The sequence below is a fragment of the Musa acuminata genome, chromosome BXJ2-2, assembly GCF_036884655.1.
Source record: "Musa acuminata AAA Group cultivar baxijiao chromosome BXJ2-2, Cavendish_Baxijiao_AAA, whole genome shotgun sequence".
NCBI lineage: Eukaryota > Viridiplantae > Streptophyta > Magnoliopsida > Zingiberales > Musaceae > Musa > Musa acuminata.
Window position 1 is genome coordinate 2,428,627 of NC_088339.1, and position 72,089 is coordinate 2,500,715.

General features: G+C 37.1%; 3 protein-coding genes across 3 annotated transcripts; 2 read left to right on the forward strand and 1 right to left on the reverse strand.

The window, feature by feature from the left end:
* Nucleotides 1-10,543: 10,543 nt before the first annotated feature.
* Nucleotides 10,544-12,393, forward strand: LOC135604887 (uncharacterized). Its single transcript, XM_065094540.1, has one exon. The coding sequence runs from the start codon at nucleotides 10,615-10,617 to the stop codon at nucleotides 12,322-12,324; it is 1,710 nt and encodes a 569-aa protein (XP_064950612.1). The 5' UTR covers nucleotides 10,544-10,614; the 3' UTR covers nucleotides 12,325-12,393.
* Nucleotides 12,394-12,837: 444 nt separating this feature from the next.
* On the reverse strand, nucleotides 12,838-36,617 carry LOC135604888 (uncharacterized). Its single transcript, XM_065094541.1, has 8 exons — nucleotides 36,163-36,617; nucleotides 17,160-17,193; nucleotides 16,654-16,887; nucleotides 15,946-16,035; nucleotides 13,661-13,726; nucleotides 13,495-13,586; nucleotides 13,157-13,204; nucleotides 12,838-13,073 (listed from the first exon to the last, which is right to left on the reverse strand). Exons 1-8 carry the CDS (start codon nucleotides 36,585-36,587, stop codon nucleotides 12,956-12,958), a joined length of 1,107 nt encoding a protein of 368 aa, XP_064950613.1. The 5' UTR covers nucleotides 36,588-36,617; the 3' UTR covers nucleotides 12,838-12,955.
* A 2,613-nt stretch (nucleotides 36,618-39,230) lies between these two features.
* LOC135604735 (uncharacterized mitochondrial protein AtMg00860-like) lies at nucleotides 39,231-39,641 on the forward strand. Its single transcript, XM_065094389.1, has one exon. It carries the CDS (start codon nucleotides 39,231-39,233, stop codon nucleotides 39,639-39,641), a length of 411 nt encoding a protein of 136 aa, XP_064950461.1.
* The last annotated feature ends 32,448 nt before the right edge of the window (nucleotides 39,642-72,089 follow it).

Here is a 72,089-nt window from a genome sequence, read left to right on the forward strand (position 1 = left end):
GGAAGCTTGTTCCTAGACCAAGTGACCACTTAGTAATAGGTAATAAGTGGGTCTTTAGAAACAAGCAAGACGAAAATGGTATCGTGGTTAGAAACAAGGCTAGATTAGTGGCCAAAGGTTTCAACCAAGAAGAAGGTATCGATTACGAAGAAACCTTCGCTCCCATGGCTCGATTAGAAGCCATAAGGATGCTCCTTGCCTATGCTAGTAGTAATAATTTTAAACTATTTCAAATGGATGTCAAAAGTGCTTTCTTGAATGGTTTTATTTCCGAAGAAGTATATGTCGAACAACCTCCCGGATTTGAAAATTCTCTTCTTCCTAATCATGTATTCAAATTGACTAAAGCTCTCTATAGCTTGAAACAAGCTCCTAGAGCTTGGTATGAAAGGCTTAGTTCCTTTTTTATTTTAAATAATTTTACCAAAGGCAAGGTTGATACTACATTGTTTATTAAACATTTGGAAAATAATTTTCTTATTGTGCAAATTTATGTTGACGATATTATTTTTGGCTCTTCGGATGAATCACTATGTGAATCATTTGCCAAATGTATGAGTCATGAATTTGAAATGAGTTTAATGGGTGAATTAACTTTCTTTTTAGGATTACAAATCAAACAACTTAGTGATGGTATATTTCTTAACCAATCCAAATATACATTAGAATTGTTAAAACGATTTAACATGGATAATTCAAAAGCAATAAACACCCCTATGAGTACTGCAACTAAGTTAGATATGGATGAAAATAATGAAAATTTCGATCAAAAAACATATAGGGGAATGATAGGTAGTCTACTCTACCTCACTGCGACTAGACCGGATATTATGTTTAGTGTAGGACTTTGCGCTAGGTTTCAATCTAATCCTAAATTATCTCATCTTAAGAGTGTTAAAAGAATATTTAGGTATCTTAAAGGAACTCCAAATTTAGGATTGTAATATCCAAAATCTAAAAAATTCGATCTAATAGCTTATGTAGATGCCGATTTTGGCGGATGCAGGATAGATAGAAAAAGTACATCTGGAACATGCCAATTTTTAGGACATGCACTTGTTTCTTGGACTTCCAAGAAACAAAATTCAGTTGCACTATCTACGGCGGAAGTCGAATACATTGCTGCAAGTGCATGTTGTGCACAAGTTATTTGGATGAAAAATACATTAGAAGACTATGGAATTCACTTTAAAAACATTCTCATAAAATGTGATAATACTAGTGCCATATGTCTTACTAAAAATCCAATTCAGCACTCTAGAACCAAGCACATCGATGTTAGGCATCATTTCATACGCGATCATGTCCTTAACAATGATGTTGTTCTAGAATTCATTGACACAAAGCATCAATTAGCAAATATATTTACAAAAGCTTTGAAGGAAGACCAATTTGAATTCATTAGAAGGGAATTAGGTATGTTGAATTGTCCTAAAGAATAAATGTGTTTAAATGGATTTTCCGTAAAGTTTTTCATTCTCTCTCCGTTCCTCGGTGAATCTAATCCTTCTCTTTCGATTCTAAATGACTTGTTAAATTATCTTATCCTATCTTGAGTCAAACACTGCTCCGATTTGATCAAGATTAATGATTTTATGAATCTCGAAATTGATTTTGATGGCTTGATTATGAGTTTCAAGTTGACAATTTGAATTTAAATGAGTTTGTATTCGAATTATGATCTTGAGTTACTACTTGAATTTTTTAATCACGATCTCTTCCTTGTACACCTACAACTTTTGATTATAGAAAGAAGAGATTTGATAAAATGGATGAATGTTGAATTTTCCTTTATGATGAACTCGACATAAACATTTTAACATACTTAATTTTGGATGATAAAATTTTTGTATGATCAATGTTATAATCACAAATTATGTGCTTCAAGTCTCATTCCCTTTTTTGTTGATGACAAAGGGGGAGAAAAGTGATGACTTGTACCATTTTGATAGCATAACTTATATAAATTACAAAAGCTTGTATGAATGTCTTATATGCCTTGCAAAATGCCTTGCAAAATCCTTGAGAATATCACAAGATTGATTGATCATATTGAAAGCATGCCTTACATCCATATCATGAAATTCATGTTGAAAATCTTTATCTCCTATTGTAGTAAAAATCGTCCCATATCATTTTGATAGCATGACTTATATAAATTACAAAAGCTTGTATGAATGTCTTATATGCCTTGCAAAATCCTTGAGAATATCACAAGATTGATTGATCATATTGAAAGCATGCCTTACATCCATATCATGAAATTCATGTTGAAAATCTTTATCTCCTATCGTAGTAAAAATCGTCCCATATCATTTGACTTATGATTTTCATCGAAGTTTCGCATTTACTATTGCTTAATGAGAATAACGATAAGTTCTACGGTTAGAACTTATCGGTTTATGCTTGAATTCAATGGATGAAATTCAAGTGTTTTCATCTTCTCATAATATGGCATATAGATAGGGGGAGTTATGTTTAACTTCATCATCAATTGATTGTCATCATCAAAAAGGGGGAGATTGTTGAATCTCGGATTTTGATGATAAAATCAATTGATGGGTTAATTGATCTAATCCATATTATTGAGCTAAGTGTGCAGGATTAACTATGATAACCAGAAAACACAAAGCAAGTATACCGGAGTCAAGTTCGATGGACGTTTAAGAGTCCGAAGAATCGTCGGAGATGTTGCCGGAACCAATCGAGAAGAAATCGGGAACCTGTTGGAATTTTCGGAAGTTCACCGAAGAGATCGTCGGAGGTTCACGGAGATCACCGAGAAGGCTCGGCTACTCGTTAAAGTCATCACAAGTTCGGGAGCTTGCTGGGAGTCCGTCGGAAGAAGTTCGTCGGAAAGCTCGCCGAAACAAGACTCGACGTTCGCGGTTGAAAGCTTGCTTAGGATATTTTTTTTGTTATGTAGTTCACTTGTAATTAGGATTAGGATTAAGAGATAATCCTATATCCTGGTTAGGGGCCAACTGGGCCCAAAATCAGATATGGTTTGGGCTAAAATTAAGCCAAACCAGTGAAATCGGAGAGCCAGGCGGTGGCACCGCCCAGCACCCGAGAGCTGGGCGGTGACACCTCCTGGGCTGGGCGGTTGCACCGTCCAACACCCGAGCGCTGGGCGGTGGCACAGCCAGCATCGAGAACCCAAAGAGAATTCAAATTTTGGAGCCCAATTTTGGAGCCCAAATTTGAATCCTCTTGAGACCTATAAATACCCCTCAAATCTCAGCTGAGAAGACAACTTTTGAGAAGCATTTGATTGAGAGAAAAGTCTTAGAAAGTCTTAGCAAGTCTTGTTTTCAATTTGCTAGAGAGTTCTCCTCCTTCTTTCTTATTGAAAATTTGTAAGAGGTTGAACTGTTTGTAAAAGGTTGTAAGAGGGGTATTTACCCTTCCATTTCAAGAGATTTGCTAGTGGAAGGTGGGAGCCTCATCGAAGAGGGGCCTCGCAAGTGGATGTAGGTCATTTGACCGAACCACTCTAAAATCGGCGTAATCTCTGGTTTGCATTTCATTATTGCTGTTTACATTACTGCAAACCTTCTTACATGCTTTAGTTCCTTATTACCTTTGCTGCGCAACTTTAAGAATACGCTTTCAAGTTAAGCTTTTCAAGTTCCGTTCTTATCGTACGAAAGATTTTTCTAAAACCGAAGTTTTAATCCGCTGCACTAATTCACCCCCCCTCTTAGTGCCGCTCCGATCCTAACACCTCCCCCCCCCCCTCTTAGTGTCGACTCATTCCAAACAGTTGGTATCAAAGCCACATCTTTTCTCATTTGGTTTAACACCTAAAAGAAATGGCTCTTTTCGGCTTTCAAGAGGGTTACTCTTTCATTTGTCCTCCCATGTTCAATGAGACGAACTATACATATTAGAAAACTCGAATGAGAGTTTTCTTGCTTTCCTTGGATTTGAATTTATAGAATATTATCGAAAGTGATTTTCAAAAGTCTTTTACTCCAATAAAAGAATGGAATGATTTCGAGAAGAAAACATTTTTCTTAAATGCTAGAGCTATGAACTCTCTATTTTATGCTTTGGATAAAACTGAGTTTAATCGGGTTTCTACATGCGAAACGACTTTCGATATATGGCACTCTCGAAATCACATACGAAGGTATTAGTAGAGTAAAAGATTCTAAGATAAATCTTTTAATGCATGATTTTAAACCTTTTCGAATGAAGCCAAGCAAAACTGTTGTTGACATGTACACCCGTTTTATGGATGTCGTCAATGGTTTAAAAGCTCTTGGCAAATGCTTTTCTAATTTTGAACTCGTTAACAAGATCTTAAGATCTCTTTCTAAAAATTAAGAATCAAAAGTAACGGCAATACAAGAAACAAAGAATTTAAATAAATTTTCACTTGAAGAACTTATCGGATCCTTGATGACCTATGAAATGACTTATGATGCACTCGATGAACATGAGAACTATCTTCCCAAGAATAGGAAGGATTTAGCACTTCAAACAATAGAATACTACTTAAGTGATGACTCAAGTGATGATAATGATGACCTTAAACTTCTCACAATAAAACTTAAAATATTCTTAAAATAAGAATTAAAGAATAAAAATAAACTTAAAAAAGAACGTAATTACTTGCTATAAACACAAGAAGAAGAAAGCACTTTGGAACGAATCAAGTTCATCTAAAAATAAAGAACAAACCAATAAAGGCGAGGTGGCAAACTATGCCTTAACGACTTTCGACGATAAGGTAACCAAAACTCCTTTGCTTTATTTCGAAATTACATAATGTATTTCATATGTTATTTTAAATTAGTTTAGAAAAATTATATATAATTTTTTTAAAAAATTACATGATGTAATAAAAATAAATTTTTTTTGGGATCATGCTAGTAATTTTGAAAATGATAAATGACAATTACATGTTTTATAAAAATACAACAAAATATTAGATTTAAATCTAATAATTAATCCTATGTATGTTTTAAAAAAATAATATGTATCTAAATTAATGATTTTCGACTTTGATTGAAAATGCTCAATGAAATCATGCTTGATGTTTTAATGATATAATGATGTAAGATGTAATTAAAATATTAAAGTTTTGATACCTGTTGATTTTATACTATACATGAGATTTTGAAGTTATGCATGATGATTTATGTGATTAATGGCTTATTGATCTTTGTCGTAATGAAAGTTACTCTTTTGGTTTTAAGTGATGGTGCATGTTTTTATTTGGCATAAAAAAGATAAAGACATGCTTATATGAAACAAACAACTTTAAATGAAACATCTCTATCTTATTGATTTTTGGATAAAAGATTAATGAATCCATGTATATTATGCATTTGTGAATCTCTTGGACTATGAAAATGAATTTGAATGAGTTTTTATCAAACTCATAATTTCTCAAGACTTATAATATGAAATCTTTTATGAGTCAAGATCTCTTATTTGATCTAAGAGGAAAATAATCGAATTCATGATCTTGATTTCTTGATATTTGATACTTGAGATTTTTCTGTGAATCAAGATCTTGTATTTGATCTCCTATGCTTCTTCTTGTCATTCACTAAAAAAGAAAATTTTGTAGTTGAATCATAAATTTTTTGGAATTATAACTACTTTTTTAATTGAGACATTATGTATGAATCAAGTTCTCATGTGAATCTATTTACGTTGCCTTCATTGAACTTTCCGAAAAGTGATTTTGATGATTTTAATGATTTGAATTTGAATGAGTTTTATCCAAATCATGATCTTGGTTTCTTGGAATTACTTGAGATTTTTTGAATCAAGATCTCTTCTTTGTACTCCTACGATTTTTTCTTGGTATTTTATTTAAAGAAAAGATTTACTATATAAATCATATCTTTTGGTATTCAAATGGTCTTATCTTTCATGACATGATTTTTTTATATTTATGACTTGTATGCCTTGTAATAATTAAAATATTTTACACCATTATGTTCTTCCTTTCTTTTTTCTTGTTTACAATAACAAAAGGAGGAGAACTTATGATCATGCATGGTAGAATGTAATTTGACAAATTGATACCATCATGATGTGAAATATCTATGACTCAAAATGATGCATGCATTACTTATGATTTCACTATGATGATGTATATGATGTATTGCATATGATGTGAATCAAGATTAAAATTACGTTGACTTAAATTCAAGATTTATTTCAATTATGACATATTGCAATAAGAATGACACTTTATCTTTCTCATAATTTAAAAATTGATGAATTGCATCATTGTATTATTATTTCCCTCTTTTTGTCAATGACAAAGGGGGAGAAAGAATTGTTAGTGTGCATATCTCAAAAGAGAAAGATTTGCTAGCTTGCACAATTCAAGAAGATGCAAAAACATGTCAGCTTGCTCATCTCAAAAGAGGAACAAAGATTGCAAACTTACTTATTTCAAGAAGCAAAAGTTGCTTTCTTGAACATCTCAAATATTGCTAGCTTATATTTTCTAAAATAATATTAAAAAAAATTATGCTAACTTGCATGATGAAAAACTTGTTAGAATTGCTAGTTTGAACATTACAAAAGATGCAAAAATTACTAGCTTACACTTCTCAAAAGAGAAAAAAGAACGATGTTATCTTATGAATTTTGCTTACTTACATATTTCAAGAAAATACAAAAATGATGCTATCTTGTACATTTCAAAAACTTGCTAGTTTGAACATAGTAAGGAAAAACAAATATGCTAACTTGCACATCTTTAAATTTGCTGGCTTGTATGTTGTAAAACTTGCACATCTCTAAAAACTGATAGTTGCACTTCTCCTTTTTATTGATGACGAAGGGGGAGAAATTATGATGATAATCATGCATGCAATGATGTACTTAGATATTTTGATTATGCATGATTTTATTATACATGCAATGATGTGATAAATTAGTTATTTCATGTTATATGAAATATTGAAATACTATTATTTCAAAGTTTCTATCAATATGACATATTGATAGGGGGAGTTTATTTAAACTCCGGGAGTTAAGGTTAACTCCATCAATTAATTGGTTGTCATCATAAAAAAGAGAGAGATTGTTGAATCTTGGATTTTGATGATGAAACTAATTGATAGTGTTTATGATTTGATTTACGTTTTGAGTGACGTAGGAAGCTTCGATTAGGGAAAGACAATTAAAGTAGGAAGAATCATGTTGAGCCGAAGAAACACATGTTAGAAGATTGGACGTCGAGCCGAAGGATCAGTTGACGTATCGATAGAAGGCTTCAGGCCATGGGTTCGAGCATCAGGTCAAGAAGAGAGAAAATTACACTAAGGAAATCAGAGTTGCAGAGGTAAACTGGCCGATTGGGCAATATGCAGCAAGAAAGGACGATGCGTCGAAGAATCGAATGAAGCGTCGATGAACCAATGACATGCCGGATAACATGATTCAAGTTTTGTAATAATTATCTAAGATCGAAGTAGGTTTTAATTATACAGGATTAACTACAATAGCGATCAAGGCATAAAGCAAAATAAGGTCCCGGAGTCAAGAACGATATTTCGTTGGGAGTTCGAGAGTCTGTCGGAAGTTCGGACGTTCATCGAAAGTTCTACTGGAATTAACCAAGAAGTCCAGAAGCTTGCCAAAGAAGCTCATCAAAACTCGTCAAGAAGATCATCGTGAAGTCTAGGAGCTTGCCGAGAGTCCGTTGGAACATTACCGAGAGATCGTCGGAAGCTCACCGGAAGCAACCTACACTAACCAGACCGTATTAGCTTATTGTATACCTTAAATTTCATAGTTAGCATATAATTAGGAAGGAATTGGGCCAACTCAATTAGAGGTCAGTTGGGCCCAAGTTTGGGCTATGTTGGGCGAAATGAAAAGGCCTAAATAGTGACCCAATAGGTGGAACCAACATGGCACAATCTTCGAGACTCTATCAAGCGATGGTACCGCCCATACTCAATCTCTGAGACTGTAAAGTGGTGGTACCACCAGTTTGGGCAGTGGTACCATCCAGTGTCAGGCTACAGGCGGTGGTACCGCCTAGTGCAAGCGGTGGTACCGCCCGTACCCTGAAATTTTAGGGATTTGAATTTTGGTTCCATGTTTTGAAGTTATTTGGGGTCTATAAATACCCTAGCTATTCTTGTATGGAGCAATAAGAAAAGTGAATAAAAACTCTATCTTTCTAGAGTTGAAAACCCTTGTAAAGTATAGAGTCTCTCCTCCTAAAGTTTAGAGACCATTCTAAGGAAGAGTGTGAGGGAAGCTTTATAAAAAAGGGGTATAAAGGTTCTCTCCTGAGCTTGCAAAAGGAGAATAGAGTTGTAAGAAGGAGGTTGATCTTCATCTATTAAAGGAAGATCATTAGTGGATGCTGGTAGCCTCGATAGAAGAGGAATTGGTGGAGTGGATGTAGGTTACGATGATCGAACTACTATAACCCATTTTGCATTTACTTCTTGCAATTTACTTTTATTGCAAATTGCCATTTTTACTTGCTTTACATGTACTACACTCCTCCGTATGCTTTCAAGTTAATATCTTTTGAAACGGGTTTAATCGCAATGAGATTTTGAACCGACGTAATTTTTACTACTACACTAATTCACCCCTCCTCTTAGTGCCGACTCATTCCTAACAGATTGTTCTCATGTTTGTCATTTGTCACACAAGTCATTTCATAGGTCATTAATGACCCTATGAGTTCTTCAAGAGAAAAATAGTTCAAGTCCTTTGCTTCTTGAATAAAGTTACTTATGGTTCCCAATTTTTAGGAAGAAATCATAAAATTTTATTAAAAAGTTCAAGATTAGTAAAACTTTTACCAAGTATTTTCAAACCATTGACAACATTCGTAAAACGGGTATACATGTCTCCAATGGTTTCATTTGGCTTCATTCAAAATAATTCAAACTATACATCATTTTAGATTTTTTAACTCTACTTGTGCTTTCATATATAATTTCAAGAGTATGCCAAATGTCATGTGCAGTTTTGCATATCAAAATACGATTAAACTTACATTTATCTAAAGCACAAAATAAAGCATTCATAGCTTTAGCATTTAATGAAAATGATTTTTTCACAAAATCATTCCATTAATTCGTAGGTTTAGAGGGTGTTTAAAAATCAAGTTTAAACATCTATAAAAAGTAGGAAAACTCTAATTCATATTTTTCAATACGTCTAGTCTATTCCATTAAACATAGGAGAACGAGTGATAGAGTATCCCTCTAGATTACCGACAAAAGTCATTTAATCTCTCTTATGTGTTAAACTAACAAGAGACTAAGAGAAACTTGGCTCTGATACCAATTGTTAGGACTGTTTCAGTGCTGGGGGGTGGGTGAATTAGTGCATTCGTAAAATATGTCGATTTAGAAAACTCGTTCGATAAAGCTCGTATCGGAAAGATATTTAACTTGAAAACATTTGTAAGAGTAGTAAGCTCGTAAATCAGTTTACGATATGAATGAAAAACATAAAGTAAATGCAAACCAGATTTATAGTGATTTGGTCATCTCGACCTACGTCCACTCTCAATTCCTCTTCACTCGAGGTCATCAGCTTTCACTACTGATTTTATTTCAATAGACAAAGATCAACTACTCTCTTACTACTCTTTCTCTTTTTCACGGGTTCAAGAAAAAATATTTACACCTCTCTCTTTTATACTTAGACCTCACTTCTCTCTTTAGAAGAACTTCTAAACACTAGAAGGAAGTGACTCTAGAAATTACAATTCTTTTTTCACAAAATTTATTTTTCATTTCTACTCTATTTCTTAATTACTCATGTAGGAATTAGTGCCTTTGATTAAGATCCATTTCGAAATTTTATGTAAGCTTATACTGATTATTGAGGCTTTAAGTTCATGAAATGAGGAGCTAATTGATAAAATAATCATGTTTAGCACAATTTCAATTTTTTGTACACTGAATCTAATGAAGAATACCATTTTAAAGTTCAAAATTTTCAAAACTATCAAATCTCATTCTACAACTAATATTCAACGAGAATTGAAGGCGAAATTACATATCTTTACCTTCAGAGTGAGATTACACTATTTTTAAACTATTTATTAAAATAATGTAATCTCATTAAAAAAAATAATATGATTTAATCTCAAAATTTGTTAACCACTTTTGCTTCGTGAAACAGAATCATTTTTATTAATTCCATGTTAATCATTTTATTAATTTTGTTAACAAGGATATTTTTCAAATTAAACAAGATTAGCCATGTTGAACTTATAAATTTTAATATCTCGTCTGATAATTTTTTTTTATTGTAACAGTTAGTCTAACTAGTATAAGTTATAGTTGTCAATATCAAGGATCAAATTTCTTGTTCATCTATTTTTTCTTTACTAATTTTCAAATAATTGACAGTGGCTCATACCTAAATCTAATTTTTTTTTTTACTCTCGTGTAATTATCAAATTCAATTCCCCCATGATAAAGGATAAGAAAATAAAATAAAAATTCACTAGGTCAAATTCAAAGCTATAAACCCGCTCAACCCCTTCTTGCTCTTCAATCACCTCTAACATCCCCCACATATAGCAAATGAACTCGCGCATCCCCTTCCCTCCCGTTCCTGTCTTACCTATTCTCCCGATTCCGCCGCCCGATGTCGGCCGACCCCGTCGCCCCGGCCGAATCCTCTGCCTTCTGGCAATCCGTCCAGCGAGCGCAGGCCGCCGTCCAATCCCTCTACCTCATCCTCGGCTCCCTCCCCGATGCAGTCGCCTCCTCCGAAAACCCCGCGGCCGCCCTCCTCAACGACGAGGCCGTCGCTCGCGAGGTCTCGATCCGTCTTCGCCGTCATGGCTCCGGCGCCGGCGACGACAACCTCTGCCGCTGGCTCTACGACACTTTCCAGTCCAACGATCCCGACCTCCAGCTCGTCGTCTTGACCTTCACCCCCACCATCGCCGGCGTCTACCTCTTGCGGGCCATCTCCCGCGAACCCCTCGCCGGCTTCGAGGCTGTGCTGCTGGCGCTGTACGCGTACGAGACCGTGATCCGAGGCGGGGATCCGGAGACGGTCAACCTCCCCAATCTCGCCAACCCCAGCGTCTACCACGAGGCGAAGGCCCCGCCCAAGAAAGGCGCGGTGGAGCTCGACATAGCGGTTGTCTCCCCGGCTCTGGAGCCTTATGGCACCGTTCGGTCCACCAAGCGCGCAAGGATCGTCGGCGTGGCACTGGAGCTGTACTACAGCAAGATATCGTCCATGCCTCTCTCATCTAAGCTGGCCTTCTGCGAGTTCTGCATGGTCTGGGCAGGCCAAGATATTGGGACGAAAGCGGAAGGAGAGAGATCCGTGAGCGGGCCTGCTGGAATTGCTCCTGCTCCTGCTGCTGAGCATGTCGAAGAAGAAGCAGTAGCAGCAGCAGTAGAGGCGGCGGCGGCGGGAGAGAATGGTGGGAAAGAGGAGGTTGGGGAGAATGCGGCGGCGGCCGAGAATGGTGGGAAAGAGGAGGATGAGGAGAAGGCGGCGTCGGCGGAGGCTGATGAGAATGGTGGGAAAGAGGAGGTTGGGGAGAAGGCGGCGTCGGCGGAGGCTGATGAGAATGGTGGGAAAGAGGAGGTTGGGGAGAAGGCGGCGGCGGCGGCAGCCGAGAATGGTGGGAAAGAAGAGGGTGAGGAGAAGGCGGCGTCGGCGGAGGCTGATGAGAATGGTGGGAAAGAGGAGGTTGGGGAGAAGGCGGTGGCCGAGAATGGTGGGAAAGAGGAGGGCGAGGAGAAGGCGGCGGCGGATGAGACTGGTGGGAAAGAGGAGGTTGGGGAGAAAGCGGCGGCGGCCGAGAATAGTGGGAAAGAGGAGGGTGAGGAGAAGGCGGCGTCGGCGGCGGATGAGAATAGTGGGAAGGAGGAGGGTGAGGAGAAGGCGGCGGCAGCGGATGAGAATGATGGAAAAGAGGAGGGTGGGGAAAAGACGGCGGCGGTGGGGGCGGATGAGAACGGTGGGAAAGACGAGGGTGAGGCAAAGGCGGCGGCGACGGCGGCGGATAAGAATGGTGGGAAAGAGGCGGGTGAGGTGAAGGCGGGGCGGATTCCGCTGCCGTGGGAGCTATTCCAGCCTATCGTGAGGATCGTGGGGCACTGCCTCCTGGGTCCGGCGAACCCGGAGGAGCTGAAGACCACGGCGTACGCGGTGGTGGAACGGCTGCACTGGAGGGCGACGCACGACATGAATCCGCAGGAGATTCTGGCGACGCGGAGCCTCCTCCGGCTGGGCAAGATGGGAGACGACACGATAGCGGAGCCTCAGATCTCCACCAACTCGGACGATTACTCCGAAGAGGCGTTAAAGATGAATGCACGACTAACGTAGTGGGTTTCAACGAGAAGGAAAAAGAACCATCAAATGCTTAGCCACAGCAATAGCATGGACTTAGAAATACATTTGATAGTTCCCTCTATTTTTGTGTTTTTGTCCTTTTTGTTTTCACTTTAATACATTTGATTTTGCTTTATAAATGTTTTAGGATCTAAATGCTCATCTGGAGGAAAAAAGAAATCATTCGAGGAGAGTGATGATACATAAGTTGAGAAAAATATTAAAAGTGAAGGACACTCTTATCACAGTGCATGTTGAACTTTTCACGTGGTGGTCATCCATGTTGTCTGTCACGGGTAAAATGAGGAACTCAAAAGTATATATAACAAGTAATAAGAGTCACTTCAGAGCTCATCACTGATCTTACCCATCACAATATCAGTAAGTAAAAGAAGGGTGATGGCAAATTTATCATCAAAGACAAAATAATAATAATAATAATAATAATAATAAGATTTCCTGAACAACTCGAGTGTTTTGACGTGATTGGTGTCAAAGAAGAGAGCATCTCGAATAATGTGGTTCGCATCAGCTTCATTAGGCTCGTAAATTGTAATCTACATGTGCTACAATGAAGCTGAACTTTCGTTACAGCGAGACCTTAGCTTAGTATCTGAGAAACTCACTAATCTGTCCTTACATAAGCATTTGGAAAAAATTTAGGGAAAAATGAGTGCTTGGCTCTCACAATCAACCAATACAATCCGTAACAAGGAAAATGTATCAGTGCCATGCACAAGTACCTGCAGTGTGGATGTGTATAAGCTATCACAATTAATTAATTTGCACAAAATGGAGAATCATATTTAGTGAAATAAAAGTTTACCAAAGAGGTGCCCATGGAGAATCGAGCTCCAGAAAGGGGTAAGGCCACCTGGACAAAGCATCAGGTAAAGATGGTCGGTCACAAAAATGCCACATGCACGATTTTGTGTGTGTGATACCATGAATATTAATAGCCGAAAATTGAAATAATAATAATAATAATAACATTTGAAGATATTTTGAAGGCCTAATATTTTCTACAAGTAACACAATTCTATCAATAAGGCCTGCCATCATCCAACAATTAGGTAATAGAAAATCGAGTACTACTAAGGTACCGACAGTAGTATATTCATGTTTTATAACACATCAATCAATGTTGAAGTAGGATATCCTCACCAAGTAAAACCACAAGCATGCAGAATCCACTGGACGATCGCATAGATACAGCTCCAGAGAACAAAATATGCCATTCGAAACCATGGAAATTTCTGAAAAGGAATGTAATTTAGACTCGCATGCATGTGAAAACAGAGTAACGAGCACGTGATTGACTTACACATACCAGGTTATTGAGAAAAGTATCAACCAGAAGAAACACAGCATTCAGAGTATGCATGCAGCCCATTATCTGCAAAAGTCATGTCATAGTTTTTAGACGATAAAAAAGGGTATGAGCTTAAATAAAATTTAAAAAAAATCACAAAGTCACTTTGTAGATTTGTCATAATAAATAGAGATGTCCTTGCAATGTAATAATACTGTTGAAACTTCAAAAAGTACCAGAGGTTCTTGATTTATTGGCAAGATAGTCTTCGAAGCCAAATATTTACTATTTTCAAATACAAACACTTTTAAGTATAAATTCTAAAATTAAAAAAAAAAAAATGTAACAAGATAGTCTTTATCCTATCGAGACCAAATCATAAACACTTGTATGTTACGTGGAAGCTTGTATGATGCCACAAACGATACGATGTATTTAACAACACGCACCCAATCACTTGATGCAAAACACTAAACAAAAAGAAAATTATGACAAGTTGAAGTAAATTTCTGGTGGTACTAAAAGCTCGTGATGCTCCACAAACTTTTTGAATATTTGAAACATTGCCTACGGGGCAGGCAAATGTAGATCTAAAAATAGGAAGCATTGTTCGATATGTGAATAAAAAGGACTCACAATAAACAGATGAACAATTTCATAGAGTTTCCAATTTTGAAAGGACTTGAGTGAGCAAGGAAACTTGGACCATAAAAGCTCATATGAATAGAATATTAGTGCCATCCTAACAATAGCGTAATATCACATGAAGACTAAAATACCCTGGAACAAGGATGATAGTGGATTGGGTTCTCTTGGGTGGCTGAGCCTTCTGACTTAGCTTAATCCAGATTCAAGTAAGGGTTCATGTACAAAAGTAGGTAACTGAGTTGGGTTTTTGTTCTCAGATAGATGATAGTCGGTAGTCAGGTTCAGGTGTCCTACCTCCTATTCTTCCTCCTGTGGATCTATTTAACCCACTTACATGACATGATTTGTCATGCAATGTTGGTTAATTAACGTAAAGAAATGGTCATATATGTCACATGAAAAGAAACCAGCGAGGATAGTCCACACTGCATAACCAGGAAACCAATCGATTTCATGTAGAACCTAGAAGAATTATGGCAAATGTGAAGTCAATAAAAGCAGACAAGGATTCCCAATTCGGGAAGAATGTAACCAGCAACACGATATTATTCGATGAGTTCTACATGCGTATAGAACACAGTCTACAAGCCAACTTTTGTGAAACAAAAACCAAGATTCAAATCCAGGAATATTATGTATGTGAAAAATGGTAATACTTCCTAGCAATGTAATTGCTAGTAATCTTAAAAAGTGTTTGTAGATCAAAAATTCCATTAGTTCAATGAGAGCCAAATTGAAAAGACAAGAGCTTAAAACGGGATACAGCATAAATGGCTTGTCAGGTGCCTTGGGAGAAGAAGGCTGACATCCTAGTCTTTTAATTTCTTTGTAGTTGCACTTAGTCAATGGCATCCACAAAGATACATACATGCTACTGGACAACTATCGACAAAAATCAAAGATGGTTACCTTGTTACCTTGTTATGAACTAAATAGATGCAAAAATTTATGAAAATAATGATTACCTTGTTAGAGCGATACAATAACTATCTATCTTTAGTAGAACATTTTTATTATGTTTCTTATGCCATCATTTTTCTGCATTTTTTTTACAGCATTTCCATTATATGTATGATTAACTGTGTGGGTGCAGTAGAAGAGTGAGCTTGTGGTTTTCCTTCAACCATCACTCATGTCATAAAATAGTTCAAAGAATGAATGAGGACAAATAATCTGAAGTTCTTATATAACAAACATATAAACTGGCAATAAATTATAGCATATGTTGAATAAAAGCATGAAACATAGGATAGATGCCATACCGAAACCATAAGATGATGTAATATTCCACGCAACGACAGGTAAATCTAGTGTGCACCAAACTTGTGAAAGCACAGAGGATTTTGATTGAATCTTTCCAACTTGGGGAAGAAAATGAGAAAAATGCAAGTAACATGATCTCTCTTAAATGGTTAAGTTAACCGATAATGTAAGTAGGAAGGGAAACTTTAGTCTGTAGAATCCAAATCAAACGTAAATAATACAGAGACCAATTTACATTCCAATTTTCTTTAAAAAAAAAAAGAAAAGAAAATAGTAATAAGTAAATTGATTCTTGAACTCATAATTAGACAGAACAAGTATAAAGAGAGATTCGTGTCATCGAATTTTTTGCCCCCGTGCAATGCAAGTTCAGTTCAGTTCAGGATACTTACAGCATTTAGCTCAAAATGTGCGGTGGACAAAAATGGTACTATGAGAACCCAAAAGATGACATCCGTCAACACTACCGCACCTGCACTGGTCTGTCAATTGAGAATGGTAACCATAAGTTTTATATATTTGACTGAAAATAGTACGATTGCAGAGGCTGGGGAAAAAGAACTATTTTGGAAGGTTATTCAAATCTTAAATCGATTACAAATCTCAAAAAGCTACAAAAAATCTAAGTGGAAAAGCTATACAACTCCTGTGATACTGGTAATGAGGCTAATAAGCATACACTTTTGGTTAGAGCAAATAATTAGACACGTAAAGTAAAATGCGCTTTTATTAGTTTTACTATAATCTTGGATCCACACTTGAGAAACACACAGCTGTTTACACTGCAAGCCTTCAGCAGTCCACCGTTGGTTACTCCTACTAGCAAGAGTTGACATAAGGTTATGAGTAACTTGGAATATTTGATTGACACTACGACCCCCGCCCCCACCTGACCGTGTATTGTATGCCTCATGCTTACCGTTTCTTCGTGATAGAACAGAAAGAGTTGATACGAGGAAAAAGCAGATCATGAAAGAGTCTGATGAATGCTTACAAGTAACTTGGAATATTTGACACTAAGATTCATGAAAGAGACTGAACATCTCATGCTTCTGGTTTGAAGTGATAAAACACAAACATGTTATAAGATACCAACTAACCTGATAGACAAGTTGCATGCAATAAACCCAAAATCCAGCTCCTTCATCGTCAGCTTCCTGTTCATGATAGCTCTGCAGTCTTACTGCACTCATGTTATTGTTGGTTCTCAAAGGTAAAGTCACAGGACGGTTCTGGTGACTATCAGCGTTAAATAATCTGTCGGCCTCCTCGTCTGGTGTGATATATCTCTTTGAGTAAAGCCAGCAGCCATGAGCAGATATGACAGTTCCGATCTACAGCAGGCAGGAACAACACCAGAAATCATTCTAACCTATTTCGGTTTCCTTTGCACCATAAAACGATTCGATTGGTATGACTTTTTTCTTTTTGGGTTAGTTTTCTTTTCTGTGTTTGGGAGGGGGTGGATGCAGAAGATACAAAAATTAACTACCTAAGCTGTCTAGAGAGTAAAATGAAAACTCTCAAAGTAAAAGGAAGGAAGAAGAAGACAATGTCAGAACAAATTTGTAATTGGTTTAAAATATGCAACGGTGGAGGAACATACCGCGAAATAGATGATGACTAATGCAAATGTCCACCTGCAGATTATTCATCCAGGAAAAATCAACTGAAAATTTATTTATTTTTTTAACATAAATAAACTGCTTTTCTTAGACAAAAATAAAGAGGCATATAACTAACAGATTAGCTGAACATAAGAGGACATCAGTAATTAAGATTAGATGATGAATGGATGCAATCGAATGCAGTTCCTTCCTTTCACACATGCATAATAATTTGAAATGCAGATGCCTGGTTTCTAAAACTTTAGAAACAAAAAAAAGGACAAGGAGAAATGTGATAATGAAAGGAGGTAACACTAATGACAGTTGGAAGTTAAACTCTTTGGATACTCTCTTTTGGTATCCAACTTCTACTCTATTCTAGTTGGTGTTCTCTTCAGACTGCATCCTAGAACCACCACATCTGCCGGGTTCTCTGTTACATGGCTACTACTTGTTGGCACTTCACCTCTTTGTGTAAATAAGCATCTTCCCTGTGTCTGCAATGCCCAGTTACAGGTCACTTTTCTCTGTTCTCCTAATTCAAGCTGTTCATTTCGTTGTACTCCCAAATTTTTTTTTATATATTATTATATTAGCATAGGCCATAAATTCTTTATTATTTTGTTTGACTATTCACTTTTCTAAAGGTGTCATTGTACTGCAAATCAACTTCTAAATACTCATTTGCTACTACCTACCTAACACTTATTATCAACAAAACTAGACCTAAATCTAAATTGCTAGTTTCCATCTGCTTGCTCCTGTTTCGAAACATCAAAACATGATCGGAGTTCTTCACCTACTGTCAAAATTCTGGTGTAGCAGTAAACTACTTTTACCATCTCAAGAGCTTAATAATAATCCACATCATAATTTCAATTTTCGTAGCTGACATCTGTTCATTTCCAGCAAAAGAACAAATCATTTGTCACTCATCTCACAATGAACTGTCCAACCGAATCCAACAAAATGGAGAAAGAACAGATCGGTTCAAACAATATAAAGAAATGAAGCATGCATTCATGGTAACAAGGCTTTGGTTTTAGGAAGCCTCACTGAGTGTAAAAGCAGAACGGGCCGAACCCACGAAAGAGAACCGGTTGGAACAGCAGCCACTTCGAAGGAATCAACCTCCAAATTGGATGTTGATTCCTTCGAGAAATTATACATATATAGTTATTTAATCCTTAGCCAACTAGGACTAGTATTTCTAACAAAAAAAATATAAATAATAATCCTTAATTTGTTACATCAAACGACTCCTATTATAATTAGAAAAAACTAAATAAAAAATAAATATTAATATCAAATCCCTAAATTAAGGAACCCAAACATTTTTCACTCCTCCAAAACAGTCTTGTCATTAATGTTGAGCAAAAATAAATTTTAAAAATTTCTCCCCTAATGTTTTGTAAGACTCCCAAGTGACATCTTCAATTAATAAATTGGCTCATTAAACATGTACCTTAGTGATAAAATATCTATGACGCATCACAATACATCGATCAAGTATGACTTAAAGCAAAATTTGAATCTCACCAATAGAAGAAATATATGACAAATAATATTGCACAACATCATCCTCACCTAACTTCTTTTTAAGACAAGAAACATGAAAAACTAGATGTACTTAGAGCTTGCTGATAAGTCTAAGCGATAAGCAACTGATCCAATACGTTCCAACACCTTATAAGGCCCAAAGAATCAAGAAGATAATTTCATAAAAGATTGAATCTTTATATAAGTTTACTTGTAAGACTAAAGTTGAAGGAAAACTTAATTTCCCGTTGCAAACTCTCACTTACTACGATGCTTATCAGCTTGCTACTTCATTCTAGCTTATGAGACTATGAGATTATCTCTTAGATATTAAATAATCTTATCCCTATTTAGTAATTCCTTATTCACTTGATCAATCTTAGAAGAACCTAGCATGTATTTTGTAATCATCCAAGGGGGTCGATCATAAATCGCTTCAAAAGGAGTCATTTTAGTAGAGGAGTGATAAGTGATATTGTACCATCATTCTGGCCAAGGCAGTCATTTCATCCACTCTTTTGTATCACTAGCAAAGCATATAAGATAGTTTTCTAGACATCTATTCACCACTTCAATCTATCCATCTATTTATGATTTCTAGACATCTATTCACTACTTTAATCTGCTCATCTATCTGTGAGTGATAAGCAGTTTAGAAATCATCTTTATGTATACGAATTTGGTGATAGCTAGACTATAAATCCAATTTAGTGAAAACTTATGCACCTCTCAATTTATTAAGTAACTTATCCACTACTGGAATAAGATACTTGTCTTTCATTATAATATTATTGAGTACTCAATAATTTACATACATTCACCAAGAACCATCATTCTTCCTTGCTAATAAGATTAGAGATAAGTATGGACTAACACTAGCACTTATGGCTCCTACCTCAAGCATCTTATTAATATTTTTTTCTATCTCTGTCTTTTGGAAGTGTCAATATCGATAGAGTCGAACATTAGTTAGTCCTAAGGATAAAGGAATCCAGTGATCATGTGATTGAAGAGGTGGAACTCCTTCTAGTTCTGTAAAGGCATCTATAAATTCTCTAAGCAATGATTGAACATTTTCATCTTGTTCAAGTAATATAGCTTCCTCTTCAATGCTTTATAATTATACCAAAAATCTATAGTGTGCCTTTCAAAGAACCTTCTCTATTCTATGGCCAGTAATAATTGTAACTTTACTATCATGCTTTCCCTTTAGGATCATTTGCTTTTCATTGATAAAAACATTCATAATTAATATAATTTTTTTTAAAGAAATATTACTTAGAGTCAATAGCCACTCAATTCTAAGTATAATCTCATAGTCCTCCAATGCTAATAAGAAAAAAATCCATGAGCAACTCTTGGTCTTGCATAACAAGCTTCATTTTGGAACACTTACTATCATAAGTTAAAATTCGTCCATCAGCAACCTTCACCTCAAACTTATCATAATGTTCAATATGATAGGCTAATCATGTAGCTGATAGAAGATCTTGATTTAATTAATCATGATAGAGGTAATATCAGATTTGAATAACTTATTTGATTATGATTTGAGTGATTGATTGAGAAAAATCTCTTCCTTAAAACCTATATAAACACTCATTTTTTTATGAATAAAAATAATCTCTTTCATAGTATATTTCTCAATTCAATATGGTATCAATGCATATCTTGCCTTGAGCAAGCCTTCCCCTTCTTGTTATCTGACGATAATAATCTCCCCTTTCTCCGCTATTACTTTTCTCTCTTCCTCGGTGATCCCTTTGATCACCAACAATTTCTCTATCGATCGTCCTACCATCACTACAATAATAATGGCTCATCTCTACATCGAATGCTTGCCTTGTTACTACCATCGATCTACATCAATAGCGCCCACCCGTCGATCGATTTCCCCATCTATCGTCGGTGATAGCAAGACAACAAAACTTCTAGTTGACAGTCTTTCTCAAATTATAGCATCTTGCTCAATAGAAGCTGTCTACTCTAATGGTGTTGATTTCCTATAGGTAGCCTCCTCTACTTGGTGATAGACTCTACTCATAACATTGCTGATCTGATCAACGAACTTCAAATCGATGGACCTTAAGCCTAGCAATGAACACTAGCAGGATCAGTAACTGGGTCGGGATCATGAATCGCCAACACTCCTGCCCGAAATACACCATCCACCCCGAGCCGTCCTCTTTGTCATGGCACCAGAGGTGGATGAAGGCGTTTTCACAAAGGACCTAATAATCCTTCTTCATTCGCTACCTTGAGCATTGTCACCAACAAGCTCACCTCTAACTACCATCCCCACGTCTTCCTCACCAGTGGATTGTAGGAGGTGAACACCATTGAGAAGAAATAGGAGGTGAGCGCCCCCTTCCTCTTCACTATAGTTGCCCATCACAAACTTTCATATTTCATATTGCTACCTCTTCTTCCTTAGGTAGCTGCTCTCTACCATCGTCGATCTTCCTCACTACAGAAAGCTGAGTGTCCACCTCTTCTCCCTTGATATGTCTTAGTGCAGCCAATAGCCTCCTTATACTCCCTATGTTGACGGTTTTCTCTGCTATCGCCTGCTCTGATAGCCTCCTTCCACTCCCTGTGCCCACCACCAGCCCCCGTCCTATTGATACTCCTTTCGCAACCTCCTCTCTTGGGCCAACTTGGTGCTACTGCTGGCATTCTCTTCTTGGCCCTCTTAGCCTCGGATGTGCACATCGTTGTCAACTCCGATAACCCTTTAGAAATCAAGCTGACGGACTTCAACTAAATCACTACATCCACTTGTAAGTTTCATCCACCAGATTGGTGCATATTTTTAATATGTCCTCATCTATATTTGATGCTCCAATTATTGTTCCTATAGGAAATAATAGTTCTTCTCAACATACAAGACTTATATCCATTTGGGTAAGCATAATTCTTCAATCTCCTTTTTGGACATGATCTATTAGGTTATATTGACAGCTCTTTCAATTGTCCACTAGAAAAGATCCAAATAATAGGAGAACCTAACCCAATAATAAATCTTGATCATAAATTATGGATATGATAGGATCGTCTTATTTTATAAGTAATTCATGCCTTAGTTGTTGGCTCCATAGGACTACTAATATCTTTATGCTATTAGGAATATAGTTGGTACTAAGAAGAGGGGGGTGAATTAGTGCAGTAATAAAAATTACGTCGGTTTGAAAAATCTTCGTATGATAAAATCTGATTTCGACGAAAACCATTTCAGAAAGATCTTTAAATTGAAAGTATATGGAAGTGTAATTGATGTAAAGTAAGAAAAGCAGTTTGCAGTTAAGATAAATAGCAAAATAGAAATGCAAACGGATTTATAGTGGTTCGGTCGTCCTGACCTACATCCACTCCTCCGATTTCTCTTCCGTCGAGGCCACCGACATCCACTATCGATCTTCCTTTAATAGGCGAAGATCAACCTCCTTCTTACACCCCTCTTCTTCTTTTATCGGGTTTAGGAGACAACCCTTACAAGCACTCACTCCTCTCTCAAACTATTCTTACACTTAGACTAGAAGAGGAGGATTCTCACAAGAGATTACAACATCGTTTTTCCCTCTTTAAACTAGAAGATGAGGATTCTGTTATGCCTGTGTTTGTTAACCAGGGATGAGAGAAGTCTTTATAGGCCTTAAGTTGATTCAAACTTGGATCTTAAAAATATCTCATCCCGTGTTTCCTGCGTTCAGGCGGTACCACTGCTTGTGTTGGGCGGTACCACTGCCAGTGTCAGTCTGACACTGACATTGCACTAGGTGGTACCACCACCCAGTCTGGCAGTACCACCACTTGACACTGAGCAGTACCACCGCCCAGATTGGCGGTACCACGGCCTGTAGTCTCTCAGAGGCTGTGTTTTGGCGGTACCACCACCCGACACAGTCTCGAAGAGTGTGCCACGATGGTGCCACTTCTTGGGTCACTGTTTGGGCCTCTCATTGGACCCAACACAATCCTTACATAGGTCCAACTAGCCCATAATTGGGTTGGTCCAATTTCAAACCTAATTACATGCTAACTACGAAATCTAAGACATACTTAAGCTAAACAAGTCCGTAAGTCTTGGTTTCTTCCGATGAGCTTCTGACGATCTTCCAATGAACTTCTAACGATCTCTCGGCAATGTTACAACGGACTTCCGGCAAGCTCCTGGACTTCACGATGATCTTCTTGGCAAGTTCCAACGAGCTTCACTAGCAAGCTCCAAGACTTCTAGGCTGGTTCCGATAGAACTTCCGACGAAAGTCCGGACTTCCGACGAACGTCCGGACTTCTGACGAACGTTCGGACTTCCGACAAACTCTCGAACTCCCAACAAAATCATGTCATTGACTCCAGGTCTTCATTTTACTTTATGCCTTACTATCGTAGTTAATCCTACACATGTAAAAACATACTTCAATCTAGACAATTAATATTAAGCATGAATCATGTTGTTTGGCATGTCATTGGTCCCTCAACGCTTCGTCCGATTCTTCGGCACATCGTCCTTTCTTGCAGCCTATTACCCAATCGACCAGTTGACTCCACAACTTCGATATCCTTAGCGTAATATCCGCTCTTCTTGGCCTGATGCCCGAATCTATGGCCCGAAGCCTTCTGTCGATACGTTGACCGATCCTCCAGCTCGACGTCCAATCTTCTGATATGTTCCTCCGATCCAACATGATTCTTCCTGCTTTAATTGTCTCATCCTGATCGAAGCATGCTGCGTCACTAAAAATGCATACCAAATCATAAAGACTTATCAATTGGTTTCATCATCAAAATTTGAGATTCAACAATCTCTCCCTTTTTGATAATGACAACCAATTGATGACGGAGTTAATCTTAACTCCCGGAGTTTAAACAAACTCCCCCTATCAATATGCCATATCGATAGAAAACTCTTGGATTCAAAAATCCAAGCAAACATGTCATGATTAAAATCATGCATAACATCAACATACTTCTCCCCTTTTGTCATCAACAAAAAGGAGAAGTATAACTTTTATTTGTTTGAGATATAAGTTCAATACATTGCATCATAAATCTCCAGTTTTATCATCATGCAAGCTAGCAAATTTTTTTTAAAATTTTAGAACATGCAAGCTAGCTATTTTTGCCTCTTTTGCAATGTGCAAGTTACAAGTTTTGCTTCTTGAGATAGGCAAGCTAGTGATGTTCAAGATAGCAAGCTCTTTCTTCTCTTTTGAGAAGTGCCATTTTTGCTTCCTTTGCATAGTGCAAGCTAGTAAAATTTTATATTATTTTACAATATGTAAGCTAGCAATTTGGCAAGTGTTACTTCTTTTTGAAGTATGAAGACTAGCAAATTTTTTAAAAAATAATGCAAGATAACAAGCTAGCAAGATACAATGTTTTACATGAAGCAAACTACATGAAGTACGTTTGCATCTTCTCTTTAGATGTGCAAGCAAGCAAGTAAGTTTTTGCATCTTCTTGACATGTGCAAGCTAGCTAGCAAGCTAGCTATCTACCTCTTTATCATTGTCAAAAAGAAGGGAAGAATACAATTTTGTATCTCTTTTTCCCTTTACAACAATTTTCAATGCATGACAAAGGTAAAACAATAAAGATGAAAAATCAAGTCATGAATGTCAAAATCATAGTATTGCATGCATTCGTATCATCACATGAAGAATATCAAGAAGAATTTAGTGATGAGATATACTTTATGAATACAAGGAATTTTACATAATAAAATTCAAGTCATAAACCTTAAAAGATGTCAAGTAGCATATCATGGTTTATTAGAATAAGTCTTCTTTTTGATAAATAGCAAAAAGAATAGTAGGAGAACAAGATCTCAATTCATGCATATCAATAGATATGATTCACTTTGACAAATCTCATTTTTAGTAAATAACAAAAAGAAACATGGGAGTTCAAAAATAAGATCTTGATTCATAGAAAAATTTCAAGTATCAGTATCGAGAATTCAAGATCATGATATAGATGAAGACATTCTTATAGCAAAAAGATGTCATAAGAGAACACATAAACGATCTCGATTCATGTATAATATCTCTCAATTCATTATGAATCATAAAAATTATAATTTCGAAAACTCATGATTTATTTAAAAAATCTCCTCTTAAGAAAATACCAAGTAGAATCATAGGAGAATGATTAAAAAAAATCTTGATTCATAATAAATCTTAATTTGTAAATGTCAAGGAATCGAGATCATGATTTGGATAAAAAAAATTATTTAAATTTAAATCATCAAATCATCAAAATCACTTTCATGGTTCAAGAGATTCAAAATAATATAAATATATATTTCAATCTCTTATTCAAAACTCGATAAAATAGAGATGTTTCATTTTAAGTTGTTAGTTTTATATACGTATGCCTTTGTCCTTTTATGCCAAATGAAAATATATATCATCGTTTAAAATGAAAGTGCAAGATTTATTATGACAAAGATCAATAAGCCACTTTTATTATGGTAAAAATCGATAATCCATAAATCACAAGATTCATCATACATAATTTCGAATTATAAAACCATTAAACATGATTTCAAATCAATATGCTCAAGTGTTTGTATGAAAACCATCCATTTTGTTTAAAACCAAAAAAGCAACATTTCATCATGAATAACTTCAAAGTCTCATGCATGATTTAAATATAAAATCATCAAGCATAATACTTACATTATTTCATATAAGCATGTCTTTTTCATTTATGCCAAATCAAAACATGCATCATTTTTAAAACCAAAAAAGCAATTTTCATTACGGTAAAAATCACAAAGATCATCATGCATCATTTCTATATAAACTCATTAAGCATGATATCAAATCATCATTACATTATTTCATCAAGCATGATTTCATAAGGTATTTTTAATCAAAATCATTTTGTTTGTTTATCATAAAACATGATTATTTTTAAAATCACTAGAAAGGTAAGTATGATCCCATAATTTTTTATATTTTCATTATATTATTAAATATGTAATTTTTAAGAAATAATTAAACTAAATTAAAAAAAAAAATAACTCATGAAAAAATATTATATAATTTTGAAATAAATTAAGGGAATTTTGATTACCTTATCGTCGAAAACCGTTAAGGCGTAGTTTGCCACCTCGCCTTTGTTGATTTTCTCCTCATCTTCAGATAAGCTTGATTCGTCCAAGATTGCTTTTTTCTTCTTGCGTTCATAATAAGTAGTTGCGTTCTTTTTGTTCTTTAATTTTTGTTTCATTAACTTTTTAAATTTAATGAGTAGTTCAAGTTCATCATTGAGCTTATGCTCGAGTGGTCTTCAATTGTTCTAAGCCCGAAATCCTTCCTATTCTTTAGAAGGTGGTTCTCATATTCGTCAAGTGCCACATTAGTCATTTCATAGGTCATCAAAGACCCGATTAGTTCTTCAAGTGATAGATTGTTTAGGTTTTTAGCCTCTTGTATTGTGGTTACTTTCGAATCCCAACTCTTATTAAGAAAACGTAAAATTTTATTTATAAGTTTAAAATTCGAAAAACTTCTACCAATTGCTTTTAAACCATTGATAACATCTATAAAATGAGTGTACATATCAACAATGGTTTCACTTAGTTTCATTCGAAAAAGTTCAAAATTATGCATTAAAAAGTTGATTTTCAAATCTTTAACTTTGCTAGTGCTTTCATGTATGATTTCAAGAGTGTGCCAAATATCAAAAGTCATTTCCCATATAGAAATTCGATTAAACTCAGTTTTATCTAAGGCGCAAAATAGAGTATTCATAGCTCTAGCATTTAAAGAAAAAGCATTCTTCTCCAAATCATTCCAATGGTTCATTGGAAGAGAAGACCTTTGAAATCCAATTTCAATAATATTCCATAAATCAAGATTCAAGAAAAGCAAGAAAACTCATTCGAGTTTTCCAATAAGTGTAGTCCGTCCTATTGAACAAGGGAGGACGAATAAGAAAGTAACCCTCTTAAAAGCTGAAAAGAGCCATTTCTCGTTTGGTGTTAAACCAAATGAGAAAACGAGGCTCTAATACTAATTGTTAATAATAGAGTTGGCACTAAGAGGGGGGGTGAATTAGTGCAGTGGTAAAAATTACGTCGGTTTGAAAAACCTTCGTACGATAAAATCCAATTTCGATGAAAACCGTTTCAGAAATATCTTTAAATTGAAAGCATACGGAAGTGTAGTTGATGTAAAGCAAGGAAGGCAGTTTATAGTTAAGATAAATAGCTAAACAGAAATGCAAATTGATTTATAGTGGTTCGGTCGTCATGACCTACATTCACGCCTCTAATTCCTATTCCATCGAGGCCACAGGCATCCACTATCAATCTTCCTTTAATAGGCGAAGATCAACCTCCTTCTTACAACCTTCTTCTCCTTTTATCGGGTTTAGGAGATAACCCTTACAAGCACTCACTCCTCTCTCAAACTATTCTTACACTTAGACTAGAACAGGAGGATTCTCACAAGAGATTACAACAGTGTTTTCCCCTCTTTAAATTCTCTATATTTGAGTTTATTAACTAGGGATAAGAGAGGTATTTATAGGCCTCAAGTTGATTCAAACTTGGAGCCTAAAAATATCTCATCCCGGGTTTCCTAGATCCGGGCGATACCACCGCCACTATCAGTATAACATTGACAGGGCGGTACCACCGCCCAGTCTGGCGCCAAACTAGTGGTACCATGGCCTACAGCCTCTTGGAGGTTGTGTCTGGGTGATACCACCACCCAGACCGGTGGTACCATCGTCTGACATAGTCTCGAAGATTGTGCCATGATGGGTCACTTCTTGGGTCACTATTTGGGCCTCTTATTTGGCCCAACATAATCCTTACATAGGCCCAATTGGCCCATAATTAGGTTAGCCCAATTCCAAACTCAATTACATGCTAACTACAAAATCTAAGACATACTTAAGCTAAACAAGTTCGTAAGTCTTGGTTTCTTCCGGCGAGCTTCCGGCGAACTTCCGACGATCTCTCGGCAATGTTTCAGCGGACTCCCGGCAAGGTCCTGGACTTCACAATGATCTTCTTGGCAAGTTCTGATGAGCTTCTCTAGCAAGCTTCGAGACTTCTTGGCTGGTTTCGATAGAACTTCTAACGAACGTCCGGACTTCCGACGAACTCTCGAACTCCCAACGAAATCGCGTCCTTGACTCCGAGACTTCATTTTGCTTTATGCTTTACTATTGTAGTTAATCCTACATATGTAAAAACACACTTCGATCTAGACAATTAATACTAAGTATGAATCATATTGTCCGGCATGTCATTGGTCCCTCGACGCTTCGTCCGATATTCTTGGTATAATATCCGCTCTTCTTGGCCCGATGCCCGAATGCATAGCCCAAAGCCTTTTATTGATATGTTGACCGTTCCTCTAGCTCGACTTCCAATCTTCTGACATGTTCCTCCGGCCCAACATGATTCTTCCTGCTTTAATTGTCTCATCCTAATCGAAGTATCCTGTGTCACTAAAAACGTAAACTAAATCATAAACACTTGTCAATTGGTTTCATCATCAAAATCTGAGATTCAACACGTGCAACATTATAGTAGAAGTATGGTCAAAGTTATAAACCACCTTCGCCAATTGCTTTCACACTCGCATGCTAACTCTCTTATCTATCTTGATGAAAACAACACCAAAGGGAAGTATTATTGCTATATGCAAAATATAAAAGTTATTATAGATGACTTGGCTTTAATAAGTCATCGCTTGAGTGATAAAAAAATCATTGTTCATACTTTTAATAGCCTAGGAAACGAATATAAGGAACTAGCAATAGCAATTCAGGCTTGAGATTCACTTATGTTATTTAAAAAACTATATGACAAGTTAACTAATCATGAAATATATCTGAAAAAAGAATAGAAAATGACAAGAACAACTATTATGGCTCAATTCAATTAAAAATCTAAAAGAGAGTGCAGTCAAAGTAACCAGAATTTCAATAAAGAACCAAATAAGATGCTTTTTGAATACGAGTAATACATAGAGTTGTCATCCTCCATTACACTATTAACCCTTCAATCATAGTGGCAACTTCAATCCAAATAACTCAGGAAATAACTTACATTATAATTATCAGTAGCTCTAGCGTCCCAATAATAATAATCAATAAAAAGTCATTTGCCAGCTCTATGGAAAAATTGGACACATAGTAAAAGTCTATCAATCTCAACCCAAGCCTACTACTACATCCAATTAGTCTTAAGCAAACATTATGACTATTTGGATTGCTTATCTAAATAATTAGATTGTTGACTCTGGTACTTCTCATCATATTATTATCTTATTTACAGAATTTATCTATTCACAACAACTATAGAGGTAATGAAGATATCATCATTGGTAATAGTAATGAAATTCCTATTACTCACACTGGTTCCATAACACTTAGTTCAAACACCAACACCTTTACACTCTGTCTTATGTGCACCTTACATTAAAAGGAACCTTATTTCTATTTCTCAATTCTGCAAACAAAATAACACCTCTATTGAGTCTTTTTTTAACTCATTTCTTATAAAGGATTTGAGCACGGGGGCATTCTTGGTTCGGAGTCAGAATAAAGATAACATCTATGAGTGACCATCAACTTCACAAATCACCTAGCCAACAGCTTTTACCTTAATTGCTGCTCTAATTGATGTATGACATCATCGCCTTAGTCATCTATTATCCTTCATTTAACAATAGTGACTTTCTCGTTACTTTCTTCCAATTTTCAAATCAAGGAGAAATGTAACTCATTATAATGCTTACCTTAGAAATAAAAGTTATAGACTACCTTTTAGAATGTCTTCCATATCCTATCCTAAATTATTTGAAATTATCTATACTAATGTTTGGGACCTTACTCCAACCACTTCTTTTGACAATTCCATATTTTATGTTATTTTCATAGACTACTTTACTAAGTATATATGATAATACTAACTCAAACATAAATATAAATTCTCTATAATTTTTATCTACCTTAAAAAGTTGATTGAGAATTTCTTCCAATCTACTATTAAAATAGTCTACTCTGATAGAGGAGGTGAATACTAAGCTCTAAAAACCTACCTCTTATTTTATGGTATATAATATCTCAAGTCACCACCATATACTCCTTCTTGTTATCAAATGAAAACATTGACATATAGTTAAATTGGTCTCAATTTTTTATACCAAACCTCTATGCCACCAACCTTTTAGTCGGTATCTTTCAAACTATAGTACACCTCAATAATCGCATGCTCACTCAATCTTACAACACTAGTCACTATTTAAAAAACTATTTCATAAAATATCAAATCTTGAAAAAAATTCAAAGTATTTGGTTGTTTATGTTATCTTTAGCTACGCTCCTATGCTTCACCTAAGTTAATACTAAGATCCATCTTTATAGGGTATTATCTCAAACATAATGCTTTCTGATGGTATGATCCTCAAACTCAAAAATTTTTTATATCATATCATGTTCTATTTATCGAGTATACTTTTTTCTTCCAAAACTATGGGCATTCAGCAATACGAGTCACTCCAATAACTATACATCACTAGATTTATATGAATACACCTTAGACCCTCTCAAATAAACCTCTCACCATACTAATCAGTACTTCTTAACAAATTCACCCTATAATGCCTGATGAAGCAACACCCTCAGTACCACAAATGATATCTTTATGCTCTCCTCGACCAAGTGACATTGAAGTGTATTAGCCTGATCAGATACGTATCAATGACCCTCCACCAATTCCTATACTTATAACATAACCTAATAATACTATCGCACTTGGATATCATATGACAATATACTCCAAAAATGATATTTTTAAACCATGTTAAATCCTTGACCTCCATGCTACTAGAACCTATTGAACCCATAATCATCACCCAAGCTCAAAAATCTTCACATTAGCATAAAGCCATGTGTGAAGAATATGATGTCCTATTTTATAATGTCACATGGACCCTTGTATCATTTTATCACACATAAAAAATCATCGGGTATAAGTGGATCTTTCAAATTAAGCGAAACTCAAATGAATCTATTACCAAATACAAAGCATATATAATGGCTAGATGATTTCACCAATGACCAAGTGTTGACTTCATAGAGACATCTAGTCCAATTGTTAAACCGATAACAATCTGACTTGTCTTGAATTTGACTATACAAAAGGTTGGCATATACGATAATAGGATGTTAATAGTGCATTCTTACAGGAGACCCTAACTGAAGATATCTTTATGCAGCAACCTCTTGACTTCATCAACCCTCAATATCCAAGCTATGTTTTTAAACTACAAAAAGCTATTTATAGACTTTGGCAAACTCCAAGAGCTTGGTATATTGAACTTAACTCATTTTTGGTGTCAATTGTCTTCATCAATTTCAAGTCTGATACCTTGTTATTTCTATGATAATAAAAAGGAAGTACTATATATCTTTTGGTGAATGTAGATGATATTATCATTACAAACAATAATCTTATGGAGATCAAGGAATTCCTCAAGCAATTAGTTGCTTGATTCTCCATCAAGGATCTATGAACTTTAAGCTACTTTATAGGAGTATAAGCAACATTCACATCTTTTGAATTCTTCTTATCTCAAATGAAGTATATTCAAGATCTACTATCAAAGACAAACATACAAAATGCCAATGAAGTTGCTACTCTACTCTTTACTACTGAATCACTCAAATTATATAATAGCAACCCTACTACGGATCTCATATAGTACCGATATATACTTAGCTCCTTATAATACTTATCTCTCACATGTTTAAATATCTCATTTGTAGTCAATAAATTATCTTAATTTATGCATCATCCATTCACTATGCATTGGTCTACAGTAAAACGAGTCTTGCAGTATCTAAAAGAGACTCTAAATCATAGACTTTTCCTTCTTAAATATTCATCACTTCATCTTCATAACTTCATCGATATTGATTGGGCAAGTAACATTGTTGATAGAATATCTACGTCAGCCTATATTATCTTCTTTGGAACAAATCCAATAAGTTAGAGTTCCAAGAAATAGAAAATAATTACAAGGTCTATTATTGAAGTTAAATACTAAGCCATTGTCACCACTGCTATAGAACTCAATTGGGTCACCAACTTATTGAATTTTAAATTTTGATGATGAAATCAATTAGTAAATTAATGATCTAATCCATGTGTTAAGACAAGTGATGCAGGACTAACTATGATCATGAAAAAGTCAAAACAATTAAAGGAGAATCGAATGTTGGGCTAGAGTCAATGATCGGACATCGGGTCGAATGAATCAGGGGATACACCAAAGGATTGGACGATGCAATGAAAGCTCACCGAAAGCTCATCGGAAGATCACTGGGAGCTCGTTAGAAGTTCACTGAGAGTTTCGTTAAATAATTGATATGCCAGACAACTTAGATTGCATGTGTCGTAATTATTCTACCATTAACTATCGTAGTTAGGACTTTAATTTGAGTTAGTTTTGGGAGAAATTCTATTAACTCAATTAGGGGGCCAACTAGGCCAAAACAGGACTGAATTGGACCAGTTGGATGGCCCATTCAACCACTTGGAGCTATGTGGTGGCATTACCCAGACTAGGTGGTGGAACCGCTTGAGGCTTGGCCTCCCAGGTGATCTAGGCGATAGTATCGCCGGCCATTAATGCTTGCTGGCAATGTTACTTGCTAAGCAAGCAATGTTACTGCTAGAGCCCAATCTCTGAGGTTTTATCAAGCAGTAGTACTTCCAGACTGAGCGATGGTACCACCTAGTGTCACCGTTAGTACCTAGGAAACTCGAGATGAGATATTTTTTTGCTCCATTTTTTAATCCATTGGAGCCTATAAATACCCCACTCTTTTTTCCATGAAAAAGTACGAAAGTGTAAACAAAAGTCTTGAGATTTTGGGTTCTAAAAGTGTTAAGTGTCCTCCTCCTCCTTCTTTAGCTTTGTGATCATTCTAAGAGAGGTGTTAAACTTATAAAGATTGTCTCCTAAACCTGTAAAAAGAAGAAAGAGTTGTAAGAGGGTAGTTAGTCTTCGCCCGTTGAAGGAAGACCGTTAGTGGATGTCAGTGGCCTTAACGAAGGAGGAATCGGGAGTGGATGTAGGTCACGATGACGAATCACTATAAAATTAGTGTGCCTTCTCTTCTTTGCTAATTTACCTACTTTGCGACTACTTTACATCTTCATCTCTCTCTTGCGAACATCTTTAAGCTTAAACATCTTTTTTATACTATTTTATCGTATGAATTTTCATGATCAACATAGTTCTCCAAAAGCACTAATTCGCCCCCTCCTCCTCCACCACTCACCCTCTTAGTGCTGACTTGATCCTAACATAACCTGCTATAGGAACTTGATATCAACTCCAAATTCACTTATATAATATAATGTTATAATATCACTGCCACCTACCTATGTACCAATTCAGTATTCCAATAATGCGTGAAACATATTGTCACCGACTTCCACTTCGTTTAAGATTAAGTTATCAAACATCAACTATACGTTTCTTATGTATATACTACTGATCAACTAATAGACTCCCTCACAAAGCCTCTCCCTTATAAAACAGTTCAATTACATCGAATCAAAATTGGCATCCTTGATAGAAGCTTAATTTTGCATGGCCATGATAGAAAATCCTAATTTGATTAATCATGATAGATGTAATATTAGATTTGAATAATTGATTTAATTATGATTTGAGTGATTGAATAAGGAAAATCTATTCCTCAAAACATGTATAAATACTCTATCTCTTTAGTAAATAAAAATCATCTCTTTTATAGTATATTCCTTAATTCAATAATAGCAACCTTATTATCCATAAAATTATTGGTGCTATCGGTATCAATCAAAATAATAATAGATTGATGCTTCAAAAAGTCTTCTACTTTCATAGTTTGAGGAGTAGAATAATTAACTAATGCATGAATAGTATATGTGACAAGTTTAAAAATCTCATTATTATCAGTACCTTTATAATCAGATTCTATAGCCTCAATCTCTGATTTCTTCTCAATCGATTCAATCATCAAAAAAATTTTCTTACTGACAGCAATGTTCTCTAATCCACTTTTCATCACAATACCAAGAGAAACCCTTTACTAATGGTTCTTTGAGTTTCTCTAGTTTAATCTTCTAGTATTATGATTCTGATTATGAATGGTTGAAGTAGTTGACTTGTTGATCACCTATTTATTAATACTCCTGGATTGATGATTTTTCATGTTAATTTTTTCTTTATGCAATCTTGCAAAAGAAATTATAACTGTCATAGTGCAAGATTAGTGAGCCTTAACTTCACAACGAATGTCTGAATTAAGACATTCAATGAATGTTCTCACCAATTACCTTTTAGATCAATCTTTAGTCTGATTTGACAATCATTCAAATCGACTTTGATACTCCAACACAGTAGAAGTTTAGCAAATCTTGATAAGCTACCCATCGACATTCTCATATTTGGATGGTCTAAACCGAACAAGAAGCCCTTTCTTAAATTGTTCCCATAAGAGAATCCCATTACAGGTTTCGTACTAATTATACCATTGAATAGTATCCCCATCTAGTTAGATTGAAGCTATTTTTACTTTAGAATCTTATGAAGTTTTATGAAAGTAAAAAAAATTCTCTGCTCTAGAAATCCAATTAGTTGGATCTCCATCTTCCCATATAGGAAATTCTACTTTCATGCAAGGGTAGTCATTATTATGCTATTGATAGTCTCTTCCTATGACTTCAAATCGATCTAATTGTTTATCGACAAAACCCAAACTTTCATCTTGCTGATTTCGCTAAAACTCCCATGCAAACTCTTTTTGAAATTATTAAGAGTTTATTGTAGTCTGCTCTTAATTTTTACTTCTAAGGTGAAGTTGTTGTTGGCGACATAGGTGTCAAGACCTATGATGTCATTAGAGAGGAGATTGAGGAAAGGTTGAGAAAACCCATAATTAGAAGAGTCGACGGTGGGAGTTGTCCAACAGACTTAAGACGATAGCGAGGACCTTGCTTTGAAGCAAATGGGCTCTTTCAAGACTATGTAATAATACCTTAAGGCTTTATTCATAAAAAGAGACAGATTTAAAAGGATTAATCTCTTTTCAATTGCTTTAAAGGATCAATTGAAAAGAGATTAATCCTTTTCAATCTTGATACTAGGTAATAATACCTTAAGGCTTTATTCATAAAAAGAGACAGATTTAAAAGGATTAATCTCTTTTCAATTGCTTTAAAGGATCAACCTCCAAATTGGCCAAAGACTCTAAGTTATATTTATTGCTCGAGAAAAATAGTTAAAGATATTATATATATATATATATATATATATATATATATATATATAAAGTTGTTTAATCCTTAATCAACTAGGACTAGAATTTCTAACAAAATAAATAAATAAAATAGGCAATCCCTAATTTACTATATCAAAGGTCTTCTAGCATAATTAAAAAAATAAATAAATAATAAAAATTAATATCAATTTCTTAGAATTTAGGAGTTTTAAAATTAAGAAATCCTAACGGAACACAAGGTCGTGATAACCCAGAAGCTACGGTGGGTGCATCCCGGCCTAGCACGGTGCCCAGATATCGACGACCACAAGAGGTACTATCCTTTTCGATGATGATGATGATGATGATGATGAGAACTCTTGAGCCTAGCGATCCAAGGTGATCTTCAAGCCCTCAAGAATTAGTATAAAAACGATTAAAACTAAGGAAGACAGCGATCGCAAGCCATTTGAGAGGTTCTGGAAGGGGTATTCTCTAGGATTGGACCCATCCTTTATTACAACTAACCGCTCGATTCAAACAGCAGTTGTTTTGCATCCCATCGGACGGTCGTTGGAGACTAATGGACATGTAAGTCCTGACCCACTTTGCTCATGCAGTATGTAGACTGGAATGACGAGATTGTCCATAACCTTTATCATATTGCCATGTCAATTTTGCACTTCAAATGTGCAGTTGTAATTTAAGCTCCACAAATTATCTAAAGTGGAAGAATGCTTCTCATGAAACCCTTCACATATTCTTTTTTCTTGGTTCAAAATCATACGACCAATCCCACTTACTATTGATGCAGTTTATTGGAGTGAATCAAGTATTGATACTTTGGATGATGAATGATAAAACTTGGGAGTTGTGCTTGGAATATAACGGTTCCACCAAAGAGTGCAACATCCAATACTTGCTGCAGCTGAATTGGAATGTCATCTCCATGCTTTATGAATGCTTAAGCAACAGGATTTGCTTTACTTATTATTATATCACTAAGATGTGATAAGATTAGATGTGTCTTGCAGTTCTAAAAGTCATGGTTTTTAAGTCTTCCAACTAACCTTAGCAAATAATATAGGATGAATGTATGGCCAACTACATAAAACATTAACAGATTTAAAGCTCTTCATTATGAACGCATTCATACGTTAAACGATTACGTACTCGGTGTAGTACACGAGGATGCTGGAGTCGTAGGTGGAGATGTCCCATGACTGGACGGCGGCCATGGTGGCCATGGAGACCAATCTGAGGACGAGTAGGAAAGCAGGGTGGACGACTCTCCAGCAGCTCATCCAGAGCTGCTCGTAGCTCACATGGCGCCTCTCGGGGAGATCGGCCTCGCCGTCCGCTACGACGACGATCAGTAGACTCTCGTACTCGGATCGGTCGTTGACCCCTCGACGGCCGCCGCCTTCGCTCCGCCTGATCATACACAGGGACGCCCAGATGGCCCCGACGACGATGGCCAGGCAAGCAGAGTCGTACCAGCGTATCACCAGCGCCATTGCTGGTTGCAGATACAAGGAAGGGCGGCGAGATCTTCTTCTAAGGCCAAGGTTTGGTTGCCAAAGGAAAGGTTGGAGCATGAGTTCTCACTCAAAGAGGAAGCTGGTAGTTTTGACCGTGTGGTGACTGCAACACGTTTCTTCGTTCCTAGTTTACTATATATACTTATATATACATATATATGTAAATATATATATATACATATATAATCGCATGGATCTAAAGGATCTTCTTCAATAATACACTATTATTCTTCTGACATTACAGAAGTGTGACCGCTAGGGGCAAAAGGGAATTCAAAATATGAACCATTTAAACTTTATTTGAACCCAAATATCCGAACATTTCCGGTTTGATATGACCAAACTCACCATTACAAGCCTACTTGTCACAGTGTCGGACTCGTTGACTGACTGATACTATAAATAAGAATAAAAATGAATAAAACTGGTCTCATCTACCACAGAGAATATAAAGAATCAAAGATGCAAGGAGTACATGATTAAATCGAAAGTTATTTATTCAACCTGTCAGTGGTGTGGAGTCTTTCTCCCATTCTTATTAAGTTATCACTCCGGCCACGTGGTTTGTTGTGATTGTTTGATCAACCCATAAGTATCTGTCTTACCTGTACTAGGGACCGTCCGATGCGTCTGATTGCAAGCTTCAATTTTAATTCTCTCATTATGTAGGCTTCGTTAAGTCCGTAAGTCCACCTCAAGTAAATTGTAGTTGAAGGGTGGAGTTGGTACATTGAGTGTTAATTGTATCAATTCGACCGGATATGTAATTTGTTGTAATGGAGAGATTTCATTGGATAGAAATTGAAACTGATGCTGAAATGCCAACGAAGAACCTTAACAACAAAGAGAATTCTCTTTGGAGATTTAACAAAACTGTAGACACACGCTTTTTTATTTTGAAATAATTAACTGTTTATAAATTTTCAGGAAGGATGATAAATAATTTTAATTCATATTGATCGAAGAATAAAAGAATGAATGTCTTAAGTCGGTTGTATAAGACATTCAAGTAACATATATTTTCTTTTGAGATAATAAAAGCTCTTCCTAGACTTTGAAGATAAAAGTTTCTTTAAATATTATTTTCATAATTGATGCAGCCTTTTAGTCAGTCGTGAAAATATGAATCGATCTCACTAATTTCATCGTTAATAAAGCATGATAACCTAAAATGCGGACCTTGCCCAAATTAGCTATCTAAATAAGGAATCCTCAAAATTATGTGAATGCTCCTCTATGATAATTTTAAAATAGAAAATAAAGGTATAAAATAAGATTAAAGTTGATGTGAGATAGTTTCTTTAATCCCTAAAAAGACCCTTGTAGTATTAACAATTCTTAATCATTAAGATCGTAAGATTTTATAGCTCTAACTTGAGATAAGATATATTAAAGATCTAATTAGTTTTTGACTTAAAAAAATTTAGAAAATAACTTTGATGATAGAGACTTATATAATTTTCTTAATCTAGATCCTTTATTCTTACCTATACAATCGTAAGATCTCCTTAAAAAACATATCATGAAATCACATTAACATCATATCTTCTTGATTGGTCCCTGTTCTTATAAAAATGAGAAAAGAGAAAGTCTAACTTTCTTGCAAAGTGACTTGGGTTGATCTTGGAGAAGAGTCCAAGTCGAATGAAGGCGGTGAATTCGGAGGCCAGGTGAATCTCTAGGTTGACGAAGGGAGTTCTCATTAAGATCGGAACATGGAGCGGGAACACCAACATGTTGGCGGTCCCACTGGATGACTTCCAAGTGATTCTTGGAATGAAGTTTATGCACGCAGCGAAGTTGGTGCTAATGTCGTTCCTAAACTCCCTGTGTATGATGAGAGGTGATGACCCCTGCATAGTTCCCATCTCTCAGAGAGGAACCAAGGAACCCCAACATATATCGGTATTGTAATTGAAGAAAGGGGTGTGAAAATGTGAATTAACATTCGTGGCTGCTATGAAGCTAGAGCCACTCAATGAGAAGGCCATTCAAGAACATGTTGCGGTGGAAAATGTCCTGAAAGAGTTCAATGACGTTATGCCACCCGAGTTGCCAAAGACTCTTCCACCATGCAGAGGCATGGATCACAACGTCGAGCTAGAGCCAGAAGTGAAACCTCCAGCAAGACCACCCTACCAAATGCCCCCGCCAGAGTTGGCAGAACTCAGGAAGCAGTTAGGTGAACTACTAAGCGATGGTCTCATCCGCAACTTTAAATCATCATTCGGAGCTCCAATTCTCTTCTAGAAGAAACAAGATGGGAGCCTCCAACTATGCACCGATTACCGAGCCCTCAACAAAGTGATAGTAAAGAACAAGTATCCTATCCCGCTCATCGCAGACTTGTTCGACCAGTTGGGCAAAGCCAAGTATTTCTCAAAACTCGACCTTAGGTCAGGGTATTGGCAAGTGTGCATTGCTAAAGGCGATGAAGCGAAGACTACCTGTATGACCAGGTATGGAGCATTTGAGTTCTTGGTGATGCCTTTCGGCTTAACCAATGCTCCAGTCAAGTTCTGCACTCTCATGAATCAACTATTCAAGGAGTATTTGGATAAGTTTGTGGTCGTCTACTTGGACGATATCGTCGTCTACAGTCAAACGCTCGAGATGCATGTCAAGCACCTTCGGATAATTTTCAAGGTTCTTAGGGAGAACACTTTATTCATGAAAAGAGAGAAATGCTATTTTGCCCAAATGGAGATCTTATTCTTGGGGCATCGAATCAGTGATGGTTTCATTCGGATGGACAAATCACAAGTGCAAGCGGTTGTGGAATGGAGAACTCCAAAGAAGGTGCCAGAGTTGAGATCATTCCTTGGTTTCGTCAACTACTATCGACGCTTCATAGCAGGCTATTCGAAGCGTACAACTCCACTGACGGAGTTGCTAAAGAAGGAGCAACCTTCGAAGTGGTCTGACAAATGTAAAATAGCATTCAAAGATCTGAAGGCTGTTGTTCTGGAAGAACCGGTGCTCAAATTGTCAGACTATGGAGAGCCTTTTGAAGTCCATACAAATGCTTCAGACTTTGCCATTGGGAGAGTACTCATGCAGGAGGGTCATCCGGTGGCTTACAAGAGCCGCAAGCTTAATAAGACTGAGTAGTAGTATCCAGTGCACGAGAAGAAGATGACAGAGATGATCCATTGTCTACGAGTTTGGCGACACTACCTTCTCGGATCGCGATTTGTGCTGAGGATAGACAACATCGCTCTGAGCTATTTCCAAATGCAGAAGAAAATTTTCCCAAAGCAAGCATGATGGCAGGACTTCCTGGCTGAATTTGATATGACAATAGAGTACAAGCCCGGAAAGGCAAATGTCATGGCCGATGCATTGAGTCAGAACGTGGAGCACGTGAATGCTGTACAATTGGAGGGCAGAGGCTCGTCGGAACAAATCCGAGAAGTCCATAAGCTTGCCAAAGAAGCTCGTCGGAACTCGCCAAGTGTATGGTCGCAAGTCCAGGAGTTTGTCGGAAGTCCGCAGGAGAATCACCGAGGGTTCATCGGATGATCGACGGAAGAAGCGATTGACGCACTAGAGCAAGCTACAGAAATTGTCTTAGGATTTATCGTAGTTAGCACAATGATTAAGTTGGAAATGGGAGGTGATCCCATTAGCTTAATCTTGGGGCAATTGGGCCCCTAAAAAACCCAAATTGGGCCGAATGGATCTACCCATTCGGACCCTGATTGCTGTGAGAGGTGCAACCGCCCAAGCCAGGAGGTAGCACCGCCTGGGCTAAGTCTCCCAGGGAGACTGGTGTTGAATCTCAGATTTTGATGATGAAACTAATTGATTGTGTTTAAATGTTTGACTACATTTTGAGTGATATAGGTCTACTCGATCAGGATTAGACAATTAACGCAGGAGGAATTGACGTTGCGTCGGAGGAGATCACGTCAGGATATTGGATGGCAGAAGGCTTCGGGCGTCGGGCATCGGGCCAAGAGCGGAATTGCGCCAAGGATATCGGCGTTGTGGAGGTCAACCGCCGATTGGGCAACAAGCCGCAAGAGAGGACGATGCGCCGAAGAATCGGACGAAGCGCCAACCAATGACGTGCCGAGCAACAGAATGTCAATTCGCTTTATAATAATTGTCTAGATCGGAGTAGAGTTTTGGTTTGTGTGTGCAGGATTAACTACGATAACGATGAAGACATAAAGCGAAACAAAGTGCTGGAGTCAAGCGCGAAGGATTCGTTGGGAGTTCGAGAGTTCGACGGAAGTCCGAAGGTTCGTCGGGAATGCTGCCGGAACTAGCCGAGAATGAGTAGGGAGCTTGCCGAAGGGTTTTTCGGAAGCTCGCCGGAAGGTTCGTTGGAAGTTCGCGGAGCTCGCCGAGAAAGATCGGAGCTTACCAAAGAAGCTCGTTGGAACTCGCCAAGATCAAATCGTGAAGTCTAGGAGCTTGCCGGGAGTCCGCAGAATGGTTTCCGTGAGTTTATCGGAAGATCGTCGGAAGTTCGCTGGAAGCTCGCCGGAAGAAGTCTTGACTTGCAGACTTTGTAATAGCTTAGAAAATGTCTTTAAATTCGTAGTTAGCACGTTAATTAGGGTTAGGATTAGGTGTTAATCCTATAACCCAAGTAGGGGCCAATTGGGCCCAAGTTCGGACTAGTTTGGGGCAAGATTGAAGCCTAACTAGTGGGCTGAAAACACTATAGGCGGTGGCACCGCCCAGCACCCGAGAGCTGGGCGGTGACACCTCCTGGCTGGGCGGTGGAACCGCCCAGCACCCGAGCGTTGGGCGGTGGCACCGCTTGGCTGGGCGGTGGCACCTCCAACAGCGGGAACCCAAAGAGAATTCAAATTTTGAAGCTCAAATTTGAATCCTCTTGAGGCCTATAAATACCCCTCAAATCTCAGCTGAGAAAACAACTTTTTGAGCAGCAAGTGTTTGAGAGAAAAGCCTTAGAAAAGTGTTAGCTTGTCTTGTTTTCAATTTGCTAGTGTTCACCTCCTTCTTTCTTGTTGAAAATCTGTAAGAGAGTGAACCGCTTGTAAAAGTTGTAAGAGGGGTATTCACCCTTCACTTTCAAGAGATTTGCTAGTGGAAGGTGGAAGCCTCATCGAAGAGGGGCCTCGCAAGTGGATGTAGGTCACTTGACCGAACCACTTTAAAAACGGCGTAATCTCTGGTTTGCATTTCTTATTGTCATTTACATTACTGCAAATCTTCTTACTTGCTTTGTTTCATCATTACCTTTGCTGCGCAACTTTAAGAATACGCTTTCAAGTTAAGCTTTTCAAGTTCCGTTCTTATCGTACGAAAGATTTTACTAAAACCGAAGTTTTAATCCGCTGCACTAATTCACCCCCCCCCCTCTTAGTGCCACTCCGATCCTAACAATTGGTATCAGAGCCACGGTTTTCTACTTTGGTTTAACACCCAAATAGAAATGACTCTTTATGGCTTTCAAGAGGGTCATTCTCTCATTCGTCCTCCCTTTTTCAATGGGACGGACTACACTTGTTGGAAAACTCAAATGAGAGTTTTCGTACTTTCTTTGGATTTGAATTTATGGCACATAGTCGAAAATGGATTTGAAATGTCTTCTCTCCCAATGAACCATTGGAATGATTTGGAGAAGAAGATGTTTTCTCTAAATGCAAAGGCTATGAATGCCTTATATTGTGCACTTGACAAAAATGAATTTAATCGTGTTTCGATGTGTGACTCGGCTTTTGATATTTGGAGAACTCTAGAGGTCACTCATGAAGGCACTAGCCGAGTGAAAGAGTCCAAAATCAATATTCTTGTGCATTCTTACGAACTTTTCCGGATGAAACTAAGTGAGTCCATCGGAGACATGTACACCCAGTTCACGGATGTCATCAATGGACTAAAAGCTCTTGGTAAAAGTTTTTCTAATTTTGAACTAGTCACTAAAATCTTAAGATCCCTTCCAAAAAGTTGGGATCCAAAAGTTACGGCCATTCAAGAGGCCAAGGACCTTAAAACATTCCCTCTCGAAGAACTTATTGGGTCTCTAATGACCTACGAAATGAACAATGTGACAAAAAAGAAACTCGAGAACAACCTTCCAAATGATAGGAAGGATTTGGGACATAGAACACATGAAGACCACTCGAGCATAAGCTCAAGTGATGGTGAACTTAAACTACTAATGAAACAAAAATTAAAAAGCAAAAAGAATGGAACTACTTGCTTTGAACGCAAGAAGAACAAAAGTTGGGATGAATTGAGCTCTTCCGAAGACGAGGAGAAAATCAAGAAAGGCGAGGTGGCAAACTATGCCTCACCCTCTTTCAACAATGAGGTAATCAAAATCCCACTAATTTATTTCGAAATTACATAATACTTTCTTGAGTTATTTTTAATTTAGTTTAGGATTAATTTTCTTGAAAATTGCTTGTGTTATGTTAATGCAATAAAATGTTAGATATAAATATAATGCTTATACACCTAGTAAGATTAATCTTATATATGTGCTTGAGAAGCAAGAATTTGTACTTTGATGATTTCCATATTGATTTTCAATGACGATGCATGACTTTTGAATGGAAGGTTTGATGATTTTTTGATGAACCTTATCTTTGGTTTTCAAACATGATGTATAGTTTTGACATAAGAACAAAAATTTGAAGCATGCTAATATAAAGTCAATCATATAAAGTAAAACTAAAGAAATTTTAAATATCTATAAGAATCATTCAAAATTATGTTCAATAAAACCTTACTTGATGTTGTAATGAAACTATTGAAAGTTTTGATGCTATGATTTGATGATTTTATGCATGAGATTGTAAAGTTATACATGATGATTTTTTGGTCTTGATGGTTTTTATGACAAAATTCATTTTTCGATCCTAAATGTTGATGCACATTTTTATCTAGCATAAATGACATGAATTTAAATAACTAAAAAGAGAAAAGCATTATTCTTGAAAATTATTTTTCTCTATCTTGTTGATTTATATGAATCCCTTGAAAATGATTTTGGTTTGATGATTTGAATTACAAATGAGTTATATCAAAATCATGATATTGATTTGACTTGAAGTAATGAGTTGAAATCATTTTTTTTTTGGAATTATGTGTTGCACTTTTTTATCTTGATGATCTTTGATTTTTTTTTTTTTGTTTTAAAACGATGATGCATGGATTTGAAAGAAAAGGAGATGCATGCATGGAATCAATCAATAAGTTGAAACAAAAGGAGGAAAGATTTTTTATTGAAAATTTTCTTTTTCTCCATCTTATTGATTTATACCTAAGAGACCAATAAAATTATTTATGTCATTTTGAATCTCTTGAAAGAAATGTTGAGATTTTGATGATTTAGACGATTTGAATTTGAATGAGTTTTATCTAAAATCATGATCTTGATTCCGTGATATTTACAAATTAAGATTTATTATGAATCAAGATTTTTCATTAATCGATCTCCTAAGATTTTCTTTTGATTATTAATGAGTAGGTTTTTCAAAAAGAAATCATGTCTTCTGGTATTCACATGTTCTAATCCTTCATGATAAAATTTTTATGTAATTCCTTATATTCATGAAATGTTTATCTCATCACCAATTATTTTCTTCTTGATATTCCTTATTTGGTGATATAAAATCATGCATGAAATACTCTTGAGATTATTTTGATGCATACAAATGAAAAGTTATGATCATGCATGGTAGGATGCAATTTGACAAATTAATACCATTATGATTTGAAATATTTATAATTTGGAATGATGCATGCAATACTTATGCCTTTTATTATGATAATATATGTGATGTATTGCATATGATGTGAATCATGAATGCTTTAAATGATAAATGTCTTGATATCATGATTGATGATTTTGTTCTATGCATAAGATTTTTAAAATTATGCATAATGAATCTTGTAATTTACAGATTATCGATTTTCTTTTTACCATAATGAAAGTGCCTTATTGATCCTTGTCATAATAAATCTAGCACTTTCGGTTTTAAACATGATACATGTTTTTATTTGACATAAAAAAAAGGGGAGGCATGCTTGAATGAAATAAATCACATGAATTGAAGCAACTAAAAGAGAAGAACATTTTTCTTCTTGAAAATTATTTTTTCTATATTATTGATTTTGATGAATCTATTTGTATTATTTTTATGAATCTCATGGATTATGAAAATGATTTGAATTTAATGGATTTTATTGAAATCATGATCTTGATTTCTCACAATTTTCTATTGAATGAATCAAGTTTGTTTTCTATTTAAAAGGATATTTATCAAAATTTTCATGGTCTTTTAGTATTCATGATATTGATAAATATATTTTGAAACTCTATGTAAATCAAGATTCTTCATCATGATTCTCTCGTTTTATAAAAGAGGAGATGTTCTATGTGAATCATAAGATTTTATATGCATGAATTGAGATTCTTTTTGCTATTAACTAGCAAGAAACTTGTTTTTGTAAACCATGACATGCTACTTGACATCTTGATAATTTATAACTTGAGTTTTCTTTTTGAATCAAGATTGTTTCCTATCATGTTTTCTATCTACAAAAGAAGAAATTTGTCAAAAATGATATATGTCTTTTGACATTCATTTTTCATCTTTATTATTTACCCTTATCATGATTTGAATATTATAGTAAAGAGAAATGAATTACATGATTGTATTGTTATTCCCTTCTATTTGACACTGACAAAGGGGGAGCAAAACTTGCTAGATAGCAAATTTGCTAGCTTGCACAATTTGAAAAGAGGCAAAATAGTCCATCTTGCACATCACAAAAGATGTAAAATTTTGCTAACTTTTTATGTGCAAAAGTTGATAGCTTGTATACTATAAATTTGCATACCAAAAATACAATCTTGTTTATCTCAAGATGCAAAACATACTAACTTGCACTTTGCAACGGAAGCAAAATTGCTAGCTCAAACATTCCAAAGGAAGCAAAAATTTGCTAGCTTACAATTTGCATATTTCAAGAAGCAAGAGTTGCTTTCTTGAACATCTCAATATTGCTAGCTTGCATGATGTAGAACTTGCTATCTTGAACATTACCAAAAGTGTTATCTTATATGCTGTAAAACTTGTATATCTAAAACTTGATAGCTTGAATGTCCCAAGCATGATGCATTACTTGCTAAATTTTCTATCTTCAAAATCGCATGATGATAAAAATTTAATATTATGTTTTTCATGCAATGGTTTGAACCCATATAATAAACACATAAGAGTAGCTACTTCTCCTTTTTGTTGATGACATAGGGGGAGAAGTATATTGATGACTTCATGCATTGAATTAAATATTTTATATATTTGCATGATAGTTTAAATGTTTTTCATAACATGTGACGAATGTTACTTGGATTTGGGATAATCCAAGTGTTCTATCAATGGCATATTGATAGGGGGAGTTTAGTTAAACTCCGGGGAGTTAAGGTTAACTCCGTTAGTCATCAATTAGTTGTCATCATCAAAAAGGGGGAGATTGTTGAATCTCGGATTTTGATGATGAAACTAATTGATTGTGTTTAAATGTTTGACTACATTTTGAGTGATATAGGTCTACTCGATCAGGATTAGACAATTAACGCAGGAGGAATTGACGTTGCGTCGGAGGAGATCACGTCAGGATATTGGATGGCAGAAGGCTTCGGGCGTCGGGCATCGGGCCAAGAGCGGAATTGCGCCAAGGATATCGGCGTTGTGGAGGTCAACCGCCGATTGGGCAACAAGCCGCAAGAGAGGACGATGCGCCGAAGAATCGGACGAAGCGCCAACCAATGACGTGCCGAGCAACAGAATGTCAATTCGCTTTATAATAATTGTCTAGATCGGAGTAGAGTTTTGGTTTGTGTGTGCAGGATTAACTACGATAACGATGAAGACATAAAGCGAAACAAAGTGCTGGAGTCAAGCGCGAAGGATTCGTTGGGAGTTCGAGAGTTCGACGGAAGTCCGAAGGTTCGTCGGGAATGCTGCCGGAACTAGCCGAGAATGAGTAGGGAGCTTGCCGAAGGGTTTTTCGGAAGCTCGCCGGAAGGTTCGTTGGAAGTTCGCGGAGCTCGCCGAGAAAGATCGGAGCTTACCAAAGAAGCTCGTTGGAACTCGCCAAGATCAAATCGTGAAGTCTAGGAGCTTGCCGGGAGTCCGCAGAATGGTTTCCGTGAGTTTATCGGAAGATCGTCGGAAGTTCGCTGGAAGCTCGCCGGAAGAAGTCTTGACTTGCAGACTTTGTAATAGCTTAGAAAATGTCTTTAAATTCGTAGTTAGCACGTTAATTAGGGTTAGGATTAGGTGTTAATCCTATAACCCAAGTAGGGGCCAATTGGGCCCAAGTTCGGACTAGTTTGGGGCAAGATTGAAGCCTAACTAGTGGGCTGAAAACACTATAGGCGGTGGCACCGCCCAGCACCCGAGAGCTGGGCGGTGACACCTCCTGGCTGGGCGGTGGAACCGCCCAGCACCCGAGCGTTGGGCGGTGGCACCGCTTGGCTGGGCGGTGGCACCTCCAACAGCGGGAACCCAAAGAGAATTCAAATTTTGAAGCTCAAATTTGAATCCTCTTGAGGCCTATAAATACCCCTCAAATCTCAGCTGAGAAAACAACTTTTTGAGCAGCAAGTGTTTGAGAGAAAAGCCTTAGAAAAGTGTTAGCTTGTCTTGTTTTCAATTTGCTAGTGTTCACCTCCTTCTTTCTTGTTGAAAATCTGTAAGAGAGTGAACCGCTTGTAAAAGTTGTAAGAGGGGTATTCACCCTTCACTTTCAAGAGATTTGCTAGTGGAAGGTGGAAGCCTCATCGAAGAGGGGCCTCGCAAGTGGATGTAGGTCACTTGACCGAACCACTTTAAAAACGGCGTAATCTCTGGTTTGCATTTCTTATTGTCATTTACATTACTGCAAATCTTCTTACTTGCTTTGTTTCATCATTACCTTTGCTGCGCAACTTTAAGAATACGCTTTCAAGTTAAGCTTTTCAAGTTCCGTTCTTATCGTACGAAAGATTTTACTAAAACCGAAGTTTTAATCCGCTGCACTAATTCACCCCCCCCCTCTTAGTGCCACTCCGATTCTAACAACTGGGCGGTGCAACAGCCCCAGCCAGGAGGTAGCACCGCCTGGGCTCAGTCTCCGAGCGAGACTGGGCGGTGCAACCTCCCCTGACAAGAGGTAGCACCGCCTGAGCTCGGTCTTCGAGCTCTGGCAGGTGGTGCAACCGCCCTAGTCAGGAGGTGCAACCGCCTGAGCTCGGTCTTCGAGCTCTGGTAGAGAGGTGCAACCGCCCCTGACAGAGGTGGCATCGCCTAGAGGCTCAGTCTTCGAGCTCTGCCAAGCGATGCAATCGCCCCAGTCAGGAGGTGCAACCGCCTGATCCCGAAATTCTGGGAATTGACAGTTTTGAGCTCCAAATTTGAACTGGGTTGGGGCCTATAAATACCCCACCCATTCAGCACTGAAAGGTAGCAACTTACACTCGAAATCTTGAAAGGTAGCAACTTACACTAGCAGAGCTCAGGCGGTGCCACCTCCTGTCAGGAGAGGTTGCACCGCCCAGTCTCGCTTGGAGACTGAGCCCAGGCGGTGCCACCTTCTGGCTGGGGCGGTTGCACTCCCACAGCAATCAGGGTCCGAATGGGTAGATCCATTCGGCCCAAATTGGGTTTTTCAAGGGCCCAATTGCCCCAAGATTAAGCTAATGAGATCACCTCCCATTTCCAACTTAATCATTGTGCTAACTACGATAAATCCTAAGACAATTTCTGCAGCTTGCTCCGGTGCGTCAATCGCTTCTTTCGGCGAGTTTTTGGCGAACTTCCGTCGATCATCCGATGAACCCTCGGTGATTCTCCTACGGACTTCCGGCAAACTCCTGGACTTGCGACGATACACTTGGCAAGTTCCGACGAGCTTCTTTGGCAAGCTTATGGACTTCTCGGATTTGTTCCCGCAGAACCTCCGACGACTGTCCGAACTTCCGTCGAGCTCTCGAACTACCAACGTGATCATTGTCATGACTCCGGCGCAACTCCTGCTGCATGTCTTACTTTCATCGTAGTTAATCCTGCACACTTATCTCAACATATAGGTTAGACAACAAATGACAATTGACTTCATCATCAAAATCTGAGATTCAACAATCTCCCCCTTTTTTATGATGACAATCAATTGATAATGGAGTTAACCTTAACTCCCCCTGTCTACATGCCATACTTGAGATAAGTCATTCTTGAATTCAAGACCTAAGAATTCAAGTGACATCTCTGAAGATGATGTCAAGGCTTGACATTCATTCTTACATAACAATTTTGAATGATGGTAATTGAAGCAATTCATCATATTGTAAGATATCAATATGTAAAGCTGTGAAGTAAGATTTTGATATCATTACATGATGTACACATTTCAACTATTTTAGCAAGTGTTGCATTTCTATATATGGCATATGTTCATATATCTCTTGATGATGCAGGCATGGCATAATCATAGCATCAGTGTTTATAGCATCAATTCATATATTTGGATCATCCACTCTTGGTGTTATGAGAGGAATGTCCCATGTGTTCTTGCATAGACGAATCCCTAGCTAGGGTTATTCGGGTTGAGAGAGAGTTTCCTAGGAGAATCCGATTAGAGCAAGACTCGAGTAGAAACCGTATGGGTCTGACAGCATCATGCTTGGTATACGGTCTCTAGGATATTAAATGGATGAGGGACTATAGGTACATAGTAACTGAGGATAGATAGGTCCAATGGATTGGATTCTCCTATATCATCTGGGGACTACGACGATGTGGCCTAGTACGTCCACAGTCGATGAGTCGAGTGAATTGTTATGGAGATAATAATTCACTGAGCCAGAAGGAGTTTTGATAGGTATGACTCACGACCAACTCGATATTGTGCCTAGAGGGTGATACACATATGGTAGGCATTGTGATGAGTAGAGGTCCGGATATGAGATATCCGTCGGAGCTCCTATCTTATTGGATATTCAATAAGCCCCTGAATTATTGGATCCTATGGATGAGATCCAATAAGAGCACATGAGAGATTATTAGATAAAGATTCACTAATCTAAGAGACTTAGGTAGTTGAATGGAGATCCAATACCCAATAGGGGAGGATCCATTAGGGTTAAGTTGACACGAGACCTCTATAAATAGGAGGGTTTCAATAGTTTATAGGCTAGAGCTTTTTGCTTTCTCTCATATTCTCCTCCCCCTCTCTACCTCAGAGCAGGCCTAGAGTTTTGATGAGCATCATTACAGTCCTGTTGTGTGGATCACCACTAGAGAGGCGGTCTCTTGACCTCCTTCACCCTCTCTTAGAAATCTATAGGGATTCAGTGATATACGATCTCCCTAGGTAACACAATCTATCTCACACGTGGTTTTCTATTTCGTGGATTTTTGCACACCAATCTTCGCATGACGATGAACATATCTTTAGGAATTAGGGACTTTGTATTATGTTCTTCCGTTGCGCATATGATGTCGCCCCTAAGATTTCCCAACATATTCCTCACCGGTGCTACTTGCACGCAAGAAGGACAAAACTTAGTGAATGTGCATCAACTACCGAGCTTTAAATGTCATCACCATCAAGGACAAGTACCCAATACCAGTGGTGGATGAACTTCTTGATGAGTTAAAAGGAGCTCGAGTCTTCACGAAGTTGGACCTTCGATCCGGTTACCACCAAATTCGGGTATGTGAAGATGGCATTCTAAAAACTACATTCCGCACACATAACAACCATTATAAATTCTTGGTAATACCTTTTGGACTCACTAATGCCCCTTTAACCTTCCAAAGTCTCATGAACAATATTTTTTGGAGCTTTCTTCGTAAATTTATGATAGTATTTTTTGATGATATTCTCAATTATCACCCTTCTCTTGAGACTCACTTTCAGCATTTATGAGTTATTTTGATGATCCTTCGGGAGAATACTCTTTTTGTTAAGCAGCCAATGCTAGTCATAGGTGCCCTACAAACCAATCACGTTAGTGATGACACATGTGATATAACACGCATTCTTTTTACTTATTATATTTTAGTATTTTATTAATTTATATTACTTGTTGCATATATATATATATATATATATATTGTGATGTCCATGGATTTTTGCAATGGGAATCGGATCGTGATGAGATCACGACAATAAGATCGATTCACCTTTAAACACAGACCCTAAATAATCCTAGTCATAGGTTACTCGAAAAGGACATCAAGATAACCGGATAGACTGGTGTGCTATATACCTATCCATATGATGGAGACAATTGGTCTCATAGCTACTCATGTGTGGACACTAAGGTTACAATACAGGTGCTCATTGGAGAATGAGTTCACTAATTGATCTGCTCACGGAATACCAGATGGTTGATGATGCCTTATTATTAGACAGCGATTTTGTAGTCCTAGTAGTGTATCTGGTCCTTAGACTTGAGACACCAAGGATATCCTGTATGAGTACTCTACTCTTTGATACCAGACTTATATGTTTGGAAGTTTCAAATCTAGTACAACCGATTATTGGGAGTGACAGCCAACCTTACGAGGGATATTGAGTGTCGATAGAGGATCATCTGCTCTCGGTATCATGAGAAGAATATCTTGTATGTTCTTGCTCAAACAAATTCTTGGCCAAGGTCATTCGGATTGAGAGAGAAAGAGTTCTCTAGGAGAATTCGATTAGAGCGTGATTCAAGGAGAAACCATGTGGGCCTGACAGCACCATGCCCGGTATATGGCCTCTGGGATATTAGATAGATGAGGGACTATAGGTCCATGGTAATTAAGGACAGATATGTCCAAAGGATTGGATTCTCTTGTATCATTTAGGGATTACGATATAGTGGCCTAGTACGTACTTAGTCGATGAGTCGAGTGAATTATTATGGAGATAACAATTCACTGAGCTAGAAGGAGTTCTGACAGGTATGACTCATGGCCAGCTCAATATTGGGCCTAGAGGGTCACATACATATGGTAGGTGTTGCGATAAGTAGAGGCTCAGATATGAGATATCCGTTGGAGCTCCTATCTTATTGGATATCCAATAAGCCCGTGAATTATTGGATCATATGGATGAGATCCAATAAGAGCTAATAAGAGATTATTGGGTGGTGACCTACTAGTCTAAGTGGCTTGGATAATTGGATGAAGATCCAATACCTAATAGGGTAGGATCCATTAGGGTTAACTGGGGGCCTCTAAAAATAGGAGGGAACTAAAGACCCATAGGTTGGGGCTTCTTAGTAGCCACCTCCTATTCTCCTCTCGCCTTCTCCACCTTAGATAGTAGGCTTGGAGATTTGAGGAGCATCGTTACAGTCCTACTGTGTGGATCACCGCTAGAGAGGAGGACGCTTGACCTCCTTTATCCACTTCTACAGATCCACTCCTATTGCTAGGGTTAACTGGAGGCCTCTATAAATAGGAGGGAACTAAAGGCCCATAGGCTAGGGCTTCTTAGTAGCCACCTCCTATTCTTCTCTCCCCTTCTCCACCTCAGATTGTAGGCTTGAAGATTTGAGGATCATCATTGCAGCCCTACGATCTCCCTAGGTAATATAATCTTTCATTTACGCAGTTTTAAGTTTTACGGATATTGGGCAATAATCTAGGCACAACGACGAACACATATTGGGAAATTTGGGATGTTTTATTTTATGTTCTTTCACTGCGCAGATGATGTCGCACCTAGATTTTCCTGCAGTGGTATCAGAGTCAGGTTGTTCGTGCGAAAGATTGGTTTTGAACTGCGTGTGTTATGTTTTGGAGAAGCTTTTGATGTTAAAATCGTTGACACATAAGCGAGAAAGGGAAACAACTATTGCTATCCACGTAGATGGCAATGCTGCCATCTACATGTAGGCTCCCAACCGGCGGCCAACGGGCTACTACAGTGGCAACCACTATTAGGATTAAGAGCGGCACTAAGAGGGTGGGGTGAATTAGTGCAGTAGAAAAATCATCGATTTTATAATATATTCATTTGTTAAAAACCAATTTCGGAAAGTGCTTGACTTTAGAGTAAATGAACTAGCAGTTAACTTAGAAAGTAATAGCAATAGTAAAAAGTAGAATGGAAATGAGCACACTGAAATTTATAGTAGTTCGGTCGTTGTGACCTACATCTACTTCTGATTCCTCCTTCATTGAGGTCATCGACGTATACTAATGGCCTTCCTTCAATGGGCGAAGACCAACCACCTTCTTTACAATACTTTCTCCTTTTCATGGGTTTAGGAGATAACTCTTACAAGGCTCACATCTCTCTTGAATGATCACAACACTAGAAAGGGAAGAGGATTTTTAGTACTTTTACAATACTTTTAACACCCCAAAGACTTCAAGATATTTTTCATACTTTTGTTTCTATTCATGCAGAAAAGGGTGGGGTATTTATAAGCCCCAATGGTTTTAAAATTAAAGCAAAAAAGTGTCATATCTTTGGATTTTTGAGTACTGACAGTACCATCGTCATTATTGAGAAGTACCATTGCTTGATACTCTAACACTAGGCGAAACCACCGCTTAGTCCGGGTGGTACGATCGCTTGACAGAGCTCGAAAATTGATCTCTAACGGTACCACCACTTGACAGGGGTGGTACAACCGCCTGGCAACATTAACTACGGGTGGTACCACAGCCCAGACCACTTGGGAGATTATCACCAGGTGGTGCCACTACCGGTCATGACTTCAGGTGCTGAATGGGCTGTTTAACCAACCCAGTTCAACCCTGTTAAGGACCCAATTGGCTCCTAACTGAGTTAGTGGGATTATCTCCCAATCCTAACTCAAGTTAAGGTCTAACTATGATAATTAAGATATTTAAATTGGCAATCTCTATCTGGTATGTCGATTGTTCTTTCGACGATCTTCCAACGAACTTATCAGCGAACTTCTAGCAAACTTCCGGCGAACTCCCGACGAACTCTCGGTGAGCTTCCGACAAACTTTCAGCACATCGTCCGAATCTTCGACGTATCATCTGATCTTTGACTCCGACCCAACATCTGTTTTATGCCTTACTATTATCATAGTTAATCCTACATACTTATCTCAACATATAGATTAGATCAAATAATTTATCAATTGATTTCATCATCAAAATATGAGATTCAATAATCTCTCCCTTTTTTATGATGGCAATCAATTGATAATGGAGTTAACCTTAACTCCCCCTATCTATATGTCATACTTAAGAAAAGATATTCTTGAATTCAAGCAACAAACTGATAAGTTATATTCATTTAAACTTATCAAATATGCACATCATGATACTTATCATGATTTACCAATTCAAAATATGATACCACATATTTATTAATAAAAAATGATGTCAAGGCTTGACATTCATTTTCAAGTCTAATGATGATAGACAATCATCATTTTTAAGCATGATATGAATTGCAAATATGAAATTTAGCAAGATAATAATTCTTGATAAAAGATAATAATTCATCATTCTGATGCATGATATCGATTGTAAATAGTAAGTTAAGCTTTATAAAATATTATCATAATGATAGATAATTATCATTGATGAAACATTTCAAGTATCTACAATGCATATGAAATACATTTTGATATGTTTCAAGTATTTGCGATGTGTAGTGATGTATTTGACGATTCTAATTATATTTCAAGCATTCGGAAAACATTTAAACATTTACAACAAGATATATTTTATACATTTATCTCAAACATTCATAATGGCAATTTGTCATCAATTTATCATATTTCTCCTCCTTTGTCATCAACAAAAAGGAGAACCATTCAGCAATGCAAGTGTGGTAAACAAAATTAAGCAAGTTTCACACCAATTTATTCAAGCCATAAAGGAAGGTAAGCAAAAACTTTGCATGATAATCTTTTTGGATAAGCTAATATTTTTACTCAAGAGCTTTTTGGTTCTTCTTTAGATGTGCAAGTTTCTTTCTTCCTTTGTCATAAAAATAAGAAGTAGAGGAAGAAAGGTAAGGAAGGAATCCATTAAGAATCAAATTTATGAAATGATTTGAATCAAGTCAAATTCAAAACAATAAATAAGTTTCATTAAATCATACTTCAATTTTAACAAAAAGAAGGGATTCGTGAAAAGTATCAAGATATCTATGTGAATTCATAAAATCTAAGAAGAGTAAGGAAGAATTCATGGGAAGGGAGCATCGTATGAAAAAGAAATTCATGAATAAAACTTCATAAATCAAATCTGTTTCTCATTAAAAATTCATAAGAGTGAAATCTTTGAGAGATGCATTTATCAATGAATTCTATGAGTGAAGTGATTAAGTGTATCAAAAATCATTAAGTGATAGAGCAAGGGTATGAAATAAATTTGATACTAAGTAAATTGATATTCTGAATTTCATGAAGGTCTTTTTAAAAAAATTGAGAAAGTCTGAAAAAGATACTCATGCATTCAAACAATTTAACATCCCTAACTCTCTTTCAATAAAATCAAATTATTCTTCATTTAAAGGTTTTATAAAGATATCGACTAATTGATGTTTCATATCAATAAATTCTAAAGATATGTCATGGTTATTAACATAATCTCTTATGAAATGATGCCTAATGTTAATATGTTTAATTCTAGAGTGTTGAATATGATTTTTTATTAAACAAGTTGTACTTGTGTTATCATATTTTATGATAATGTTCTTAAGGTGAATCTTATAATCTTCTAATGTATTTTTCATCTATATAACTTATGCACAATATGCACTAGCCGCTATGTATTCGGCTTTAGTTGTAGATAGTGCAATCAAGTTTTGTTTCTTGGATGACCAAGAGACAAGTGCATGACCTAAGAATTGACATGTTCCGGATATGCTTTTTCTATCTATTCTACATCTAGCAAAATCTGCATCAGCATTGTCACGCACCTCAAAATATCGACAATATTAAAATTTTCATCACAACTAATCCAGGATCCAAACACACAATTGAGGTCACTAAGAAAACATTCAGATCAAAATTTCACCTCTATAGTCTACAAATTTATAACCCTGTGCAGTTCATAAACATACCACACATCACTCGATAATTCATACAATCTGAACTCAAACCATCAAAATAATAACCACAACATAAATTCACAAGTGGGAAAGTCTATGCAGTCACCAAACCAACGATTACCATAAGTTCATATCATTACATGAATTTAACTTAACATTCCAAAATCCTAAACATGAGGGACCCTTTAACTTACACTAAATCCACAGGTTTAGACTCATCGTCAACATTTCATTAGATACAGAGTGGCTTATACAACAAATACATATATGCTAATAAAGATCTGCCCAAAACCTTCTAACTTTCCACTACCTCAGCCCAATCTTAACATTTAAGCAAGCGATACGCTATCCTGAAAAATTTATCAACAAACGGGGTGAGCATATAGAGCTCAGCAAGTGACTAACATATCCATATCAAAATAGGGCAATTTCCAAAGAGATAAAGTTTCAAAATGCAAGGCAGAATATACGAATTCATAGACGTAATATCATTAGGTGCAGAATCACAATTGTCATTTCAATCATACATAATTGGTTCATAACAGATGGGGCATAGAGTAATTGGAGCATAACAGCAACGAATGAAACGTTTTGAAGCATATCAATAACAAATGAAACATATCAGAGCTTATCAATGGCATATGAAATGTTCCGGAGCATATCAATGGCGTATGGAACATTTCGAAGCATATCAACAGTGAATGAAACTTTTCAGAGCATATCAATAACAAATACCGTACAGAAGCTCAAACGTCGTCTTTGACGTTGCAATCATATCATTCTTATTCAAAGCATGTATTGAAACACATAACCAAAGCTCTGGATATCATATCAAACATACAAAAGGTGTAGTGGGACCTCAGACAGAACATGATTCATCTATTTCTGAATGACCACCAGACAGAAGTCTCCCCACGTCTGGGAGCTCCATCCACCCACGTCTAGGTGAAGCCAAAGGGGGCCGGCAGAGCATCGCAGGCTCTAAACACATACCCTTTACCATTTCTGGCAAAGGTCCAAACAATCCCACAAACACCAGAGTACAAGAGGGCAGTTTTAACAATAAGTAGCATATATCGAAAGCACACGCGGAACAACAAAACGTACATGTGCCTTTACGAGACAATACGATGCAAGGAACAAATCTCTCACAAATGTATTCAGATTTGGAATGAAATGAAAGCAAGGGTATACCGGGATTCCAAGCAATCATATTTAGCTTAATTCAAATAAGAAGGTTAGATGAATTCAATATCCAAAGGAATGGAACAGAATACGCGAAATCGACCAAAGCTCGAATTCTGACCAAATTCAAGTGGCACATAGAACAAATACTTCAGAATATCAATTATGCTCCAATACCCATAAGAAAACTACTGTTGAAAGATATATCAATCTGTTTTCTGATGAAATAAGTTTCATACGAATCAAGGTTTCCAACAAGGAGTTACCATGGATTTAGTAACCAAAAGTCAAAGACTAAATCACTGTTTTGCAAAATCTATAGGGCGGAATCAACGGATAGCAGGATAGGCCTTTGAATTCCAAAATTTTCAATCTATATATCAAAAGAAATATTTTCAAGTCTAGTTTCAAATAAAATCAGTTTGGTACAAATCAGAATTTCCAACAGGGAGTTATAGGCATTTTAGTACCAAAAGGTCAGAAATCTTGATCCCTGTTTTGCAGCATCCATAGGCTCATTTGAAACAGACATTTGGGTAAGTATTCGGAGTCCAAAATTTTCAAAATCAGTGTCAAAAGGAAGGTATAAGAGTCTACTTTCAAATAAATAAGGTCCTGCATAAATCCATATTCGACACTGAAAACTATGGCTGGAACAATGCATAGGGGTCAGTTTACCGAAAAATTTCAGATCCATGATTTTTGTATCCAACAAGAGAAATATCCGGTTCTAGGCTGAAATCTTTCGAATAATTCAGAACAAATATGAGATCAAAGGCTAATAATTCTGTAGGATGGGGTTAGAACACTTGCCTTAGAGAATTTTTTGACCCCCAATTGAGAAGATTGAGTAAGATACCTCAAAGCCCCAATTTTTCTTCTTCTTCTTCTCCTTTTCTTTTCTCTTCTTCTTTCTTTCTTTCTCTGTTCTTCCACACAGCAGCTGCCTTCTCTAGTTCCTTAAGAATGAAGGCAGAGAGGCTTAAGCGGTGGGATTTGTTATTTTGTGTGTTTTGTAGTTTAGTCCTTGTTTTTATTATATTCACGATTTGGTCCTCAGGGTTTACATATAGGTCTTCAGATTCTTGTTTGAACAAATCCCCCAAATCTTAAGAATAAGTTATCTCTGATTCATACTCTAGCTCTTTTGTCAAATTTAAAATAGATACTTACATTATCACTAGAAACTTATACGAAAATTCAGAAAATGAGGGATGTTTCAAGCATAAGCAATTAGTTCAAAGTTTTCAGATTTTGAATATCATAATTCTAGATTAGTGGTTCCTTTAAGATATCTAAGAATTCTTTTAATTGCTTTAAGATGAGATATCTTAGGATTAGATTGAAACCTAGCACAAAGTCCTATGCTAAACATGATGTTCGGTCTAGTTGCGGTGAGGTATAGTAAACTTCTTATGATACTCCTATAAGCTCTTTGATTAAAGCTTTCTTTACTATCGTCAATGTCTAACTTAGTGGAGGTACTCATAGGAGTATTGATAACCTTTGGACCATCCATATTAAACCATTTTAGCAAGTCTAATGCATATTTTGTTTGACTAAGAAAAATATCATCAATATGTTGTTTGATTTGTAAGCCTAAAACGAAAGTTAGTTCACTCATTAAACTAATTTCAAACTCTTGACTTATACTCTTGGCAAACGATTCGCAAAAGGATTCGTATAACCAAAAATAATATCATTAACATAAATTTGAACAATAAGAAAATTATTTTTAAAATTTTTAATAAATAATATAGTATTGACCTTGCCTTTAGAGAAATTATTTTGGATACAAAAGGAGCTAAGTCTCTCATACTAAGCCCTTGGGGCTTGTTTTAATCCATAGAAAGCTTTAGTCAATTTAAACACATGATTCAGAAAATTATCATTCTCAAATCTGGGAGGTTGTTCAACATAAACTTCTTCGGAAATAAAATCATTAAGAAAAACACTTTTGACATCCATTTGAAATAACTTAAAATTATTACTACTAGCATAGGCAAGAAGCATCCTTATGGTTTATAATTGTGCCACAGGAGCGAAGGTTTCATTATAATTGATACATTCTTCTTGGTTGAAACCCTTGACCACTAATCTAGCCTTATTTCTAACCATGATACCAAATTCATCTTACTTGTTTCCAAAAACCCATTTAGTACCAATAACTAAATGGTCATTTGGCCTAGGAACAAGCTTCCACACCTCATTTTTCTCAAATTGGTTCAACTCTTCTTACATTGAGATAACCCATAAATCATCTTTTAAGGCATCGTCAACACATTTAGGTTCAATTTGAGAAAGAAAAGTGATATTAGCATAAAAATTTTTAAGAGAAGAATGAGTTTGAACCCCTTTTGATGTGTCTCCTATGATTAGCTCATTCGGATGAGCATCTACATACTTCCATTCCTTGGGTAAGGATGTTTCGGAAGAAAATGTATCCAAATTGCTAGTTGGAGGAGAGGGTTCATTTAAATTCAAAGCATCAAAATTGTGATCATCATCAAACTTATTTTTCTTAAATTCGGAAACCCATTAAAGACAACATTAATAGACTCTAAAATAACCAAAGTTTTTTTGTTAAAGATATGAAAGGCTTTAGAAATGGAAGAGTAGCCATGAAAAAGCCCTTCATCGGATTTTGCATCAAACTTTCCTAAGGCATCTTTTTCATTCAAGATAAAACATTTATAACCGAAAACTTTAAAATATGAAATGTTAGGTTTTTGTTATTCCATAATTCATAAGGAGTTTTGGAAAGTAATGGTCTTACTAAAACCCTATTCATGACATAGTATACCGTATTAACGGCTTCGGCCCAAAAATATTTGGGTATGCTATGTTCGTTCAACATGGTTTTTGCCATTTCTTGTAAATTTTTATTTTTTTTCTACTACTTCATTTTATTAAGGATTTCTCGGAGTAGAGAAATTGTGGTTGTATCCATTAGATTCATAAAAATTTTAGAAATCACGGTTTTGAAATTTGCCACTGCAATCACTTCGAATTGATGAAATCATAAAGTAATCACTTTGAATAAGTTTACAAAATTTATAAAAATACCTTAAGCAATCACTTTTGTATGCCAAGAAGTATGTCCAAAAATATCTACTATAATCGTCCACAATTACAAAGGTATATTTGCTACCTCCTATGCTTAATGTATCAATTGGTCCAATCAAATCCATATGGATCAATTGCAATGGTCTAGAAGTGTTTATTTGATTCTTTGGTTTAAAATTATATTTTATTTATTTTCTTAGATCACATATATTGTCTTTAACGAACTTAATGTTAGGAATACCTCTTACAAGTTCTTTAGATGAGATTTGAGAGATTTGTTTCATGCTAGCATGACCTAATCTCCTATGCCAAAGCCAAGTATCGTCATTCAAAATCAAAAAATATATTTTATAACAAAGATTATCAATGTCGATAATGTATACATTATTTTATTTTAGGGCAATCATAGATGTGTTTTTGTGTAGTTTTTCAATAATGCAAGATTCAAATCTAATGATGTATCCTTTATCACACAATTGACTAATACTCAAAATATTATGCTTTAAGCCATCAACCAACAACACATCTTCAATCAAAAAGTTAGATTTGTTACCTATGGTTCCTTTGTCAATGATTTTACCCTTGATGTTATCTCTGAAGGTGATATACCCTTCGTCTAGGCTAGTGAACTTAGAGAATTGAGATGGATCTCTAGTTATGTGCCTTGAGCATCCACTATCAAGGTACCATCTCTTGCTCCTAGTTTATGATAGTAAACATTTCTACAAAAAAGGGTGATTTTTATGTACCCATTTGACCTTGGGTGCCTCAAAAATTGATCGACTTAACTTATCATTTTGCATGGAGTTCTTTACGCTTCCTTTAGGAACCCAAATTAATTTATATGGACTATATCTCTTAAACGGATATTTATAAGCAATATGTCTAAGTTTGCAACAAAAGTTACATTTGGTGCGGGGTGATACATGCAAGGTAGGGCCTTTAACAAAGGTGATTGGATTTTGGTGAGAGCTACTCACAAATCCAATTCCGCCTCTTCTATTAATGTGACCCTTATTAGGAAGGATCATGTTCATGTTGAATCTCATATTTTGATGATGAAACCACTTGATATATGTTTATGATTTAATCTACGTTTTGAGTGACGTAGGATGCTTCGATCAGGATGAGACAATTAAAGCAGGAAAATCATGTTGTGCCGGAGGAACATGTCAGAAGATTGGACGTCGGGCCGGTGGATCGGTCGACGTATCGACAGAAGGCTTCGGGCCATGGACTCGGGCATTGGGCCAAGAAGAGCAGGTATTGTGCCAAGGATATCGGAGTTGCGGAGTCAACTGGCCGATTGGGCAATAGGCTGCAGGAGAGGACGATGCGCCGAAGAATCAGACGAAGCGTCGAGGGACCAATGACATGTCGGACAACTTGGTTAACTGCTTAGGATTAATTGTCTCGATCGAAGTTTTGTTTTAAGTATGCAGGATTAACTACAATGAAAGTAAGATATGCAATAGGAGTTACGCCGGAGTCAAGACAATGATCACGTTGGGAGTTCGAGAGTTCGACGGAAGTTCGGACCGTCGTCGAAGGTTCTATGGGAACAAATCCGAGAAGTCCATGAGCTTGCCAAAGAAGCTCGTCGGAACTCGCCAAGTGGATCGTTGCAAGTCCAGGAGTTTGTCGGAAGTCCGTAGGAGCATCACTGAGGGTTCATCGGATGATCGACGGAAGTTCACCGGAAGCTCGCCGGAAGAAGCGATTGACGCACCAGAGCAAGTTGCAGTAAATGTCTTAGGGAATATCGTAGTTAGCACAATGATTAAGCTGGAAATGGGAGGTGATCCCATTAACTTAATGTTGGGGCAATTGGGCCCCTGAAAAACCCAAATTGGGCCGAATGGATCAACCCATTCAGACCCTAATTTCTGCTAGGCGGTTAAACCGCCCAAGGCAGGAGGTTGCACCGCCTGGGCTCAGTCTCCGAGCGAGACTAGGAGGTGCAACCGCTCCAGCCAGGCGGTGGCACCGCCTGGGCTCAGTCTCCGAGTGAGACTGGGCGGTGCAACCTCCCTTGACAGGAGGTGGCACCGCCTGGGCTCGATCTCCGAGCACTGGCTGAGCAGTGCAACCGCCTCAGTCAGGAGGTTGCACCGCCTGAGCTCGGTCTTTGAGCTCTGGCAGGAGGTGCAACCACCACTGACAAGAGGTAGCACCGCCTAGAGGCTCAGTCTTCGAGCTCTGCCAGGCGGTGCAACCGCTCCAGTCAGGAGGTACAACCGCCTGATCCCGGAATTCCGGGAATTGACAGTTTTGAGCTTCAAATTTGAATTTGGTTGGGGCCTATAAATACCCATTCAGCACTGAAAGAGCACTGAACATACACCGAAATCTTGATCTTGTTCTGTGATTTTTAGAGCTTAAAATTATTGTAAAGGCCAAAAGTTCTTCTCCCTCATTTCTTCCAAGTTCTGAGTTGTAAAGAGAGGAGAGAAAATTCTCTAAGGGTTGTCTCCTAAGCCCGTCAAAAGGAGTGAAACTGTAAAAGGGTGGTTGGCCTTCGCCTATTGAAGGAAGGCCTCTAGTTGACGTCGGTGACCTCATCGGTGGAGGAAGCCAAAAGTGGAGTAGGTCAAGATTGACCGAACCACTCGAAATCTCGGTTTGCATTTACTTTAAGCATATTATCTTTACTGCAAACCTCCTCTAAAGCTTACTGCTTTCTGCGCATATACGATCGGGTTTCAAGGTTTGCACTTTCCGAATCAGCGTTTAGACGTAAATCTATTTTTTCGTACGATCATCATATTTCAGTTTGCGTTTACGTTTTGATTTCTATCATAACTGCAAACTGCCTTTATATCCTTGGTTAAACTACATCTCGCCTAATCAAGTGATTTACGAATCAGCATTTAGACGTAAATCAGTTTCTTCGTACGAACGTCGTATTTCAGTTTGCGCTTATATTCTGGTTTTCGTCATAACTGCAAACTGCCTTCATAGATTGACTTTAACATCATCTTGCTTGATCTTAAGTTAAAGTAATCTTAAAATCAGCTTTCACACCGAAATCGTTTTTATCGTTCGAACGTAGTTTTTATTAATCGCAGAAAGATTTCCGCTGCACTAATTCACCCCCCCCCCTCTTAGTGCTCATGATCCTAACAATTGGTATCAGAGCCCAGTATTTCTCATTTCGGATTTACACCCGAGAGAAATGGCTCTTCATGGGTTTCAAGAGGGCTTATCGGTTTTTCGTCCACCGTTGTTTAACGGATTGGACTACACTTATTGGAAAACTCGAATGAGAGTTTTCTTGATTTCTATGAATTTGGATTTAAGGAATATCGTTGAAAATGATTTTCAACTTCCCTCTAAACCGATGAACGAATGGTCGGATTTGGAGAAGAAGTATTTTTCTTTAAACGCAAAGGCTATGAATGCCTTATTTTACGCTTTGGACAAAAATGAGTTCAATCGGATTTCTACGTGCGAAACGGCTTTTGACATTTGGCGAACACTTGAAATCACGCACGAGGGAACTACTAGAGTCAAAGACTCAAAAGTTAACATTTTATTGCATGATTTTGAGCTTTTTCGAATGCAACCAAGCGAGACTATAGGCGATATGTACACCCGTTTCACGGATGTCGTCAATAGTTTAAGAGCTCTTAGAAAATATTTTTCGGATTTTGAACTCGTAAACAAGATTTTGCGTTCTCTTTCTAAGAAGTGGGATTCAAAAGTAACTGCAATACAAGAAGCTAAAAACCTAAACAACTTACCGCTTGAAGAACTCATTGGTTCGTTGATGACATATGAAATTATGCACAATGCACATGATGAACAAAGTCACCTTCCAAAGAACAAGAAGGATTTGGAACTCCGGACAAATGAATACCACTTGAGCGATGACTCAAGTGATGAGGACAATGATGAACTTGAACTTCGAACACTAAATCTTAATAAGTTTATTAAACAAAAATCTAAAATAGACAATGAACTTGAACGAAGGAAGAGGCCAAAGAAGAGGAAGGCAACCAAGGATGAATCAAGAACTTCCAAAGGTGAAATGACGAATTGAGCTTTGACGGGCTTCGACTACAAGGTAAGTAACTCGACTCTCTTGAATTATTTTGAAATTACTTGATGCTCTCATGATGTATTTTCTTTTTTAGTTTAGAATTAATGTTTAAAAAAAAAATTATGATCATGCTAGTAATTTCGAAAATGATAATATTGCATATTTTATGATAAACAAACAACATGATTTTGATTGAAAATATGAAATCATGGTTAAGAAGTAATAATGTGTATCATGGTGATGTCCATTGTTATTTCTCGATTTTGAGTATATTAAATCATGCTTAATTTGAAGTTATGATTAATGAGTATATATTTTTGAAATTATGTATGATAATTCTTGATAATTATGGATTATCGATTTTCATGATAATAGCAGTGGCTTTAAAAACTGATGCATGTTTGACATAAATGAAAAGGCATGCTTACATGAAATCGATCACTTAAGATGAAACACTTAAAAAAGGGGGAAAAAAATATTATCAATGAAATCATGAATCTATTTATGTTATAAATTTTGTGAGCCATAAAAATGATTTTGATGATTTAAATTTGAAATGAGTTTTATTAAAATCATGATCATGATTTGTCAAATTGAATGAATTGAAAAGGAATGAGTTTATATGTTTTAAAAATATATATGATGACAATGATACATGCAATGATGAAATATTCATGATAAAATAATTGTTTTGACATTCAAGACTTGAATTTTCATCAATGCTATTTACCTTTGTCATAATTTAGAAATTAACGTAAAGGGTCTTCCCTTCTTTTTGACAATGACAAAGGGGGAGCAAAACATGCTTGAAAGCTAATTTGCTAGCTCATATAATTCAAAAAAAAGGAGAAAGAAAATAATTATACTTCTCAAAAGAAAATGAATTGCTATCTTGAACATCACCAAGAAGTGCTATCTTACAAATCTCAAGATGCACAAATGCAAACATGCAAAATTTGTAATTTTGCACATCATTAAAATTTATGATGCTTTGGTGATTATGCATGTTCTAAAATGTTATAAGATTCACTACCTTGCATGATGTAGAACTTGCTATATTGAACATCACCAAGGAATGATATCTTGCAGAAGCAAAAAGTTAACTTGCACATGTAGCAAAACTTATATTTCAAGAAGCAAGAGTTGCTTTCTTGAACATCTCAAAATTACTAGCTTGCGTGTCTTAAAATTGTAAACTTGCCATCGTACTACCATGATGATGAGCATACCTTATCTTCATGATTGTATTTGAAAAACTATGACAAAAATACGTCCTAATGATTGAACGTGTTAAAATTATTTTTTGAACTTTCTTGATTGAATGATCAAATCACTTGATTGGCATAATGATTTTACACAATTACATGTTGGAAATTATGTGCTTGAATACAAAACTTCCATGATAACAAGCATGCTTTACCTTCATGATTGTAATTGAATATCTATAGCAAAACCTTGTCCGAATGCAAGAAAGAGTCAAATTTCATTTTCGAATTCTCTTGATCCTAACATATCAAGTTTACTCTCTTCCGAACTTAACAAGCATATGTTATATCAAGTTTAGTTCATATCATTGATTTTTGACATATGTAATCAACTAGCAAATACATCTCTCATACACATATCATGTGAAAAATATTTTTTTGAGAAATGGATTTGATGAATATAGATGAAAGTGTTTTTACTTGCAAGGATTTGTTTCACATACATATCTTGATCCTTGTAAAAATGAAGCATGATTTAATCTCTCATCGATTCTAACTTCACTCAAAGTAAACTCACAAATAGCATGTATCACAAATAGTCTTCCTCCTTCATGCAAAAAGATAATAACAGATAAAAAAGGAAGAAGTTTTCAAAGCTATCTCCATGTCATGTTTTCCTTGAAATGTTTGTATAATTGATATCCTATCACTCACTGTTGGAAAATGACATGAACCTAGTTATGACATGAATAATTACAAGCACTTGTGCTTAAAATTTGCTTATATCGTTCTCTGTTTTGTTGATGACAAAGGGGGAGAAATATATGAATTGATGCTATGAACACTGATGCTATGCTTGCATCATCAAGAGATATATGAATTGATATGATTGCCATATTTGCAATGCTTGCATCATCAAGAGATATATGAATTGATGCTATGACCGCCAAACTTGCATTATGCCATGTTTGCATCATGCGTTAAGATATCAAGAACTTGTATCGTAATTTTACGCGTTGATATCTTACCATGTGATGAAATGCTACAATTCATAAACACTTGAAATGTTTGCATTATGATATCAAAAGCTTACATCGTAATTTTACATGTTGATATTTGATAATAGCAAACTTGCATGATGATAAAACTTGATATTATGTTTTTCATGCAATGAGTTGAACCAATATCACAAACACTTGATTGTGGTACTTCTCCTTTTTGTTGATGACAAAGGGGGAGAAGTATGTTGATGACATGACATGTTATGCATAAGTTTATGCATAAGTTTATGATGACATATTGCTTGGACTTTTGAATCCAAGAGTTTCTCTCAATATGGCATATTGATAGGGGGAGTTTGTTTAAACTCCGGGAGTTAAGGTTAACTCCGTCATCAAGTAGTTGTCATCATCAAAAAGGGGGAGATTGTTGAATCTCGTATTTTGATAATGAAACCACTTGATATATGTTTATGATTTAATCTGCGTTTTGAGTGATGCAGAATGCTTCGATCAAGATGAGACAATTAAAGCAGGAAAATCATGTTGTGCCGGAGGAACATGTCAGAAGATTGGATGTCGGGCCGGTGGATCGGTCGACGTATCGACAGAAGGCTTCGGGCCGTGGACTCGGGCATCGGGCCAAGAAGAGCAGGTATTGTGCTAAGGATATCGAAGTTGCGGAGTCAACTAGCCGATTGGGCAATAGGCTGCAGGAGAGGACGATGCGCCGAAGAATCAGACGAAGTGTCGAGGGACCAATGACATGCCGGACAACTTGGTTAATTGCTTAGGATTAATTGTCTCGATCGAAGTTTTATTTTAAGTATGTAGGATTAACTACGATGAAAGTAAGACATGCAACAGGAGTTGCGCCAGAGTCAAGACAATGATCACGTTGGGAGTTCGAGAGTTCGACGGAAGTTCGGACAGTCATCAGAGGTTCTGTGGGAACAAATCCGAGAAGTCCATGAGCTTGCCAAAGAAGCTCGTCGGAACTAGCCAAGTGGATCGTCGCAAGTCCAGGAGTTTGTCGGAAGTCCGCAGGAGCATCACCGAGGGTTCATCGGATGATCGACGGAAGTTCGCCGGAAGCTCACCGGAAGAAGCGATTGACGCACCGGAGCAAGTTGTAGTAAATGTCTTAGGGAATATCGTAGTTAGCACAATGATTAAGTTGGAAATGGGAGGTGATCCCATTAACTTAATATTGGGGCAATTAGGCCCCTGAAAAACCCAAATTGGGCCGAATGGATCAACCCATTCGGACCCTGATTTCTGTCAGGCGGTTAAACCGCCCAAGGCAGGAGGTTGCACCGCCTAGGCTCAGTCTCCGAGCGAGGCTGGGAGGTGCAACCGCTCCAGCCAGGCGGTGGCACCGCCTGGGCTCAGTCTCCGAGTGAGACTGGGCGGTGCAACCTCCCTTGACAGGAGGTGGCACCGCCTGGGCTCAGTCTCCGAGCACTGGCTAAGCGGTGCAACCGCCTCAGTCAGGAGGTTGCACCGCCTGAGCTCGGTCTTCGAGCTCTGGCAGGAGGTGCAACCGCCCCTGATAAGAGGTAGCACCGCCCAGAGGCTCAGTCTTCGAGCTTTGCCAGGCGGTGCAACCGCTCCAATCAGGAGGTGCAATCGCCTGATCCCGAAATTCCGGGAATTGATAGTTTTGAGCTCCAAATTTGAATTGGGTTGAGGCCTATAAATACCCCACCCATTCAGCACTGAAAGAGCACTAAACATACACCGAAATCTTGATCTTGTTCTGTGATTTTTAGAGCTCAAAATTGTTGTAAAGGCCAAAAGTTCTTCTCCCTCTTTTCTTCCAAGTTCTGAGCTGTAAAGAGAGGAGAGAAAATTCTGTAAGGGTTGTCTCCTAAGCCCGTCAAAAGGAGTGAAATTGTAAAAGGGTGGTTGGCCTTCGCCTATTGAAGGAAGGCCTCTAGTTGACGTTGGTGACCTCATCGGTGGAGGAAGCCAAAAGTGGAGTAGGTCAAGATTGACCGAACCACTCTAAATCTCGGTTTGCATTTACTTTGAGCATATTATCTTTACTACAAACCTCCTCTAAAGCTTACTACTTTCTGCGCATATACGATCGGGTTTCAAGCTTTGCACTTTCCGAATCAGCGTTTAGACGTAAATCTATTTTTTTGTACTATCATCATATTTCAGTTTGTGTTTGCGTTTTGATTTCTATCATAACTGCAAACTGCCTTTATATCCTTGCTTAAACTACATCTCGCCTAATCAAGTGATTTACGAATCAACATTTAGACGTAAATCAGTTTCTTCGTACGAACGTCATATTTCAGTTTGCGCTTATATTCTGGTTTTCATCATAACTGCAAACTACCTTCATAGATTGACTTTAACATCATCTTGCTTGATCTTAAGTTAAAGTAATCTTAGAATCGGCTTTCACACCGAAATCATTTTTATCGTTCGAACGCAGTTTTTATTAATCACAGAAAGATTTCCGCTGCACTAATTCACCCCCCCCCCCTCTTAGTGCTCTTGATCCTAACAGTTCAAGGACTCGCTACCAACTTTAAATTTCTCTAAGGTTTCATATAGTTGTAAATTATCCTTTTTAAGTATTTCTAATTCATCATATTTTGTGCAATGAGTTAAACTATCATCATATTCAATTTTTAATCTATCAAAATCATTAACAAGAGAAGCTTGCTCCTTTTTTAATAGTTTATACTTTTTACTAACTAATTTATATTCATCAAATAATTCATGAAAACCACTTAAAAGCTCATCGAAAGATAAATTTATATCTAATGAACTGCTTACCTCATCTTTGATAGCCATCAGTGCGTAGTGAGCCAATTGCTCTTTGTTGGTTGGCTCATATTCTTCGGATGCACTTGAGTTATTTCAAGTTGCTTTAAGTGCTTTCTTCTTCTTTGGTTGCTTCTTCTTTGCTTGGGGACATTCGCTTTTGAAATGTCCTGCCTTCTTGCATTTGTAGCATATAACTTATTTTTTCTTGGGTTCAATTTTATTTTTTATGTTATTTTTAAATTTATTTATTTTTATGAATTTTTTGAACCTTTTTGTCGAGAGTGACAAGTCATCATCATAGTCCTCATCACTTGAACTTTCTTTCAAATGGTCTTTATGAGTTCTTAATATCATATCCTTCCTATTCTTTGGAAGGTTGTTCTCAAGCTCTTTATGAGTGTTGCAAGTCATCTCATAGGTCATTAGTGACATAATAAGTTCTTCGAGAGGGAAGTTATTTAAATCCTTGGCCTCTTGAATGACCATTACTTTAGGGTCTCAACTCTTTGGAAGGGATCTCAAGATTTTATTAATAAGTTCAAAGTTTGAAAAACATTTGCTAAGAGCTTTTAAACTATTGACGACATCCATAAAATGGGTGTATATGTCAATAATAGTTTCGCTTGGCTTTATCCGAAACAACTCATAAGTATGAACTAAAAAATTTATCTTCGACTCCTTTACTCTATTAGTGCCTTCGTGAGTGATTTTGAGTGTGTGACAAATATCAAAAGTCGTTTCGCAAATAGACACTCGATTGAACTCATTTTTAACTAAAGCACAAAACAAGGCATTCATAGCCTTGGCATTTAAATCGAAAGTCTTCTTCTCTAACTCATTCCAATTGTTCATTAGAAGAGAAAACTTTTGAAAGTCATTTTCCACAATATTCCATAACTCAAAATCCATAGAAATTAGAAAAATCCTAAATCTAGTCTTCCAATATGTGTAATCCATCCCATTGAACATGGGTGGATGTGTAATTGATGACCCTCTTGGTTGTCAGCAAATACCATCTCTCTTGGGTTTCAAACAAAATGAAAGTAACCTAACTCTGATACCAATTGTTAGAATCAAGAACGACACTAAGAGGTGGGGTGAATTAGTGTAGTAGAAAAATCATCGATTTTGTAAGATATTCATTCATTGAAAACTAATTTCGAAAAGTGCTTGACTTTAGAGTAAATGAACTAGCAGTTAACTTAGAAAGTAATAGCAATAGTAAAAATCAGAATGAAAATGAGCACACCGAAATTTATAGTGGTTCGGTCATTGTGACCTACATCCACTTCTGATTTCTCCTCCGTCGAGGTCACCGGCATCCACTAATCGTCTTCCTTCAATGGGCAAAGATCAACCACCCTCTTTACAACGCTTTCTCCTTTTCACAGGTTTAGGAGATAACCGTCACAAGGCTCACACCTCTCTTGAATGATCATAACACTAGAAAGGAAGGAGGAGGACTTTTAGCACTTTTACAACACTTTTAACACCCCAAGACTTCAAGATATTTTCTACACTTTTGTTTCCTTTCATGCAGAAAAGAGTGAGATATTTATAGGCCCTAATGGCTTCAAAATTGGAGTCAAAAAGTGTCATATCCTCGAATTTCGGGGTACTGGTAGTACCACAGCTTGATACTCTAACACTAGGCAGTACCACCGCTCAGTCTGGGCAGTACGACCGCTTGACAAAGCTCGGAGACTGAGCTCTAGTAGTAGCACCACTTGACAGGGGCGGTACCACCCCTTGGCAGCATTAACTGCCGGCGGTACTGCTAGTCATAGATGCCCAGCAATCCAATCACATGAGTGATAGCACGTGTGACTTGATACAGAATCTTTTTGCTTATTATATTTTGGCGTATATCACTTTATAACTATTGCATAAATGCATATATATATATTGTGATGTCCTTGGATTTGTGCAATGGGAATCGGATCGCGATGAGATCACGATAATGAGATCGATTCACCTTTAAACACATATCCTAAATAATCCCGGTCATAGGTTACTCGAGAGGGACATCGTGATAACCGGACAGACTGGTGTGCTATATATCCGTCCATATAATGGATGCAGCTGGTCTCATAGCTACTCATGTAGGGACACTAGGGATACAATACAGGTGCTCATTGGAGAATGAGTTCACTGATTGATCCGCTTACGGAATACTAGATGGTTGATGATGCCTTATTGTCAGACAACGATTCCGTAGTCCTAGTGGTATATCTGGTCCTTAGACTTGAGACACCAAGGATGTCCTGTATGAGTGCTCCACTCTTTGATACCAGACTTATAGGTTTTGGCTGTCCCAGATCTAGTACAGCTGGTCATTGGGAGTGGTAGTCAACCTTACGAGGGCTATTGAGTGTCGATAGAGGATCATCCACTCTCGGCGTCATGAGAGGAATATCCCATGTGTTCTTGCTCAGACAAATCCCTGGCCAGGGTCATTCGGGTTGAGAGAGAAAGAGTTCTCCGGGAGAATCCGATTAGAGCGAGACTCGAGTAGAAACCGTATGGGTCTGACAACACCATGCTCGATATACGGTCTTTGGGATATTAGATCGATTAGGGACTATAGGTACACGGTAACTGAGGACAGATAGGTCCAATGGATTGGATTCCCCTGTATCGTCTAGGGACTACGGCGTAGTGGCCTAGTACGTCCGTAGTCGATGAGTCGAGTGAATTATTACAGAGATAATAATTCACTGAGTTAGAAGGAGTTCTGACAGGTATAACTCACGGCCAGCTCGATATTGGACCTAGAGGGTCACACACATATGGTAGGCATTGCGATGAGTAGAGGTTCGGATATGAGATATCCGACGGAGCCCTTATCTTATTGGATGCAAATCCAATACTCACTAGGGGAGGACCCATTAGGGTTTGACCGGGGACCTTTATAAATAGGAGGGATTCAGAGCCTCATGGGCTTGAGCCTTTGCTTGTCTTTCCTATTCTCCTCTCCCTCTCCACCTCAGAGTAGGCTTGGAGTTTTGAGGAGCGTCGTCGCAACCCTGCTGCGTGGATCACCGCTAGAGAGGAGAACGCTTGACCTCCTTCACCCTCTCCTAAGGATCTGCAAGGAAACAGGGATATACGATCTCCCTAGGTAACACAATCTACTCTATACGCAGTTTTATGTTTCGTAGATTTTGCGCACCGATCTTCGCACGACGACGAACATCCTTTTGGGAATCGGGGATTTTGTTTTCTTGTTCTTCCGCGGCGCATGTGATGTCGCCCC

Bases quoted from the DNA above. Each gene is read 5' to 3' on its own strand.
- LOC135604735 (XM_065094389.1), top strand. From the start codon at position 39,231: ATGGAGATCTTATTCTTGGGGCATCGAATCAGTGATGGTTTCATTCGG.
- LOC135604888 (XM_065094541.1), bottom strand. From the start codon at position 36,587: ATGCTCCAACCTTTCCTTTGGCAACCAAACCTTGGCCTTAGAAGAAGA. The intron at 16,036-16,653 runs GTTAGTTGGTAT...CTCAATTGACAG, and splicing joins GCATGCAACTTGTCTATCAG to ACCAGTGCAGGTGCGGTAGT. The intron at 13,587-13,660 runs GTATGTGTAAGT...ATTCCTTTTCAG, and splicing joins ATACTTTTCTCAATAACCTG to AAATTTCCATGGTTTCGAAT.
- LOC135604887 (XM_065094540.1), top strand. From the start codon at position 10,615: ATGTCGGCCGACCCCGTCGCCCCGGCCGAATCCTCTGCCTTCTGGCAA.